General features: G+C 40.4%; 2 protein-coding genes across 13 annotated transcripts; both read left to right on the plus strand.

Moving 5' to 3' along the window:
* Positions 1 to 8934: 8934 nt before the first annotated feature.
* LOC146568297 (lysosomal dipeptide transporter MFSD1-like) lies at positions 8935 to 17357 on the plus strand. The gene is made up of 13 exons (XM_085284259.1): positions 8935 to 9089; positions 9541 to 9641; positions 9737 to 9846; positions 9930 to 9985; positions 10088 to 10231; positions 10329 to 10487; positions 10569 to 10684; positions 11874 to 11974; positions 14559 to 14670; positions 14759 to 14896; positions 14993 to 15132; positions 15225 to 15336; positions 15425 to 17357. The coding sequence occupies exons 1-13, from the start codon at positions 9068 to 9070 to the stop codon at positions 15560 to 15562; spliced, it is 1449 nt and encodes a 482-aa protein (XP_085140385.1). The 5' UTR covers positions 8935 to 9067; the 3' UTR covers positions 15563 to 17357.
* A 658-nt stretch (positions 17358 to 18015) lies between these two features.
* LOC146568298 (actin-binding LIM protein 1-like) lies at positions 18016 to 39177 on the plus strand. Of its 12 annotated transcripts, none has more exons than XM_085284261.1 (21): positions 18018 to 18408; positions 25425 to 25568; positions 27246 to 27429; positions 27522 to 27631; positions 29244 to 29370; positions 29540 to 29633; positions 30104 to 30191; positions 30361 to 30419; positions 30579 to 30635; positions 31126 to 31203; positions 31891 to 32073; positions 33358 to 33387; positions 33533 to 33662; positions 33786 to 33875; positions 34577 to 34624; positions 34951 to 35009; positions 35370 to 35415; positions 35510 to 35574; positions 35769 to 35843; positions 36762 to 36842; positions 36991 to 39177. In XM_085284261.1, the coding sequence occupies exons 1-21, from the start codon at positions 18093 to 18095 to the stop codon at positions 37102 to 37104; spliced, it is 2178 nt and encodes a 725-aa protein (XP_085140387.1). In that variant the 5' UTR covers positions 18018 to 18092; the 3' UTR covers positions 37105 to 39177. The 12 variants fall into 12 exon arrangements, 11 of the variants coding, with proteins under 11 accessions (XP_085140387.1, XP_085140386.1, XP_085140390.1 ...); XM_085284260.1 differs by having other exon boundaries at positions 34574 to 34624; positions 36991 to 39176; XM_085284269.1 differs by lacking the exon at positions 18018 to 18408 and adding an exon at positions 19635 to 19753 and having other exon boundaries at positions 34574 to 34624; positions 36991 to 39169.
* Positions 39178 to 52968: the final 13791 nt, after the last annotated feature.

A 52968-nucleotide genomic window follows, 5' to 3' on the forward strand; every position in this document is an offset into this window, starting at 1 on the left:
CCTTCGGGGCAGCCCCAGACCCCGGGGGTCCCAGAGTACCCCACCCTCAGTAGAGACAGGTGAATGAAAATGAAAAAAAAACCCAGAACGATCATTTGGGGTCGTCGAGTGCCCCAGAGCGATTCTAATGGGTTTCGTCAGGGGCTCGGGAAAGAAAATGTAGCACTTGGGGGCCACGCACAGAAGCTGCTGCGGCAGCGTGGGGGTCATTGATACCCCAGTACATGAAAATGAAGCATAATCACAATAATGATAATAATGATAATAAGAAGAAGAATACAACACACAGACGCTTCTGAGTTTTATTTTATTTTATTTGAAATTACACTCAAGGATGTGTAATTGGGCGCCTCCTGGGTGAGGTGTTCCAGGCATGTCCCACCGGGAGGAGGCCCCGGGGCAGACCCAGGACACGCTGGAGAGATTATATCTCTCGGCTGGCCTGGGAACGCCTTGGTATTCCCCCGGATAAGCTGGAGGAGGTGGCTGGGGAGAGGGAGGTCTGGGCCTCTTTGCTTAGGCTGCTGCCCCCGCGACCCGGCCCCGGACAAAGCGGATGAAGATGGATGGATGGATGGAAATTACACTCGCGATACAACTGAGGCAATCTGGAAGGCAAAATAAAAGTCAACAATGGGGTTGAATCAGCCTTTCAAGACAAACGAATCTCAGTAGATATGTCAAGAACAGGTTTACATAAAAAAAAAAGGTTTACATGAAAAAATATCAACAAACGGTCTGTGTTTCAGGCGCTCGGTGCTGTACAGCGCCTCCTGTGGATGAACGTCATAGAGCCTGCCCGAAACTAGGAGAAAAATTGAAACGGGAGTGGCAGCCACAGAGGGAAATGATGACCTATCCAGGGCCATACCATTTAGTGACATGCGCCCCCCCCCCGGGGCTGTATTTTTGATTACAATATCAACAAACTGTCCGTGTTTCAGGCGCTCGGTGCTGTACAGCTCCTCCGGTGGCTGTGAATACATGATAAAAATGTCACCGTAGGATGCGTGCATTGAAAGAATCAGCCTTTCGTGACAAACGAATCTCAGCAATCTCCTTTGTAACACTCTGTGGCCAGCCGCAGCTGGCCGATTTTCACCACATCCTCTCCCACCAGTTTGTCGTAGGCCTCGGTGATGGCGTTGAAGATTTTCCTCGCCGATTTCAGCTCATGCAACAGCGTCTCCGCCACGGTGCCGACCTTGACGTCGCCCGCTTCCATGTTGCGGGCGATCAGGAGACGATGAATGGAAGGAATGAAACGAGGCGTGAGGAGTCTTTTCCTGATGCTGTAATAATGTTCAGCGTAAAAGTCATCGTCCAAGACTCGCAGACACTCGTGTTGTCTCTGGCTGGGGTGATTGGTCTTGCACCCGTTGCACGCTTCGGTGCGGTACTCGTTGATCACTAGGTCGAGTAGGTGATAAACCGCAGTTTTCACTGTATCGACGAGTAAAGAAGACGCCCAACCGTCAAGCTCGGCGTCTTGCCGCTCGCCCACCGCCACTTCGCGTCGGACAGTATCTCCCCCTCTTCCGAGGAACTGTCAGTTGAGCCGTCCGAGGAACGGTCCTCCTCGTCGCGACTTAGGGGTGCAGAGTCCATCTTTTTCTATTTTTTTTGTTGTTTTATAGCGACTTCATAGAACAGCTACAGCATAGGCAAACATTCAGTGAGTAAGTAAGTAAGTAAGCAAGTAAGTACAAGTAAATCTACACCGCTCCTTCAATTCGATCCTCTCCTCTTCTTCCCTTTTTCTTTGTTCTTCCTCCTTTCTCCCCTTCAGCTTTTCTCCTTCGAGTTTCTTCTGGGCCGCCTTATACATCTCGTCGGTGTAGTGGTTTCCTCCACTGAAATCCACCATTTCATCTATTTCATCCAGAAGACAGCCCCGGAGTGTCGATCACAGCGATATTTCTTCCGTCTTCGCCCTCTGCCTCTTTTCTGAGACAGGCGTCGGTGACAGACTCGGGCGAAACGTCTTCTTTGAAAGCGTTCGCATCCCCCAGGATGGTGTTTCCGGACGCACTCTTTCCCGATCCTGTTTTACCGACCAGAAGGAGTCTCAGTTCTTCACGGGTCGCAGAGCCTGCGGGGTTGGGGAAATGATGGTAACATTTGAATCATTCCAGAAAAAAACCCCCATAAAACACTACGTTACACTAGGCTTTTCTTTTGTTATCTTTGTATTGATGTTGACAGCAAGCAGTTTGTCCACATAAAGCGAGTACCACAAGCAGCACACAACCCTGGGATTGCACTTTACCTTTGTATCGATGTTGACAGCGAGCAGTTTGCCCACATAACGAGCACAAGCAGCACACATCCCTGGATCCGGCCTTTGGTCGCCAACATTTTCAGTAAGCTAATGTTAGTATACACATCCAGAAATGCATATACTGTATGCATATATATATATATTGTACATATATTTATTAGTTTCAGATTTAGCCATTCTTATATTTTGCTTGTTTTACGTTATTGTATTTTGCACAACTCTGCTGCTTGTGAAGCACACAAGAATTTCACTCACGTGTACTGTACCAGTGTACCTGCACATGTGATGTGACAATAAAAGTGATTTGATTTGGATTATAATATTATTTTATGCCATGTTAGACCCCTAATTAAAGATTGTGAATTATTATGTAGTTTTAGTTTGCATTATTCTCCTGAATTAGAAGAAGGTGATAACTATTGCATTTGTTAAACTGATTTGCATTACATTAGACTGCTGATTTATTGTGAATGAATGATATTGTTTAATGATGCATTATACTGCTGAGTTAAAAGAAATACTGTTCGCAGAAAGTCATCGCCTTATTTGTCTGATTAGAAGAGAACAGAACATACTGGAGAGGTTTTCTGCCCCATCTCAGCAGGAACAGATAAACAGGGAGCCAAGGTCATAGCTTAGGCGCTGTGTGAGAGAAAGAATGTGAATGTTTAGGCTTTTATCATTAGGTGGGGGCCACTAGAGGCTATAAGAGTTTGATCAATGCTCCACCATTTTGAGATCTGATGCTGTCTGCGTACGGTGTCCATCTCCCACGCGTGTGATCATTAAAATCATCGTTTGACTCAACCCGGCCGGACCAGTGTTGTTATTGTGGTTTTTCCTCTTGTATCCATCCCCAATATTTCAATCCGTAACACTAAGAAAAGAAGAAAGAAAAAAGAGGTGAAATTAAGGCACATTCAAGGAAAGTATTTCAGATCAGATTAGCAAGTTAAACCACACTGAAAATACACGTTGAATAAACCATGGCCCCAAACTGGTTGGTTGTCCCATGTGTTTCCCCCGTAGCTGCTCCGGGCGCACACACAATGAGCCCTGGTTTCGCGACGCAGGCGTAGCAACGACCTCCTTCTACTCCTCACTGCCTCCTGTGTGTGTTTGTGGGGGGGGGGGGGGGGGGGGGGGGGGTACTGGGTTCCTCACAGATGGTGGTGTTCGCAAAACCCGCCCTCCCTCCCGGTGTTCGCGTACTAGGCAGGCCAAACAGCTGCGCTTTCACTAGCGAGGCACTTGAGAATGATGGAGAGAGAGCAAGGAGGACACGGAGGCACGGAAAGCCCGAGGTCCTCACCGACGGGGGTGTTCGCGAAACCAGCCCTCCGGAGACCTAAGTGTACACTAGTGAGGAGCATGAGAACGATGTAGAGGGAGCAAGGATGAGGAGGAGGCAAGGAGTTTCTGAAGTCCAAACGGAGGGCGGTGTTTGCGTAATAGGCACGCCAAGCAGCTGCTCTTTCACTAGCGAGACACTTGAGAAAAATGTAGAGGGGCAAGGAAGATGGGGAGCAACGGAGATCCCAAGGTCTTCACCGAAGGGGGTGTTCGCGAAACCCACCCTCTGCAAACCTAAGCGTACTCTAGCGAGGAGCGTGACAAGGATGTAGAGGGAGCAAGGAGGACGAGGAGGCACGGAGAGCCTGAGGTCCAACTGGAGGGCGGTGTTCGCGTAATAGGCAGGCTAAGTAGCTGCTCTTTCACTAGCGAGGCGCAGGAGAACGATGGAGAAGGAGCAAGGAAGACGAGAAGCAATGGAGAGCCCGAGGTCCTCACTTAGGCCCATTTACGCGTAACCCAAGTAATCGTGAAGTAGAGAGCACCCCCAGTCCTCACGGAGGCCTTTTATCGCGTAACCTTTGGCCCCTCTGGCTAAGCGCTCGCCTGCGAGGAGCAGGAGAACGGAGCAGAACGAAGAAGGAGGACGCTGAGGCAGGGAGAGTCCGAGGTCCTCACTGAGGCCCGTTTACGCAAACACTGCCAAAAAGGAGACGATGATGATGATGATGATGTGAAGTTGAGAGTTGTTTCCTCCGGCGGTGCGGGGTCCCTCCATACCCCAGTGTTTCCCATCCTAACTTACGAATGTGCATTGGGGTTGCGAAATACCCCATCGCGATTACTAAGGGGTCACAGTGTATCCACGTAGTAGAAAGCACCCCCATTCCTCGCGAAGGCCAGTTTACGCGTAACCCGGGGCCCAGCAGCTAAGCGCTAGCCTGCGAGGAGCAGGAGAACGGAACAGAAGGAGGTAGGAGGACTAGGAGGCAGGGAGAGTTTGAGGTCCCCGCTTAGGCCGGTTTACGGGTAACCCGGGGCCCATCCTGCTAAGCACTCGCCTTCGAGGAGCAGGAGAACAGAGCAGAAGGAGGTAGGAGGACAAGGATGCAGGGGGAGTCCGAGGTCCTCGCTTAGGCCGGTTTACGCGAACACTACCGAGAAGGAGAAGATGATGATGATGATGTGAAGTTGAGAGTTGTTTCCTCCGACGTTTCGGGGTCCCTCCAGACCCCAGTGTTTGCCATCGTAACTTACGAATGTGCATTGGGGTTGCGAAATACCCCATCGCGATTCCTAAGGGGTCACACAGTACCCACGGAACACAGAGTGCCCGAGGTCCCGAGTTAGCCCTGTTTACGCGTTATTTGGGGCCCACCCGGCTAAGCGCTTGCCTGCGAGGAGCAGGAGAATGGAGCAGAAGGAGGTAGGAAGGCGGCAGGGAGAGTCTGAGGCCCTCAAGGAGGGCGGTTTACGCGAACTCTGGCCTCTGTAAAGCCAAGCGTCCAACAGCGAGGCCCAGGAGAACTGAGGAGAGGGCTAGTTTACGTGAAGACTACCCTCTGTAAAGCTGAGGGTTTGCAAGCGCAGGGTAGAAGGACCAAGGAGAAGGAGGAAGGAGACGATGATGATGATGATTTGAAGTTGAGAGATGTTTGCTCTGGTGATTCGGGGTCCCTCGAGACCCCAGTATTTGCCATCGTAACTTACGTATGTGGGGTGGGGTGGCGAAATACCCCATCATGATCACTAAGGGGTCACAGAGTACCCACGGAGCACGGAGCGCCCGCGGTCCTCACTTAGGCCGGTTTATGCGTAACCCAGGGCTAAGCGCCTCTCCAGCGTCCCTCCAGACCCCAAGGTTTGCCATCGTAACTTACGCGATCGATGGAGGGTTACAACCAATTAGGTGCCTTTGTCCGACGCTGTGACGAGACCCGCTATAGCCGGAAGTCCGCCTGATCCCCATCTGCCCCCACCGCGAACCGGAGCCCTGTTTCGTAAGCGACGAGAGGGGCTTTTACCTCGTCGCAAGCATATCCTATCCACATAGGATATGCTTGTGAAGATGGAATATGGGGGAGAGCAGAAGTGCGTTAAAGTTCCACAAAGTGATGAATGAAGGACATGCATATTGTATTGAAGAAATAAGTGATGAGAATGTTGTTATTTGCATTTACCAGCTCACCTATGTCAGACTTTTTGATAAACAAAATTCTAATGAAAGTGAGAACTGTCATGATCCTGGGCCATGTTGGCCCAGTATTCTTAGTTTTCATGTATTTTTGTATTTTGTTCCTTATTTAGGCCATGCTTCCTCGGTTGCCCTGTTACGTTGTTCCTTATGTGTTTTCCCCTTGTGACTCTTACCCCCTGTGTGCCCCTCTGTGTATCTGTGAGCCCTCGTCTCTCCTTGTGTTTTATTCCATGTTTTCCCCAGCCCGTTATGTCTGTGCTCTCCCCGTGCTCTCTCTCCTCCTGTCTGAACCTCCGTGTACTTCCTGTTTTACTTTGACAGTCTCTCGTCAGTATGCGTCATGTTGTGTTCACTCCTGCCCTGTCTCGTTATCTGTGTCAGCTGTGTTCCCCATGTGTTCCCACTTCCCTCGTTAACCCTCTGTGTATTTATGTCTGCGTCTCCCTCAGTTCGGTGTCGTGTTCTCCCTCATGACTGTGTGACCCTCCGTGTGTTTCCTCGTAAGTCAGTTCCTTAGTACTTTCCAGTTTAGTTTCATGTTATTTTGTATCGCTGTTATCTTTTGTCATCTTTTGTCAGCAATAAAGCTGTATTTTGAGTTCAGTCCTGTTTTCCCGTGAGTTTGCGTTTGGGTCCTATTTCCTGCCTGCCACACAGCCAGTTCATGACAAGAACATGTACACTGTTACATCTTTCAGAAAATGTTTTGAAATTGTAGTGCACAGTTCAGAATAAATGTTTTTCAAAAACCATTGCGTCTTTTTAGTAAATGTTTATTTCCAAAAGAAATTTCTAAAAGTTCAAAACAAGAAAATTCACGCTTTTTAGAATTAATTAGAAGATAACTCTTATGTAGTTAAACTAAAATACTCTTTGAGAGTTAATATATAAACTCTTAACACCTAGTTAGCATTAGTAAGTGTTAAATTATCAACTCCAGACAGATTTGGTGTTTAACACTAAATCAGAGTCAACGTTCCAACTCTCCAAAAAGAGTTAAATTAACACTCTCTGGTGTGGACTGTCGCGAAATCGATCAATGTAGAGCAGTGTCACAAACCACGGAGGCCCCAGGAAAGTGCAATCAAACGTTGAGTTTATTAACAGCCCGGAGAAAACATCAACATATGTCTTCTAATCTAGCTATAAACAGACATAGAACTTCTCATTTTGATAACACCTTCCATACAAGGTAATAATCTTAAGCCCTCAGAGTGACTGAGGGCTGGTTATCGCCTCCAGTCATCTGTTACCAAGTAGAATAAGATGCAACAGGTTTGCAACAAGAAGCTGGAAACATTTGGGCCTCTGCTCAGGCCTATTCCTAGATTATATGTATTATATGCACTGTAAGCATGCATTGCAGTTATCCTTCTATGTTCTAGTTTCCCTCAGCATGTATCACCTGGACAGTCACGCCAGTGAAGCTTAAGACCCTTAATGAACCGAACATCAACTCAAAATAAGCACAGATATGCAATGTGTATAAAATACTTCTAACCGTACTTGTAATAAAAGTTAACATAATGGAAGGATCCTCAAATGGACATCTTCAATAAACAACTGTAATGCAGTATCAATACTGTGAGAAATATTATTAGATGAAATAATGCTGTAAAGAATGTTATTAATGCAATTACAATGATGCAGATTATATGGCAGCAATAAAAGAATTTCTGTATCTTCACAGCACCCATATAGACACTTTCATAGTGTTGAAATCAAATCTGACAGTGTTAATTTGAACATGCTGGATTTGCTGTGTGCAGGACACCGGCCCTCGAGGCCTGGAGTTTGACACCTGTGGTCTAGGGGCTCACTGCTGTAAAAACTCTGTCTCGGTTTTGTATGCTGCACATGAACTCAGCTGGGGATTAATGGATGTAAAAGTTCTCTGGTGTGCAGTAATGGTTATCCACACAGAGCTCTAAAATTCCAAACCTGAATCTTAAATTGGACTGAAATTATCGGTAAGCCAGTGTAACTGAATTTTTAACATGGTCATATTTGAGTACTTAGATGTTTTGGTAAGAAAATTGCATGCAGTCCAACTTTTAATAAATTCTCACCGCCTATGAAAGGTCTGTAACTTAGAAACATCTTGGGGCTTAATAGATATATGTAACTGAATATTATCTGCACCCCAGTGATAGGAAATTTTCTTTGAAAGTGCAGAAAAAAGGTAAAAGCCCCCAAAATTCACACGACAGGTAAGAGAAGTGGACCTGAACTTCAAAGCAGCTACAAAAAAGGATCGCTCAGACACGTGTGAAGAGAACTACTCTATAGCAACATACTTTAAATTTACGAAATTATTTGATACCAAGTAAATACAGGACCGATATGGATACTTTCTAGGTTTTTGTTTATTTATTTATTTTGAGACCTGGAATCTAATTGTTCCCGTCTTTAAAGCACTTTGGGTCAACCTCTATTGTTTAAATGTACTTACAAACAATAGCCATGTAAGTCAACACAAAAGTGCATGTTTCATAGTGCATATTTGAGGTATTGTTTTAATTTCTTTTCTTCTTTTCTTTTCATTACTATATAAAGCACCCTGAGTTGACTGTTGTGATTTTGCACTATATAGATAAATTAAAATGATTATTATTTAATGATGAAATTATGAAATTATTTATTAAAAAAAAAACTATTTATCGAACACTAGATACTGAACTGGTATATATTCGCTACCAATACCAGCATTGGTATTGATACTACGGATATTTGCCGACCTCTCTTATTGAGCATGTGATGGTCAACAGTATCAAGAGAAGAGGTCAGGCCCAAGATCAGCAAAGCAGAACATTCTCCTGCATCACCCAGCATCAAACTGTCATCAGTCCAATAAACAGCACAGAAGCCTGATTGTAATTTATGAAGTGCTTGTCCAGGAGAGCTGTCGCATAGCCACAATCTTGGCTAAAATCTTTGCAACAAACGGTTAAAAATAGTGTTATTCCTTAAAAAAAAAAAAAACTAAATAGATTGAATAAACTATTTTTTGTAATTATTATAGTAATTTTGCTGAAAATGTTTTTGGATGTAAACGTTTACTTGTCAATAAAGCTTCCAGAAAGAAAAAAAGCGGGGTACTTCCGGTCTCCGCTGCTTCGTAAACGTGCCGTACGTCATTACGTGTTCATATTTACGGCAGCAGCTCCATCCATGTGGTTTTAAGATCTGCGGTTTCTCGACGTCAGCTGCTGAAGAAGCGTAGCAGTCGCTAACTATGTTCATGTAAACAACAGTGAAGGATATGGTTTTTGACGCTTTGTTTTACAGCTAACACGATGGCGCAGCCGGCGGAGAAAGGTATGTGTCACTACAAAGTTATTTATTAAAAACACAGCAAGCCAGCATATTTTACTGAGCTGACCAAGACCTCTGCTTGTAACCCTGCAGACGCTTCCCTAAAAAAAGCCTCTTAGTGACCAAGTCAGCATTTTATACTTCCAGTGTCACAAAAAGAGCTCGTGACTGTAGAAGTTGGCTGAACACGAAACTCAGTTCGCTCTGTGCGTAATTAGCACACATAATTCTCCACTCTGTTCTTCGTAATTCATAAGCTTAACTGAACAGAACAAGAATAATTACATATATTTTTTCCTCCTTTAAAAACAAAAAACAGTGTCAGGTCGCACAGTAGCACTTTGTTAAAAACCAAAAATATCCTCAGACATAATAAAATATTTGTTATATTGGCTGCTGCACTTTTAAATCACCTGATGTTGCCCTTTCTTTATTGTGCTTCACTGTCTTACAGCATACTATCGCTTTGTGGTGCTCTTCTTTAACTGTCTGCTGACCTTTGGGTCCTACTTTTGCTTCGACATTCCCAGTGTGTTACAGGATCAGTTCCAAGGGGTGAGCAAGAGGCAGCGCTGCTTACAGATCGCATCAATATTGCACGACTTGATTATCAGCAGGGAAAGACTGATGTTGTTTTTAATGTTTGACAGAACCTGACGTGTCCCAATGCGACGGTGATCAATGGGACAGTGGACTGTGTGGAGGGACTGGGGATGACCCCTCAGCAGTACAATCTTCTCTATGCCATCTATGCTTGGACGTAAGCACGTTAATGCATTGATTTCACTGTGAAAATGCAGAAAAGTGGCTTATCAATGAGAAGCTTCTCTCTGTTATCAACAGGAATGCAGTAGTGGTGATCCTGGCTGGATTCCTGATTGACAAATTAGGAAATCGCTGTAAGTTTTGTTTTATGTTTTCTCTCTGCATGGTCTGCAGTTATTTTTAATCTACTGACAGTAAAATGATGGTACAACCATTTCTTTTGCTCCTCTTTGCAGTCGGTGTGTTTCTCTTCTCTTTTCTCTGTGTTTTGGGCTCATCGCTGTTTGCTCTCGGCTCCCACTTCAAGGGATCTCCCTACTTGCTGCCGCTAATGCTCACCGGCCGTCTGCTGTTTGGATCAGGCAATGGATCTCTGACTAGTAAGTTCTCTTCATGGATATGAACAAATATTCTCTGCAGCATCGCCTTTGAGGAGCATTTCTTAACCACTCAGTTACCTTTCTCCTTCTTCATTAGTTGTTCAGAATCGCATCACAGCCTTCTGGTTCAAAGGGAAGGAGTTGGCTTTGGCTTTCGGCCTGACCCTGGCCTTCTCGCGGCTGGGCTCGGTGTTGAACTTCTTCCTCACGCAGAAGTTTGAAGAAAAATATGGCATGCAGTGGACACTCTGGGGTGGTAGGTGACGAATGCGAAGAAATCTCAAGGATTATGGTGTGGTGCCATGTGACCTGGGTTTCTCATGTTATTGTTTCTTAGGCGCACTGTTGTGTGTGCTGGGCTTCACTTCCGCTGTCATTGTCAGCACCTTGGACAAGATTGGAATGAGACAGCTGGGTCTCGATGGAGCCATCCAAGAAGAGTCTCGCAAAGTGGTACGATCAATATCCTTTAATAATAACAACATGCATACATAGGGATGGGTATCGTTTAGGTTTCATCCGATACCAGTACCAAACCGGTACTTTTGAAACAGTGCCGGTGCTTAAACGGTACTCAAACCAGTGCTTAAAGAATAAAGAACACAAAATTGGTCCAAAAACCTCATGTTCAGCTGTTATTTTGTAAAAAGATAACAATGTTAGCCTTTTCTGCAGCTATAGGGCATATATGGTATCACTCTTGGCTGGAAGCAGTGCTTAAATAATGGAAAAAAACACAAACTTTGTCCAAAAACCTCTCATGTTTAACTGTTTTCCACTTTTTCTTTGGTCATTTTAGCCTTTTTGGCCAGGGTGAAGGGAGTATCTGCCATCAAACAAGAAGACAGCCGCATGTAACTACGACTTTGTTTGCTAGTTCACCTTACATGCATTAATGTAATAACGTGGTTAGCCTACTCAACGTAAATTACGCATAAACAACATTAAGCTACTCACGCAGAGAAGAACGGCTGCTGCTGCTGCCATCATCATCCGTCATCATTTCTGCCACACTGGCAGGGCTAGGGGCCAGGACTCTCCTCTTCGGGTTTTTGGGGGATGTTGCTAACTCCGGGTCGATAACAGGCACCACACCCGCAGTAGATGTGCTAGGTGTGAGGTCTCGCAGGAAGCGATCAAATACGGCGCATTTCTCGGCTTTTAAAAACACCGCTATGTGTCGCCAGGTGTTTCATCGGATTTGAGGTGTTACCTCTTTTGCACAGTATGACCTTAAAGCACTTGTTGCAGGCTGCTGAGTTTGCATCTTTTGCTGTGAAGTACAGCCAGACTTTTGACCGCTTCGCCTTGGGCATTTTTAATCTGTAGCTCTGCTCTAAAAGAACGTACGTACCTGGGCCCACCTACTATCCTCGGAAACGTAAAATGATTGGCTAGAATCTAAAGTGTATCACAGCTCAGGAAAAACAAGCACCGAAACGAAGCACCGAAATCTGCGCTGCTTTTCGGTCTGGTTATTACCGTTTATGTCAGAACCGGTGACATCATGGCACTGGATACCGGTACCCATCCCTATGCATACGTAACATTGATGATTTAAACCTTGTTTTTTCAGTATTATGGACACACTAGTGATCTGTGTGTGGAGCATCATTTATTGTTGTGTGTTTTTTATTTGTAGAGGATTCAGGATGTGAAGCTCCTGTCAGTAACATACTGGCTGCTGGTTCTCACCATCATGTTCTTCTACAACGGCATCTTCCCCTTCATTGCTGATGCAAGGTAGAGTTCTTGACATAAAGTGTGTGCATACTGATGAAATACAGTGATGTGAAAAAAATGTTTTCCTCCTGCCTGATTTCCTGTTTTTGTTTTTGTTTTTTTGCTTGTTTGTTTGTTTTCAAGCATTTGCGATAACTGGCAATGCGTCTTCACAACGCTGTGGAAGAATTTTGGCCCATTTGCAGAATTGTTGTAATTCAGCCACTCTGGAGAGTTTTTCAGCATGAACCAGCTTTTTAAGATCATGCCACAGCATCTCAATCGAATTCAGGTCAGGTCTTTGACTAGACCACGCCAACGTTTTTATTAGATAAGATGAATTAACTGTGGTGTGTCAAATCTTTGGAAAGCTGAGTTTAGTTTCTCTAGCCACACCCAGGCCTGATTACTTCCAGACGTTTTTATAAAAGTAACACAGCATTTTAGAAAGGAACATTAAAATATGGTGGTGGTAGTAGAGCAGGGCGATATGGCCAAAAATATTTATCACGATATATATTTGAAAATTTGCGATAACGATATAACTGACGATATAATTGATGCGAGACAAAATACAACTCCACAACATTACTAGCGCAAAAAGACAACCTTCCATTTATTTTCACTTAAACAAGAAGCTGGTTTTTATGTACATTAAAGCTTTATAAAAATGTAACAGTGCAAATGCAAATTCCTTGCTGAAAGTTTAACCAAAAGGCATTTCCAGTAGAAATGGGCTGACATATCCTGAGCATAACCATGTATAATATCCACTGAAGTTAAAAAGAGTTGCTTTGCAACATTAAACTGCAGTGTGCAGTACGCATTTTTCGGACCATAAGGTGCACGGGATTATAGCGCACATTAAGCGAAACAAAGCAGTCAGATAAATCAAACTTTATTAAACTCATTCTTCTTGCTTCCTCCACTTCTGTACCATTGATTCATTAATGTTGAATTCTCTGGCAGCTGCTCTATTCCCATGTTGTTGCAGTATATTAATGACTAACCTCGTATTGTGGATGGATTATCTCAGTTGTTCTCCTGACTGAAGTTTGGTCCGTTTACAGCATCCTGCCATGCGATTGCATTTGTCTCTAACCATGAAGAACCTTCACGTTAACTTTTATAAGTGGAAAAGTGTTAGTGTTCGTCCTCCAGCTTCACTGTTTATGTTATGCTAACATAGCTGTGTCACTAGCGATCACGTAGCACATCATTATATACCAGCTAGCCCAACTTCAGTAACCCTACAAACGTCACTGCTGTTTAGTTTTCTGTCTTCATTTATGTTGGAAGTGATAGCAGAGCTGTACGTTTGAATTTTTTCAGAAATCTCTCAGTCAGAACATGCTATATCACGCTTAGGTAACTAGCGAAACTAGCGAGCTAACTTCCGCTAGCTTCCTGCTAACTTCTAACTCCGTTAAATGTAATAACTTTTGTTTTCATGGATGTCTGGAAGTTAAACTTTATAGTTACACCTGGTAAAGCAGCAATGCTGATCGTTTTATTAAAGATGAAAGAATTTAGACAGTTTTTAACTCTCAGTGATGCTGCAGTGTTGTTTGACCTGAAGCATACAGAGTTTAGGACCCAGATTACTCCCAGATTTAAGAGCATCTTAGTCCGACAAATACGACAATAATGACGGCCGCTTGCATGTTCTGCAAAAAAATGTGCTTTGTTGTGTATCTGACGGACAAACACCAAACCAGTTCCACATCACGGAAGTTGCACCATTTTTACAAACCAATTCTGGTTCATCTGTTTCACTCAACAATCGGCCATGTGCGTATGAAAACAAAGGCACTGCGCGTGCGCGTTTTACTCCCATTCTATCGCGATATTTCATTTTCCTATCGTTGCCTAACATTATACCGGTATTACCGTGAACGGTATAATATGGCCCAGCCCTAGGTGGTAGTGTGATGGTCTGGGGCTGTTTTGCTGCCTCTGAACCTGGAAGACACGCTGTGGTAAATGGAACCGTGTGGCACGTCTATCAAAACATCCTGACGGAGAATGTCAGGCCATCTGTTCATGACCTCAAGTTGAAGGGCACCTGGGTGACCCAAACCACACCAGCAAATCCACCTCTGAATGGTTGGAAAAAAACAAAACAAAATGAAGACTCTGGAGTGGCCTAGTCAAAGTCCTGACCTGAGTCTGATTGAGATGCTGTGGCATAACCTTAAAAAGGCAGTTCATGCTTGAAAGCCCTCAGATGTGGCTGAATTACAACATTTCTGCAAAGATGAATAGGCCAAAATTCCTCCACAGCGCTGTGAAGACTCATTGCCAGTTAACGCAAACGCTTAAGTGAATTTGTTACTGCTAACGGTGGCCCCGCCACTTATTAGATTTAGGGGCAATTACTTTTTCACACAGGGCCATGTAGGTTTGGATTGTAATGTAATATTTACATTTGTTTGATCTGAAACATTTAAATGCGACAAAGATACAAAAAAAAAAAACACCTTTACACACCACTTTCAGAGCAACCAGTGAATTATAACCCAGCATTCCTTTGAATAGACCAGCACCAAAGTGATACTGGTGTCATAAGCATTCACATCTGCCATTTATTCTTTTCATTTGCCAGCAAGTTCATCCAGGATAAGTACAGCTACTACAGCCAGAAGGAGGCGGCTTATATTGCAGGAGCAGTCTATGACAGCTCACTGGTCCTCTCAGCCAGCGTGGGCATTCTCATCGTATGTATCTTTAGTCTACACCAAATTGTATTCCTGCATTGAGTTGAGTTGGTTTATCATGAAACACTCTCGCTGCCATGTGTTTCAGGATTATGTGGGTCTGCGGGGAGTCTTCGCAGTGGCGTGCGCTGTCCTCACGCTGCCCGTGTTTGGACTCCTGGCTTTCACTTTTGTCCCTCCTCTGGTTTCAACCATATGGCTGGGAGTCACCTACTCCTTTGCGGCTGTGAGTAAATAGACATCAGTAAAATGGTAAATTATTACTATGAATTAATGTATTTCCTAGTATGTTAAACTTGTTGCTGCCTGTGTGGCATTCCAGGCCAGCATGTGGCCGTCTATTCCCCTTGTCGTACCTCAGGCGACCCTGGGAACTGCCATGGGCCTGGCCACCTCCGTACAGATGATTGGGATCGGGATCTCCAATCTCGTTGTTGGACAAATACTAGGCACCAAGTCCAGGTGGGGAGAACCTGACATTAGAATCTCATTGCCGTGCACTAATTGTCCTTCCAGTCTTGTTTAGCTTTGCAGTTTCTCTATTTGTGTTGCAGTGAAACTAAGATCCCGCTGTGGCGTTGGCAGAGGATGATGATCTTCATGTTGGCCAACACCATCAGCTGCATTGTGACCTCAGTGCTGCTTAATGTTGTTGATCACAGACAGGTCAGACATCTGTAGAAGTTATCTCATGAGTTTATACTCTATACACACACTCAGCAGGAAGTTAATTATTATTTTTTTGTCCCTACAGGGTGGGACCCTGAACAAGACAACCAAGAAGTCAGGGCAGGAGCAGAGAGACCCGGACCGAGAGCCGCTCACCCAGGCAGAGGAAGAGCCAAATGAGCAAGATGGTGATGCTGTTCAATCTCGTTCTATTAACTCTTAAGGTTTTCATTTGCACAGTTTTTTGTTATTTGAGCATTATTCTTGCTGTTTTTGAGTGATGCAGTCAACTCAGAAGGTATTCAAGACCTTTCCTTTTCCTTTTTCATGCCATTCATTAAGTTTTCAGCAGCTCTGACGAGTATCCCTATCATACAACCATCATGCTGCACTGTAGGGATTACAGTGAAGTTTTGAGCAGGTTATGAGTCATGTCTGGTGTTGGCTAGATTATCTTTTCCTTTCCTTTGAGAAAGTTTGCTGTTTGGAAGCTCAATGAATCTGTTATGCCTTTTAGTTAGAGTAACTTCCATGTGGCTGCACAGCCGTGAAGGCGATTAGTAAGGTGCTGTTGAGATGGATATCCTGGGCTTCTCTCATCTCACAGATAACCAAACTACCGTTAAAAGAGTCTCAGGTCCTTGGTCGCCTCTTTGACCGAGATCCTTCTTGCAAGAAAAGCATATGACGAGTCCTGCCAAATCAGGTCCTTTATATCATTTTTTTTTTTAAAGTCAAATCGTTCCTGATTGCTTCAGAAGTTGTTTTAAAAATAAAAAATTTCTTTAAAAAATCTACAGTTATAAACCATGTTTTAAATTCCCTCTGGTGGATTTCACTCAGGTTCTAGAAACATTTCCAGGATTGTTAAAGAAAAAGGGATGTATCTGATGATGGTAACACAAAAGCAAACAGTCTGAATACTTTTGTAAGTTACAGATTTCTGTTCGAGTTTTAACTTTGTGTTAAAAATTGATTACAAACACTGAAACACATTTTGTCAGTCTTGTTGTGACTATGACTTTACTGCTATAAATAATTGTGTGGAAATTCCTGCAGTTACTAAATTTTATTTGTAACAACAGTGAAATTCTTGTAATTCTGCTGCTTTCCAAACTTCTATCATTTCAGTTTAGTATTTTATCTGTGCAACTTGAAACTTAATTTGTTTTCCCTCACAGTGACCACAAACACAGCACATGACAGACACGATCAGCACCTAGCTGCTACACACGGTGGTGCTTATAACTGCTAGAAAGAGTTATTTCCCTCACACATTTGGTTTCATGAAAACAGATTTAGAAAAGAGTCATCAGAACTTGCGTTTATTGAAATATGCAACATAAATGGTGATCATGTAAGTAGTGTTCACAAAATGTTTTTCTTCACACAAACATGTTAAAGATGTTCTTGCAAAGTTGCGATTTCAGCACGTCAACTTGACCTGCAGGTGGAGCGTTCGGTTGTAGTCTCTTTTATGAGTGCATGTTAAACACACAACAGCCATTAGGTGGCGCTCCTCACACATGTACAGTTTGTATCAAGATCATGGGATTGTGAAGAGTCCACTTTTCTCTTTGCAGGATTTTCACCTCAGTTGGATGTTTCCTGTATTTTAACCTTTTGAATTTTATTGTCAATCCCCAAATATGCAATGGGCCCTTTGTGGGAATTTTGGGGGAGGTAGGCAGAATAACAGTACTTCATATCACACCCATCAAACTGTCAACACCTGTAAGAATGTGGCCTTGGTTAAAATAGCTGCAGATAAATAGCAGCACACCCTCTTCAGTGAATACCACAGAGTCTTTAAGGCGTTCACTGATTTTCCCCATGCTGCCTAATTCTGGACATGCTACTACTTTTTATATTGTTAGTGACATCGGTGTATTTAATTCCGTTTTCCATTTGTATTGGTCCAGTGATACTCGGTCTTGTACAAGTTTTTTCCATTTCTAAAAGACAAAACATCAATGCTACTAAATAAAATCTAAATGCAAATACTTGTGCAAAATGCCTTTTGATTCTTGAGTCATAACTTACAGTATCAAGGAGTATGACAGGAGGAAGAAGTAAAGTTGGTGAATCTGACAACATTTGAAGATTTTCAATTCATTCCTCTGTGCAGCTGTAACCAGGTTAAATCAGTTATAATAACAATAAATAAAATAAGCTGCATTTTCTTCTCTTTTGATAAGAAAAACAATCCTGCAGATGATGTAACAATCGTACTGTTCTGGATCTGCTGTGTCACATTTACTGTTCAGTCACTTGTGTTGTGCTTCATTCATCTGCTGGTTAGATTATAGCAAAGCTGAGACAGCATGAGTAAGGTGGGTTAAACGGTGTTATAAGGTTAGTGAATATCATCAAACAGACTGACTTGTACAGATATGGATGGCCCTTTTTTTCAAAGCTTCAAATACGGGCATACAGCTCATAATCTTCTTAAAAAACTGCCCCAATTGAGTAGAAAAGTAAGATTCGAATGCTGACATACTTGTGTGAAGTCAGTGTTACTAAAACTGAGGTTTTAGTAACGGAGGTTACTTGAAAGAGACTTCCAAGAGCTGAGATCCTCTATTACTGTGAGGATCAACCCTAAAAATACACCTCACCTAAGCTTCTTAAGGGGTGTGCGGTGGGAGTTAGTCTGCGACTGCCTGATGGACAACACACACTAACGCTGACTCACAAAGTCGATTTAATACCTGACATTCCACACAAGGGCTTGACCTCTTCAAGTTTGCTTTATGGTTTCTAACCAGCAGTCGGTCTTCAGCCTGAACTGTTTGGCTGAAAGTCTCGACAACATGAGCGTGTCAAGCCTTCTCAACCTCAGCAACCTGGGCAAGATCTGCGGCTCCAGCCACAGCAACGACATGATAGTTCTGGACCGGGTGAAGAGGAAGAACTCCGTCAGGCGCATGTCAATAATTGAAGACGGTCAACTCGCAGAGGTTCTCTACTTGATTCCAAAGCAGTCCATAATGGAGCAGCTACCGTTCCTCAACCCTAACGACTACATTCTGTGTGAAAAGCTGGCAGGTATACCTGCAGAGCTGTCAGGTAATGACTCGTTACTTCATTAGGTGTTAGCTATTGGTCGTATCTTTTGAAAAATGAGCTGCTGCTTGATATTTCCCTCAAGTTTATAAAGTGGTATAACGTTTTCTCTAATCCATACTGGGTCAAAATTATAGATACAGACATAAACCCCTAACTAATATTTAGTTAAATGTCCCTTAGCAAGTTGTACCTTGGATCAGATGCTTTTGGTATCCATCAACAAACTTCTGACACAATTCTGGCTGAATATTTGACTGATAGAATAGGTAGAGTTAAATCAATTGGTTTCTTGGCACAGACACGGCTTTTAAGCGTAGTTCACAAATTGTCCATAGGGTTGAGGTCTACATGCACTCATGGTGACTGCATGCATCACAGTTTCAGTCATCATAAGTCTGCACAACCCTTGCTGTGCACATCTTGAAGCTGAAGTTTATTGAGCAACACAAGAAAGTCCTGAAACATCACAGAAGACAGCTAAAGTGTATAATGACAGAATTATTAGTTGGTTTTAGAAAAGGTTAAACATCTGAAGCCTTTGCCAGAAAACATCAAACAGACTTTGAACAGTTCTGGAAACAAAATCTGGGCAGTGGAACGAGGTGATCAGTGTTTATTGATGATGTATCTGCTGACAGAAGAAGCAGGATAACTTTTGAAGTACACAGGACGATGCTCTCTGCTCGGTTTCAGACAAATGCTGCAAAATTATTTGGACATTGCTTCACAGTGCAAATGGACAATGAGGCATGGCTTTTGCAGCGAAGCGCAAAAGCAAAATAAGAGTTTGGTGCCAAAAATGCACTTTTCTGAACACAAGAGCCAATTTAAAATAAACTATTAGCCAAACAGGCATGCAGAGATCCCCCAGGAACGTTCAGTCCCAGAATGATCAGACAGTCCCAGCTGCTGCACCAGTGTGATTGTTTTTCGAAAACAATCAAGTAATCCTGATATATGATCATCATTTATGTAATGCCGACATAGAAAAGTTTGTATGTTTTTCCCTCTAAAAGAAAACCCCAACACTAATACTTCAGAATAACACACAAGTGCAGCAGCGTTATATTTCAGAGAAACAATTACATCGTTGCAGTGAGCTCACATTCACATACTCTCCCCCTCGGAATGGATGAGGTCATAGATTAGAAGCACAAGAGAATTTAATGGCAGTCCTGCTGTCCTCTGTCATTGACACACACACACCACACACACACAAACACACACCCCTGGCCTTTGTGTTGTGGAACCACCCCTTTCTCTTGGACCAGCAGTCCAGTTAGTGCCTCTCCTCACTCACGCCGTGAACTTCAGCGCAGAAGAACAGAAACCATGAAACAGAAAGGTAGACATTTTCACGTGTGTTTGTGTTTGTGTATAGGTAACAAAGAAAGGAAAAATGTCTCCTTGTGTATATTTTTGGTTGTCTTTTTATATTTATGAGATGTTATTTGTGTTGAGTCAAAGTTGGATCCGGATGACACTTTTGGTTCTGGTAGTAAAAATGAGAAATGTGACGTTTTCATTTCAGATAAATTTATCACTGAACACCTACATCTATGCTAGATTGACACTGTGCATGTGTAAAAGTGTACGGTGAAAAGTGCAAGTACAACTGTTACAATAAAAGTAGAACATAGTTGGGAAAGAACAGCATGTGATTTCAGAAATACCTCTGAATTAAGCAGCGATTAGCCCACTGTGCAGCAACAAGGAGCACTCAGATGTGACTAAAATGTGGAGGTGACTCTTATCAGAGTGAGGGTATTCTGTCTTCCACAGCAGCAACAAGAAACATCTATAAATAATTTAAAGACATTCAACTAAATGAGCGGTTATTTGTATAATATTCTCACACATGGTGCTCTCTACTCTAGAAATTCCCATTGCTACTTTGCTCCTACTGAACCTGAAGTAATTTGAAGGGTTACACTGATTTTACATCTTTGTAGTGTTGGAATCACAGCCTGAGTGCTTTAATACAGCCTCTGTAGAGCGCAGGTAGGGTGCTTTTAAATCTGTCTGCCCAAGATAATGATGGCATCACAATACACTGCAAGACTTTGATTTGTAGTACATTACAATATCTGTGAATATGAAAAAACAGCCTTAAAAATCCAGATTAGAAATGTAAATATTCCCTGCATCACAGTTTTATTTAGGTTTAGTAACGTGTCACTTAAGTAGATCTCTGAGCTAAGGCAAAAACAGATTTTGTACAATTCTAATGAACTTGAAAGTCATTGCCTGGTATAATCACCTTTATTATTTAACACAGCCTGAACTCTGTTAAGCAAGTTTTCTCGTAATTTATCTAAGTAGTCTTCAGGAAAGTTTCTCCAGGCTTCTTGAAGGACTTTCAAAGCTCTTTTTTGGCTCTTTGTAGGCTTTCCTATTTTACTGCTCTTTAAAGATGATCCCACACTGCTTCAATAATGTTGAGGTCTGGGCTCTGGGGAGGCCACCGTGTGTTTTTCTATCCGAGTACTGTATGCTTTTACTGTTGGCAGTGTGTTTGGGATCGTTTCCACGCTTAAAAATGAGGCAGTTGCCACTCAGAGGCTTTCCAAATGGTATTAGAAGGTAGATCAAAATCTGATGTTACTTATCAGTATTCATAATTCCATTAATTTTCATAAGATCTCCACCACCACTGGTTTTACAGCTGTCTGGAGACACTCGCTGTTGTACACTGTTTTATTATCAGAATTCTCTAATTTGGACTCATCACTTCATCAGAGCTGTTGTCAGATACTTTTTAGATAATGTTTTAGGCCTGCAACATCTTCTTTTGTCCTCCACTTATCCAGTTTCCTCATGTTTTTTAAGGTCACATTGATATGCCAAATTTCCAGCTAACAGCTCTTTGGGAACCACCTTCCTGATATCGCCAAAAGTTAATTCTGTCCATGTGGACGTTGTGTTTTCAGTGGGAGAAACGTTTCGTAACTCATCCAAGTGACTTCTTCAGTCTCAGCTGACTGCAAGTTTCCTCAATCTTATAAACAGTACATTAATGACTGAAACTAGCACCACTGAAGGAACAGTGGGCTGGGAGGTCATTTCCTTGATCATTATTCAAGGATCAACTTTTGGGGAATTTCTTACCTGGATGATTGAGCATCAAGACACCTTACTGATACAAAAATACTACTTTATGCCTGTCAAACTGTGTTACCTTTGGCATTTTTCACAGATTCGGCTAAAGAATTTTCAATGTTTCATAGGTCAGTTTTAAATGACAAATGAACCAATGTCCAAAGGAAAACTTTGAAAGAGCTTCAAAAAGCCTGGAGAGCTATCGTTCAAGACCACCTTAAAATATGATAAGAAAGTTTGACTCCTTGTAAAGTGATGAGCGGTGATGAAATGATAGGCAATGAGACCTTTGCACATTATTTATTATTGTGCAAATTATATGTTATTAAAAAACAAATTCAAAATCAGGCATTAAGGTTACTCGGATGAAGTCCCGAAGCTGATTTGGAAATGTATTTGTTTGACAATAGAGTTCTAAGAACCACTGAAGTTTAAATCTTCTGATGCCATTTTACTTCCCCCTACGTACATAAAAACTAAGCATACCAAAAATAGATGCTCCCATACTCCTCTCTCACACACACACACACACACACAGATACAGATTTTCATAGCTGGGCTGTGTGCGATTAGCTGTTCGGCTCGGGTTTCTCTCCATTTGCTGTCTTTCTAAATCTACCGTTTGCTAATACTTGACACATATCACATATCAGCTTCAGATTCTGGAAGAGATCAAGAAAGTGTGGGAGGGCATTAAAAAGCTTTCCATCTGAGGGCTTCAATCATTTTTTAGTTTTACCATTTAAAAAAAGACAATTAAAAGCACACAAAGGGTGCATATACTTCAGTGCAGGATGACACCACACAGTGCAGAATAGTACAGCTAGACCTGAATATATCCATCATCTAGTTTCCAGCAAGAACAAAACTTAAAGTATTTCTGACTTCAAGACAAGTGAATTGCATGAATTCGTGCTGGCAGAACATCTCTGTCATTAACAAATGTCTGAGGCGCTCTAGGACAAAGACCTGTTTCAATAGTTGTTACTGTCCTATGCCCTAATTGATGGGCTACATTCCAACTAGGATCATCCCATCTGCTCTAACACTCCAGATTTTTATGTTCAGTTTTGTTCCATAACATTGGGATAGATTTTTGATTGATAGGCTTTTTCATAACTGTTGTGCTAAATAATGTACATTTAACCATAGTGTCTGTACAATGAGCCTTTGAGATATGGTCCCTAAATGTCGCTTGTTGCCATAGTAAGAAATCTCTCCTGGTGCGGGGCAGATCGGAGCCACATACCAGCGGTGCTTGACTCACTTCAGTAACATTCACAAGCCCGTGCAAAAAACATTTCACCTTCAAGTCTGCACAAATCTTTCTGTTTGAATCAAATAAGTTTAGACCCAGCTCATTGAAATTAGTGTGACTAATAGTATCTGAGACAGATTTCCAGTTAGTGAATTTAATAAGAGTGTGTATGTGTGTGTATTATGGAGCACTGTTGACTTTTTGGTTGCCAGCAGTATATGAAAAATGAAATTCATGTCTATCTCTTTGTATGCAGAGTGTCCGATTACTGGATGACAGACTGCTCTCGTCACAACACATTCTTTCCTCCCTCTCCTTAGATAATCACATTAAGGACGTTTCAAGAGGCTGTGATTAGATTGTACAGGCATGCTGGTGCTGCCATTCAGAAAGATACAGAAAGAGAAATTATCTTAAGAGTTTTAGTAAGATATAAGACAAAACTTTGCACAAGGGCCACTGCTCTTGTACATTATACCTACTAAAAGTGTTGTAACATTAAAATTTTTATGTTTCCATGGTGGAAAAAAAGTTTTGTGATGTTGTCTGACTTTTGTGGGGTAATATCCACCTGGCCAGCCTGTATTCAAAGTCTGTGGATGTGTAATTAAGCCAAAACATAGTGCACATGTACCCAGTTCTGAAAAAGCTGGGATGCTGTGTAAAAAGTAAATATTCTCTTGTAAATAAAAAGAGAATGCAATGATTCTGCAAGTCTCTTAAATCCATATTTTATCCACAATAGGACCTAGAAACATATTAAATGTTTAAACTGAAAAAATGTACTGATTTAAGAAAAATATTAGCTCATGTTGAATTTGATGGCAGCAAAATATCTACAACAAAAGTTGTGGCAGGGGGTGGGGGAGTAACGTTGCCCCATTCTTGTCCGATACAGGATTCTAGATGCTCAACAGTGCCGGGTCTTCTTTATTGTATTTTTTGTTTCATGTGGTGCCAAATGCAGTCCAGACCACGCAGTCCTAGACTGCACATAGGGTGGTATGAAGCCATGTTGTTGTAATAGATGTTTAACTTTGTCTTGCTGAAATATGCAAAGCCGTCCCTAAAAAAGACGTCGTCTGGATGGTCCCCTGCTTGGTGTTCTTCCAAGAAGAACTTTTCCAAGAACAAATTTTGATCTATCAGACCACAAAACAGTTTTCTGCTTTGCCTCAGTTCATTTTACATTAGATTTCCCTCAGAAGGCAGCTTTTTGGATCATATTCATAAATGGCTTTTGGATAATACACCCTTTAGCCTACATTTGTGGATGGCACAGTGGACTGTGTTTACAGACAGTGATTTCTGGAAGTGTTCCTGAGCCCATGCAGTGATTTCCACAACAAAATCATGACTGTTTTTAGTGCAGTGCTGCCTGAGTGTCTGAAGATCATGAGCAAACAAATACTTTCCAGCTTTGTCCCGTGCGCACAGAGATTTCTCCAAATTTTTGAAAGTCTTTGATGATGCTGTGTAACGTATATGATGAAATATTTAAAATGTGCACAATTTTATGTGAGGAATATTAGCTCTGCCACTCTAAGAAGCTCTTTTAACCCAGTCATGTTAAATACTTTGTCGAGAAATGTTCTTACAGCCTTTTCTTTTTAGTACCAACTTTTTAAAATGTTGCTACCATTGTATTCAAAATGCATATTATACCTTTCATGAAATAGTGCAATATTTTAGTTCAAACATCTGATATTTTTCTTTGTTCTAATGTGAATAAAATACAGGTTTTACATACTACACAGAGTCCGAACCTTTCAGATTTGGGTTGTATGTTTATCTCAGTTATGTAAAAGCTGAACTGACTGGCTGACAGGATTAACGTTATGAGCTGTTCAGGCAGAGCAGGATAAATTCCTCCTATGGATGAAAAACGATGATGACAGAGATGATTGCTTTACAGTGACTTGTATTAGAAAATGAAGTAATGTTGATTGTCATGTAATGGCACTGTGGGCGTGTACATTTGTGTACATATGAGGGGCACAGCGACACATTTTGTGTTTTAACCTCACTGGTTTGCATGGCTCCAGGGAATTAGGTTTAACCAACTGGTTCTAGACAAATAGAGTGGGAAAATAGAGTGAAACCTGTGAGAAAATAAGTAAGTCCTTTAATGATACTCTTTATTTCCCTAAAATTGAACTCAGTTTTGTTATGTTGCTAATGGTTGATATAAAAAAAAAAAGACATGATCATAAATGGGAGCATTTAAACTAGTGTTCTGAGAACCACTGGTGTACACCGTCCTAACAAGTACTGGGCAAGTTGCCTTAAATTATCTGAGGACATTCATGGTTCCCACAGGATGAATTCTGGATCAACAGGTCAAAATTTTAGTTCGTCCAATTACTTTTTAAAACACCTGCAAAAAAAATGGCCAGTCCTCATCTCGTCTTAAGCACTTATTAGCAAATGTGAACATGCTATGTTGCTAAACATGTTCACAGACTTTTGTGTCTGTGGAAGTTTCCTCTACCAACATGATGTTGCGAATATTAGTTTGCAAATAATTATGGAAGACTCTGCAATGCACAACTCTGTTGCATACAATAGACAAAAAAGAGCAGTGTAAAGAAGCAAAACTATAGCAGTTAATCGACTGATCAATACTTAACTAATTTATTTATATCTTGTGTTCATGTAGTACTACACACCCAGGATAGCTGCCACCCCTGCCCTCCAGCAGGGAAGAAGGTCATCTGCTGCTTCAGGTGTGGGGAGTCATGCAGAGGAGAGGTGCTGCGTGTTCAGAGCAGCTACTTCCACATAAACTGCTTTACATGCAAAGGTGAGTGTTGATGGAAGGACACCACTGCACTGGTATTACTGTCCTGGTAACGCAGCACTCGAGTTTTAGGCTGAAAGAGGAATCTGTTTATAACAATGTTCCTGATTGTCATTTCCATTTCAGTCTGGCTTTGTCTAACCAGACAGTGATGCAATTTTCCTGAGGACAACAGGCCAGTAATTCAGCAGTCTATTGTGAGAACCACCTGGGTTGTCAAATGGCCAATCAGTGGTGTTACTCTGCTTCGTGGAAAACATGCAGTGCTTCCTCTGCAAGCAATTGTCCCCACTAATAAGCTCTGACAAGCTTCTAGTGTTGTTGTCCTTTCATGTCATTGTGACGATGTTTACAGCGCAGGGGAAACAAAGAGACTTTCAGAGAAGAGAAGCTTGCAGTACGGAGAGAGCAGGGCGAATGAATCAATGTCTGACTGTCAGAAATGTGTCTATCAGTGTTACACTGCAACACATTGCTGTTAAAATACAGGACATTTTAAAGTAAAGTAACCACACACTGTTACTGTTATTGTTCTTCAGTCAGTCTTTTTTGAGTCTGTTGCTTGCAAAATCATACCACTACCTCATTTCGTAAACATATCTCATACAAAAATTCAAATGTCAGGAAAAAATATTGCAGTGAGCCAAAGAGGTAGTAACTCTGGTCAGCAGCTATCCCAGTAGTTTCACATGAATGTTAATATTTATGTTAAAGTAAATCTTGTGTCATATCAGATGTGTTGTGTTTAGCGTTTGATTGTATAAGATGTGTGATTTATTTTTCAGCTGTTTATGTGGCCAAGGACAGTGTTAAGCTTTCGCCAACTTGGTGCCAGTAAAATATAATATCCTTGTTAAAATGCAGTGAATTAGGGCTGTTGATATTTTGTGGAGGACTGTCATTATTTTTGTGCAAATTTAAAGAAATTTGCACAAAGTTTCTATTGATTAAAAAAAATCTCCTGCTTTGAACATGGAAGCAGGGACATGTTCAAAGATGGTTGAATTCAAAATAGCATAATTTGGAACTTGTTTACATTGTTAGAGAGTAGCAGGCGGACAGGAATAGAGCAGCACAAATCTGTCCTTGGCATTGTGTGCATTCTGTTGTGGCAGGCGCAGCAGGACAGGTTGGATGCTGCAGTATCAAATAACTAATAACAAGCAGACAGACAACTCTATATATCGCCTGTAAACTGGCACGAAGCTGATCAGTACACACGCACAATGTTTACATTGTGTGTAATGCACAAAACCACAGAAATGTTTCAGGAAGCCTTAAAAATCAGAGGGTCAGGGAGCAGAAATAGCCGATGCTTTATTAACTTCCTACTGTGACAACATCAAGAGTGAAGGTGACACTTTACGTTAGCTATGGTCTGAAAACTAAACTAAAGGGCAACAGAGTAAACAAATGCACAAAGACAAAGGGAAAAGTAAGAAATATTACTTTTTAGACCAACTTAAAGTGGCCACTTTGGGGTCAAAGGTTTGATGGGTTTTGATGAAAAAGATGTCTGCAATGACTTAAAGATAAATAGGTCAGGCAAAGTCTCTAAATAGAGCTGGTAATAATCCTCTTTGGTGTTATCACTAGCTTTTACATCACTAACTTGTAACAGTCTTGATATAAAACATTGTAATATTGATCAGATCTTTCTCTGAATGTGTCTCTGTGCAGTGTGTGGCTGTGATTTAGCTCAGAGTGGCTTCTTCATGAGGAATGGGGACTACCTCTGCCCGCTGGACTTCCAGCGACGTCATGGCACAGCTTGCAACAGCTGTGGAGAATTTGTGGAGGGAGAGGTGGTTACGGTGTTGGGGAAGACCTACCACCCAGCCTGCTTTGTTTGCGCCATTTGCAAGTAATCTTAAAAAATATGTTTGGGAGGTTTTAGTTCTACATACATGTCTTACAAATCTGTGGTATAAGTGTGTCTCTTACTTTGATTCTCAGACAGCCTTTTCCTGCTGGGAATTGTGTCACCTTCATTGGAAGAGACTGCCTCTGCCAGCGCTGTATGGAACCTGTGTCGCCGTCTCCAAACGCCACCAGCTATTCCAGCAGTAAGAGCATTCCTGCATACTCTCTAAGCAGTGTTCATATCAAAATATTTAAAAAATATATCAAAGGTTTTGATCCCTTGTAGTTTTAATAAGACAGTGGATTATACATTGAACACTGGCCAGCTGTGGGTCTTCTGCCAGCTGCTTGTGTATTTAGTCTATCCTGTCTTCAAGAGTCATTCAAGGTCAACATCTGTTAGCAAACAGGAAGTTTAAGTCTTCACTTTTTTGCAGGTAGCACATCAGACTCTCCTGTGCTTGTGTAGAACGAATTGGATAACAAAAGTATTTGGGATCATTCATGAAATCTGCATGTAAGAGGGGGAAAGAAATCAATCATCAATTGTAAGCCTTTTCTGTGTCTGGGTAATGTCACCTTTCTTATCACTATGACGGCTACACAGTGTCACTAAATCCAGTCTAATACCCGCCTGCAGCTGTTGTGGATTTCTTTACAACCCTTTAAGTTGACTTTCCTTCATGAATCCAGTCATCCTATTGTGAACCTGCCAGTATGAAGCAAGAGATACAGTAAAACGTAACTCTTTACCTCTGCTTGACCTCATCTGTGTACTGATTATAGATAAATGGGGGATAAATCGGGGATTTGGACTCACAAAGCCTCTGGACTAAGAGGATCTCTCCGCAGGAGTGTGCGGAAAGGTGCTTTTCTCATGGCAGAGATTCATCAAGCTGCTGGAAACTTTCCTCAGAGATGTTGGTCCATATTGACATGAGAGCATCACACAGTTGCTGCAGATTTATAGACTGCACAGCCATGATCTGAATTTCCAGTTCCATCCCAAAGGTGCTCTATTGGATTGAGAGCCAGCGACTGTGGTCATTTTACTACAGTGAACTTACTGTCCATGTTCAAGAAACCAGGTGAAATGATAAGAGCTCTGATGTGTTTCCTGCTGGAAGCAGCCGTCAGAAGATGGGTAGAGTCAGGTCTTGAAGGGATGGCCATGGTCAGCAACAACACTCATGTAACCTGTGGTGTTTAAACATTACTCAGCACTAAGGTGCCCAAAAATGGAAGCTCAGAGGGGACAGGGCATTCTCTGTTGCCTCCCCTAGTTTATGGAATACATTTCTTTAAAGCTCATCTTAACACACATTTATAGTTTCTGGATTTTGACCCAACATTGGTTTTTTTGGTATTGTTCTTACTTTTCATCATTGTCATTGTATTTATTTTTAGCATACCAAATATAAATGAATGAGTTATTATTTTAGGTACAGTTGCCTTCCTATAAGCGCCAAGCAGTCCAGCCATTCCCCTTTGACCTCTGGCATCAACAAGGCCATTTTTCATCCAGAGAACTGCTGCTCTCTGGATGTTTTCTCTTATTCAGATCATTCTCTGTAAACCCCAGAGATGGTTGTGTGGTAAAATCCTAGCAGATCAACAGTTTCTGAAATACCCTTTCCTCACTGTGATGCTTGGTTTGAACCTCAGCAGGGTGTCTTCACCAAGGTCTACATGGCTAAATGTCATGTGATTGGCTGATTAGATATTTTCATTAATGAGCAGCTGAGCATGTCTAATAAGTTGAGCAGCTGCCTTCTAAGTGACCACTGAGTATAAACATATATGTTGTGTTTTCAGACTGCACTGGCTGTGGGAGAGACATCAAGAATGGACAGGCTCTATTAGCCCTCGGAGGCCAGTGGCACCTAGGCTGCTTCAAGTGTAAAACCTGCAGGAAAGCGTTGAGCGGAGAATATATCAGCAAGTAAATATAAATGTCTCATTCATGTACTCACTCATTCAATATGCTTTGTCTTCCGCTTCCTTAATCTTTTATTTCTAAATTGAGTATGATATGATGAATGCTGCTAAAATGATGATATAAAAGTTCCACATGTACTGCTGGGTAAGAGTATGTCATGTGCATCTTTCAGGGATGGAGTTCCCTACTGTGAGAGAGACTACCAGATTCAGTTTGGGGTAAAATGTGAAGCATGTCAGAAGTTTATAACTGGAAAACTCTTAGAGGTAAGAGAGGTCGGCTTTCAGCGAAGAGTCTTTGTTTCTTTTTCTGTTGCAGTACATTTTATTACAAACATTAGTCTCAGAAGCCCTTCAGAGATTTAAATCTGTTAAATTCCTCTTTGTAGTCCGTAGCTGCCTGTCTTTAATTTTGCTGAGTGTTCATGCAACTTCTTTCCCTGGAGCGTCGCGTGTGCCGCCACTTCTTCTGTTCCTAAAAAGGTCTAATCACCTGTTTTGAATGTTATCTGTCTATTTAATGGCTATTATCATTTCCCACTCCTAACAAGTGTCCTCCCACTCTAACGACCACACTCTAGGCTGTTAACACCTCATTTAGTCAGCGGTCCAACTACACTGCTGGGCAGACGTAACCTGGTGAACTGCAATGTGATTTCTGCAGCTGTTCATTTCATGCAGCTCCTGCACATACGCAGTCTGTGAGCCACTTTTGTCTTCCTCATTATCTGACTTAGGCTGGGGACAGACATTATCACCCCAGCTGTGCAAGATGCAGCCAATGCGACAGGATGTTCACAGAAGGAGAAGAAATGTATGTGCAAGGTCAGTTTGAGATCGTAGCCTCTCTTTAAATAAACGGCCTGTCTATTCGAGACCAAGAAGCATTTTTGGTCATTGATGAATGCATAAGAACGGTCCTGTTGGTTAAAAACGGTAAAAGTCTTCTCATTTTGGTAAAAGTTGCAAAAATCAATTGTCTCTTCTTTCACAGGATCAGTAATTTGGCACCCAGATTGCAGAGAAACCAGCAGAATGGAGGACAGCTACAGGGTAAGGGTTTTTTTACTCATTGTTAAACATGTTAGAGGCAGTTTGAGGATTCTTACTATCATTTTCTAAAACAAATATAAGTGATTTTACAAACTCACAGAGCAAAGACTTACTGCAGCTGTAAAAGGTGATTTCTTTACGAGATGTATTCCTCCCCAGGTCGGGAGACCTAAAACGCCCTGTCTTGATTTCTTTTTCCCTCAACATGAACTGAAGGTTAATACTGCGAGCAGGTCTGCGGTTTGCAGTGAGCAGGCTGCGATCTCGTGCTTCGAGATTAACCACACGTGCTTGTTTCACAATTCAATATGACAGACACTTTGCTCACCTGGCTGGTCAAATCAGAGCTTGTTTCATCTGATTCACAGTCTACATTAGATTTGTTTACATTGCACAATGATTAGCAGGACCTTTAATAAGCTACTGCTTCTGAATGAACTTTGTTGGCAGTGTTGCATGCTCGCCTTCACACTTTTTTTTGCCATCAACCACATTGAAATTGTCTGGAAATCTCTTAAATAATCACATTACTTAGTTAAGTGCCTCTATTGTACACTGAGTGTGCCATGGATTGCATTCCTGAAAATAACGCTTGTGTGTGCGTGGATGTAAAGCCATGTGAAAGGCCACAATCAACAGCAAAAAAAGAGTACCGTTTCCAAGGTAGCTCTTTCTGTTGCTTGATTTTTTTCTCTCCCATTCTCAGCAAACTAGATCATCATCTGAAAGCTCCTGTTCCAGGCCGGGCTCATGCACTCCTGGCAGCCCAGGTCGAACCATCTGTGTAAGTTCACAGGCCAGCATTTGCGTCTATGGTGTGTGATTCACCGTGGGTTGATCTGTGTTTGACCTATCCTTTATTTATACAGGGGAGTCGCACGGACGGAGTTTCCCCCTTGCAAAAAAATTCATATTGATGTGAAATGTGGAGGAACACTTAGGGAAATAGAACATTAAAATCAGTAACATAATTCAACAAGTGGTACCTTGACTGATTGGAACTAGTTTCTTGGTGCTTGTTAGGCAAAATGTGATTTTAGTTGTGGCTGAATGATAAAGAATGTCAATGCATCCATAAATTTACTGAGAAAATCAGGGTTCGAATGCATTCAGACCGACTTTGATCACAAAAACTGGTGCTTTCGGTGTAATTCGTTTCCTCCACCCAGCTTTTTATCACCCACAGAAATGAAATAAACTTTACTCCCACCAAAACACTTCAGAATATAAGAAAACTACCTCTGCTGTGCACAAAAGCCTGGAAATCATTTTGCATGTTAAAACAAAAACATTGGATTTTATTCTAGACTAATGGAATCCGCTCACCTCATGTGCCTAAATCGCGGGATTAAAGTTTAATTCCTCCCTGAAATGATGTAATAAGACACCTTTGACCTTTCATAAGACCTAATCTGTTGTGTCTGCTCCTTGTGCATCCTCTTCTCTCCTTTCCTCCCTGTCCTGCTCCCAGGCCAAAGTAGATAATGAGATCATTGATTACAGAGACTTAGCAGCAATTCCCAGAGTCAAGGCTATATATGATATTGAGTATCCTGATATGATATCTTATAAGTCTGTGAATGACCACCCCTCCACTTTGGATGAGAAAGGAAACACACAACACAGCCAAAGAGTCCAAAAAAGTCCTGCAGAGGTAATTACATCCAACGCTCCAACTTGTGTCGAGTGACATGTTTGTGTGTTTATTTTATTTAGGAGTCTAACCAACTACTTGTTTTTCCTCATTCTTGTGTTTAGTTGTATTTGGCCAAGAAAATAAAAACATCTATTGTAAAAACAATTCTTTAGAGGGACAGATCACCCTAAAATGAAATATGCATGTCATTATTGTGGAATGTGGAGCTATTTATCTATTTAGTCTGTTTCACTGTCTTGAAGGAAGCATGCTGTGCAGGGAGGTGGATGCTCATGACAGTGGCAGCAGTAATGACGTCTCTCTGAGCTTAGCTGTAATGTGAGGTAACTGCATGCTTCCTTTAGTTTGGTAGGTGGAGTCAGAGTTCCTACATTAAACTGCTTAAAATTAGATCAGTGGAAGCACCGATGCTGAGGTTTTCCAACATGTTTTTTGGTTCTTGCCATTTAGTTCAGTTGTATTCAAAAGAAGCCAAAACTTGGCAGCTAACATCAGAACAGTCGAGATGGATAAATAGCGCCACAGACCAGAAGAAAAAGCTTGTATATTTTTGTGAATTGTCCCTTAGAGTGTGCTTTGAAGCAAGAGTGCTTCAAGTTTAAATTTTTACATTAAAATGGTCCATCAATCCACTTTCATGTGTTTATCTCACATTGAAATCTGAGTCAATGTTTGAACATGAATCTCTCGAAAGCTATTAAAGATACAAGCCTCAAATTTTCACTGGTCTCACTTGCCATCACAATGAACCAGAATCTGTAGTTGGGACATATACATCGAAAAATGTCTTCATACGGACTAATTAAAATATGAAAACAATTGAAGAAGCCCTGTCAAGTCCCATATTTGAGAGTGTGCACTAGTTAAAATAAACAACCTTGACATTGCAAAAGACAATTAGTGAGTATTTCTAAACATTCAGATTTCATAGTCATGCAAAAATAAAACACAGATTACTTGTTAACATGAAATTCTTAGTCTAAAAATGAAAAAATTCGTATTTTAATAAACCAATACTCAGATATTTTGAGATGTATCTGTCCCAAATTACAGATCCTGAGTCGTTTTAAAAGGGATTCAGGATTTGATTTTTTTTATAGTTTTTTAGATTTTCATTGTCAAGCATTGCCTCTAAGACTGACAAATGAAGATAAAACACATGGAGAAAACGTATAAACTTTCTAATTTGGGATGGAATCACCCATATGCTGTGTTACCTTCGAATTAACTACGCGATTCAGTGAATGTGCTGATTTTGCTTCTTTTCTTTGTCTGATTTAGTCACCAGAAATCAAAACTGAACCCACAGAGGTAAAACACACTTTTATTAACTTTACTTACAACAGACGCACAGAAATACCATGAAATCTGGTATCATACAGTGTGAGCCAGTCTTCCCTTTAAATCGATTTATTTTCACGTGGAGTTTCAGCTGGCTTTGTTTTCCTCTTCTCAGGAGAGTTTTGAAATAAGAACACGTGTACCCAAATCTAAAAGCCAAGGGCCTTTCGGACTTCATACAATGTATCATCGCCATAGCTACACTCCAACTTCGTCCAGATCACCACAACACTTCCACCGACCAGGTGAGATAACACAAAAGAAGCATACCAACACTCTTGTTTAAAGATATGAAATGCATCCCATGTTCAGCTGTTCTCTGTTTTAACACCACAACTCCTTCTGTCTGCACTTCCCGAAATCCAAAGGGTTCCCGCTTTCTTCCTCTTTATTCTGTGGCAACACTGGCACTTCCCCTCCTTCTCTTTTATATCACACCTTTCCCTCTCAAAGCAAAGGTAAGACCCCTGCTTCTGTGCCACCCTCTTTAAGTCTTCTCCTCTATTAGTGTGTTAAATTGCATTTTGTATTCCTTATTAACCCAAATTATTTAATGGTGAACGCAGCACTGGATTTCATTTGGATGAAGTCTGAAACACAAAAATAATACCAACAAACTATTTGGAACTAGCACGCATGGTTCACTTTATTCTTTGAAACACTGTGCCACCTAGTGGTCAAAATTCAGAACTTAAATTCTGCCTGGTTTAATTATTTTAAAATGGCTTTGATTGATTCGATAAATAAATATTTCAGTCTCTTTACAACTTCACACACAACTTCCTGTGCAGCTGTGGTTATTTATAGCAGCGTTGTGCCTTTGAGTGAAGTTTATCGTGTGCGAACGAGATCTGCCGAGCTTTGATCAGTCATCACTGGTCTGTGTTTTTGTTGTGGTAGATTACAAACTAACTGCCTTAAGGAAACCATTTTTGCATTTTTCATTGCTTGAAATGCTTCCTGATTTTGAGGGTTGATGTTTTCAATTTCAAGCAAGACGCTAGTGTTAATACTAACTGTTTAAAACACTGAGAATAAAAGTGGAATAGTTTGACAGCCACCTTCCAGAGACATACATTCATACTAATCTAATGTTTCCACTGTGCAGTAGTGAAAAAAATGAAGCATCTGCTAATACTGCATTCTTTTCTGACAGCAGACGAAAGCTTCAACGTGTACAGGAGGGCCCCGATTTATAAACAGCAAGGTACAGTATTTAAACCTGGTATAAGTTATGCTTGAATCACTCAAAATTACATTTAAGTTTCAGTTGTGTTGTTTAAAAGTATGCATTTGTATCTTTGTAAGTTAAGCTAAAGAAGCGACTTTTTATCAAGACCTTAAGATCTTGATAAAACTTTACCTCAAGTCACTACAAGATATTTTAAAGTCAGTTTTGCAGTATAGTTAGTAGTAAATGGCTGAGCTAAGAACCGGAGAAGGAAATTTTTCTCAGTAGGTCTATTTCGGGCAAAGATCCCAGTCTAAGTGTAAATCGTCTCGTGATGAGCTTATCTGTCTGCTTTCACACAGATCCAAATTCCTTGACATCCCCAGCATCCTCTTTGCCCGGTCGGAACAGCCTCAGCCCGGTAGGACACGCGTTACTAATGCTTAAATCTCACTTTGGAAAGATTGCATAAGCCTGGTACATGACATTCGTCTAATTGCTGAATTAATTAGATACACACTTTGATTAAGCTTTGTTTTAAAGTCAAATTAAATGAGACACATCTACAAACAAACATTTAATCTTGTACACACACACACACACACACACACACACACACACACACACACACACATATATATATATATATATATATATATATAAATACAGTTTATTTATTTTTAATGCTTTTCTATTTGATATATGTAGGCGCTAAATAAACACTTTAGAAAAGGTTATTATATTAATATTGTGAAAATTTTGTTTTCATGTGTTTTCTAAGCCACGGCCAGCTGATTTCTCCCACTACCATGACGACAGATGCAGAGGTATCCATGTAGACAGATGTGGTTAATTACTATTTTAACTACCATTAAAATGAAATTAATTACACTTTGTTGGGATTTACTCTCTCTCTTTCAGACTTCAGGGTATGTGACAGTAACCGAATGGAGTTGGTATTCGAGTCAGTCCTGGTTCCCTGTTTGGTTTGTGGCATATTTTTTTGAAGAACTGGCCTAACTCATTGTGTGAATATATCTTTATTAACTCATATTTCTACATAACCCGCTTTTTAATCATGCATATATTCAGCTTTACTCGCATTTATCTGGAAATAATCAGCAAGTCTTCAATCAGGTCATGATATTTTCCAATTGCATGTGTTTGCTTCATTTTGTAGCTCATCTATGACCATCAGTACCCATTAACACAAATGGAGAGAGGAGTGTCTATGCCTAATTTGTTGGAACCAAATGCAAGTATTATATTTTATTTTATTATATAATTTGTCTTTTAACACACTTATATCACATGAGAGTTTTAGTAGATGCACCTATGGTGTGATTCCAAAAAAGTAAGTTGGTTTGTTCTCGGGTTATTGCAATCACAAACTTGGGTCACCACAGCACCCACATGGTGGTGTGATGACAATACCACATCGGCCTTTTACGGCTGAGGGATATAGCGTCTGGTTCCATAGCAGGTCCTGAAAATATGTAAATACAACCTCAGCTGAACAGCAACATGACACATTACACCATGTTTAGCAACATAACTTAAAGTAATGATAAAGTATGACTTTTTCTGTTGTGATTTGGGTTTTGCTTGGGATCACTGTCCTGCTGCATGGACCCAGTTTTGCCCAAGCTTTAGTTGTTGGACAGATGGCCTCACATTTGATTTTATATAAAGTGCTCCATAACAAATGCTCCAAACATGGCCCAGTGCATTATTGCCAGACATCTCCACTTTGGTTTCATCTGCCCAATACATTGTTCCAGGTGTCTTGTGATTTGTTCAGATGCAACTTTGCAAACCTGAGATGTTTTCTAATTGTACAGCCATGAACTTAAACATTTAACACACTTGAATGCTTCAGACCAGCAAGCTGCCAAAACATCTGCTTTTATGCAACAAGTTCTCACATTTGTTGATGATCAATTAACAAGCGAATACTTACCCACTAAATTTCTATGGAAGCAGTAAGGGTGGACTTGTTATTTTTCACACACTGCTTCTGAACTTTGGCTTAGTTTGTGTTAAACAATGAAACTGTAACTTGTTATGTATTTTTCTTCATCTTAAGTTGTATTTACCAAATTTTAAGACCTGATGAGGTTGTGTAGATTTAATTAATGAAATGTTCTCAAATGGTTTTTATTTGTTTGTCAAGATCTATCCATATGAAATGCTCACAGTTAGTAACAGAGGACGAGTGAAGCTTCCCAGGGATGTTGACAGAACAAGACTTGAGGTGTGGCTTAAATGGTTTTCTTTAAAAAAATAGTTATAAGTTTCACTTAAATGTAATGTTTGAGCTTTATATTAAGAAATAATCAGACAGAATTACTCTGCGGCTTTATGCACAGAAACATTTAGTTCATCCTGCTTTCTTTTTGCAGCGTCACCTGTCCCCAGAATCATTCCTCCAGATCTTTGGAATGGATATTCAAGAATTTGACAGACTTCCACTTTGGAAACGTAATGACATGAAGAAGAAAGCCGATCTTTTCTAATACATGCTGTGAATATGCGATGCACGAGTTCCTTTGAACCTGTATGTTTATTCCAATGTAAAAAATAGCACAAAAAGTAAGGACATTTGTGGTTGGTTGATTTTTCTTCTTTTGTCTTTTTAATTTTTTTGTAACAATTGCATTTGTAGATTCAATAGCAAAATAACTGGTAGAGAAGATTTGGCAATTTTTTTCATGGGCACAACCCACAGACTGCTCAACCTACAAATACATTTTCTTACAAATGTAGCACCATTTAAGGGAGAATAAACCGGCTTTTCAGCCGCATAAGATTTGTTGCCAAGAAGCATTGTTCAAAGCATCAACCAAACAAATGTCCTTACTTTCTGTACTAAATGTTTCCCTAAAAACCGGACAGTTCACAATTATCCTGGGACACTGTACCTTTATCACTTTTTTTAGTTGTTCATAGGTTAGAGTAAGGAATAATAGCATAATTAATATTATAATATTCAAAACTTAACCTTATTTATTTGTGTTTCCACAGGCAGCCGTGTATCCTCTAGATTCCCTGCTTATATTAAATAACTCTATATTTTTATTCTTGGAATCTGCTAGAGCAGCTGTTCATGATTCACAGTTTTAAATAATTTTCCTTTCCCTCTCCTTTATGACAACTTTCTTCTGGTTTGTAGATGTCCTCACAACAGATCTGTGCCTGAGATGACAATATTAATACATCATACAGAGCCAAGGGTAGAATAAACTGTCAGTGTTTAGCGGTTTAAAGCCTGAACTTCAGACGCATAGATATTATCGCTTGGATCATTTGAAACCATGGCCTTGTTTAACATGAGCCTCCACCATAGTAACTGTATGCAACACTATATGGACAATAGTATTGGACCATGCCTCTAGGATCACTGAATTTAAGTGTGGTACTGTAATTGGATGCCACTGTTGCAGAAAGTAATTTTGTGAAAAGCCTTCCCTTCCAGATATTGAGTGATCAGCTCTGAGACATTTTATGCTACACTCAGCAGGCACTTTGTTAGTGTCGCTCAGTTTGAACTTCAGCAGGTCATGTTCACCAGCGGTCCCCAACCAGACCGGTGTATGTTGGACAATATTTTCACGGACCGGCCTTTAAGTGGTCGCGGATAAATACAACAAAATAAAACCAGTACCAGTACCAAAAAAGAAGAAGATTTATTCATAACACACGAGAAAAGACCCAGGGAAACAGAGTTAACGATAAAAAAATAAAGATAAAAACCCCGAAAACCATAAATTTCACACCCGAGCCTCAAGTCTCATGGCCCCGTACCAAACAACTCATGGACCACTATCGGTCCACGGCCTGGGGGTTGGGGACCGCTGATCTACACCATGCCTAAATGCACTGAGTTGATGCGCTGTGATTGGCTGGTTAAACGATTGTGTTACCGAGCAGAAGAACAAATGTACCTAACAAAGTTGCTGGTGAGTATATAAGTAAAACATAAGTTTGCTGGTGAAAGAAACTGAATATGATGATGATATGTTTTCCTATTATGTTTATAGAATTTAACTCTGTTTCATACCCAGTGATATAACAGAAGTACTGGCATGCTGCAGGAATTCCTCAGACCTGAATGGATCCTTTATGTAAATCCCATTGATTTTGTTGTGGCTACTTGTTAACTGTTACAATCAAGCTCAAAATAAAGTCACTGATGCACCATGAGCAAGTAGCCTGCGATGAATATAAGTTCAGTTTTCAAACAAAATCTGAACAGTCTGCTTGCTTTTTTCCACAGCAAGTAAGCAAACAAAGAACAGAGTGCCACTCAGTTGAATTTCAATGTAATTCTATTTATGTTCTTTAGGGAAAACATACGGCATGGACGATGTTACAAAAACCAAAGGAAGACAATTTTTAAACACTAATTGGGGAGATGGGAAACATCAGGGAACACAGCTGAACAGAATCTGACTAACGAGACAACAAAACCAAAAACAGCAAAATAAAACAGGAATACACATTTGACACATTGACAACGTTGAGTCCACTGTCAGAGGCCATAAGTAATATTACTAACCCTCACTAGTTCTGTTTCTGTACTGTGACGAGTTCTGAAACCTAACTGAACTCTTCAAATATACCATTCCTCTGCAGATAATTGGTTAACTGTTTTACAACTACTTAAGAATTTTTGACATAAAATTGACATAAAAGTTTAATTACTGCCATAATAAAAGCCTGTGGTACAGAGGTCGTTAATAAAGACAGCATACACATATTCAAGACAGAAGCATTAATTAATGGTAAGACGTTTTTAAGCAGTCTTGTAGGAATGGGGTCTAAGAGACAGATTGATTATCTGCAGGAAGTAATTATACAGTTTGTGAAGGTTCTCAGTCATCCAGGTCATCGTAGTCAAAGGAGCTTGCAAAGAAGTCCAGACGCTTTTCTTTGCAAGCTCCTTTGACTAATTATACAGTTGCACATACTGTTCTTGAGAACTTTATACTTGGGCAAAACTAGCAGGTCTAATACTGAAAAGAAAACTGTAAACGCCTATTTTAAATGCAAAGAATACAGATGATTAACCATTTAATGCAACTGCCTTTTTTTTATTAGGAAACATCCACAAAGCCAAAAGAGCGATTTAAAATCTAAAGAAGAACATTTGGTGAAAATGCCCTCAATGTGTAACTGTAAGCACAAAGAGCACTGAAAATGCTGTTTTTGGCCAAATGGGAACATTTTCTTACTACCATCTTCCTGCAACTTTGAAAAGCAGCTGCACTAAAAGCATGTCGTTGTTTTTTTTTTGTTTGTTTGCTTTTTATGGACAGAGTCGACTGCCGATGCAACCTGAAATTGGTTTGCAGCCTTTTAAAGTGATCCTTCAAAATCCTTTATGTTTCTATAAAAATTCCTTAACTGGAACACCTGTGCACACATGCACACCTGGGGTTGTGTATCTCTTTTTCAAAGGAGATCTGACCAAGAAGCCATGCTTTATTTGCACTTTATTATTAGACACTTTATTTATATAAAGGGTCCTTAAACATTTTTACAATTCAAGCTACACTGAGTACTCATCTAATTAAATTCTATATAAAATGCACAATACACAAAGTGTGATAGGTGCCAGCTTTTCTAACCAAACTAGGCTTTCCTTAAAACGTTTTATATGAAATTTAAATAGAAATCAAACATTGCTTTTTCCTCTGGTGGGGTTAGCAGATTTGATCATTTGTATTTGGGATGAATTTGGTAAAACAAAGATGGAGGCAGAGAAAATCAGGAAACAGCCATCTGAGTTTAAATCAAACTTCTAGACTTATTTTTTTAACAAGGATCAAGGATTTAATCAAGGGAAATGAATGTGTCGCATGGGAATTGCCTTCGTATGAAAATAAAGTACAATAGGAATAATAAGATCACGAGGGCTCTGTAATGATCCTGAATCCTGTTGTGGTGCGATCATTATTTTTACTGTCTCTCTACTAACAGGAAGTAGCACTTTTTTTAAATTAGCTTAACTGTTGTTGATAGCGTTGCTCAGAATGGAGTGTAAATAAGAGAACATGGCTGAAGCCGGCAACTCCAGATGATGGTGTAAGCGTGCTACCAGAAACAAAAAGCTGGCGACACAACATCACACCATAAAATCTTTTTCATTGACCGAAGACGTTAAAGCTAACTCTTAATCTGTTCCATTAAAAAAAGCAACCAATGCTGGGCCCAACTAGCTTAATAAAGCTATCTTTCAATTAGAAATTAGCTAAGAAAATAACATAATCCACCACATACTTTATCTGCAAAGACCAGCATTCATACAACACTGTGAAAAGGGGTTTTGTTACATGCTCAAGATGCTGTAACCCAGGTAATGTGATGCTGTCGTGTTTTTTTCACAATTGTGCTTAAGGTATACAGCAGGGATATAAAACTAATTTTATGTTGTGTGCTGTAAGTGGACCAGTGAAACCTCCATTTCTGTCAGTGTAAAATATTTAATCCTTGAGATATTTTATAAAAAGACATCTCAGAGATTAGAATTTCAACATGGCAAACATCCTGCATCACATCATTAAGCATGTAGAACATAGTATGTTTCTTCAGTTCTCAGCACTTGGCTCCTTCTTTTTCGTAATCAGTTCTACCCATCTTTTCTTGAATTTGATTACTTGTTTTAATCTAGGTCTGGAATAAATTGGACCTGAGGCACCATTGCATTTTATTTTGGTTAAGTTAAATGTGTGTTTGCAAGCTAATTAGTAATTAACATCCTTAGCTAGCTAGCTAAGTCAGCTGCCAGGAAAAGCCGTGTCCGTTAGCTAATCCATAGACATAAATAAATTTAAGTTAAAAATAAACACTTAGCTAAAGTTGAGATTTTGCAAGAAACTTTGATCAGAAAAAAAATAACAACTGGAAAAAAAAAATAACAACTGGAAATGATCAAAAGTGAAGTAATTATTAAGAGTGAGAAAATACTTGAATATATACAAATGACACTCTTAAGACGACGGGACGTAAGTGATATTTCAACTTGGTACTCCACAGTATTGTAGTTTACTTACCCTAGTGTAACAATAATTGAAACATTTGATTAAAACTTTTTTTTAAACTTGTATTAAGCAATAGGCTTAAACATTAAATTAAAAAAAATTGTTTCTCCATGAACCCTTTCAGACTATTACATACTACAGCATATTTAAGAACAGAAATTTGGTGATTTTAATAAGCAATGTCATTCTCTGAATATTTTATTACGGACATATTTTATCCGTCAAGACTTATTTGGCTGAATTTTGAGCTGCGAAGGACTATTTACAAATTTATCTTCCCTGATCTTGAGCATGATCCAGTTTTTGGTTACTTGCTGTTGAATACCCCTTTCTGTACTTGCAAGATCTCCACCGGCAGTTTCCTCTCATGAAAATTTGTTTCTCTGCCATTGCCCAGCAATGCCAGTGGAGATGTGGTCATCCACAGAAGATGGACAAGGCTCGATGCTTTGTGTGATGGCTACCTTTTTGTGGTAGTATTGTACAGCATCCATACGTGAAGCATAGGAATCTTGGCCACTTTTTCTGTGATGGTGTTCATTCAAACCCTTTGGGAAATTATGTTTTTAGGAAATAAATATATTAGGAAATATTGCCCTTTGTCTGTTGACTTTGGACTTTCCATTAACCTTTTGGCAGCAAAATAGAAACCTGCAATTTTATTCTTTGTATGTTTTTTTAATTTAAAATAATTTTAAATTTTTACTTTTTTTTTTTGCCAGGGTAGCCGTCACACTTTTCACTGATGCCACAGTTCTTTCTCCTCTTCTTTCTACTCTGTCATCCTCTTCCAAGCCTCTAACCCTAGCCTTTCCATCTAGTGGGACTTTCTAATTTGTTTTTCCCCACAATAAATTTAGCTTGTATATTGCTGTAAACATTTTTCTTTTTTAAATTCACCTTAAATTCAGCATGGCTTTGATTTGATATTGCATTTTACATTCTGCAAAATGCACTGATTTGAAATCAACAGCTTTCTCGAGAGTTATTGGGTGACATCCTTTAAGGTGCAAACTTGTCGTTAATCTCCGGGGACCTGGCATATGTGGACATCACATTTTGGGTTGTCTAGGCCACAATACTAAATTTTACTTTACAAGGGCCTGATATCCACTTACGAGGACATTATACTGCCACTGTTCTATCGAAATTTAAAACTAATATCCTCTTATGTGGATCTCATTTTTCTCAGAACCAAAAATCAGGTTAAAAAAAATTTCAGGTAATTCTTTGTTTTTACATTTATCAGGTCCCAATCAGCCCAAATAGAAAAGAGAAATTAAAAGTGCATGCAATGAAAGAGTTCAGGTCTTAGGAGGTTAATCACAATCTTAGCTCTTTCCTGTACTTTTTTACCATTTCTTCTCTACCTTGATTTTTCTGCTTTAAAGGCATTTTATTAATAATTTAATAGGGAAAGTTTTTGCAATACTGTCGATTTATAGCTGACCAAGACATTAACATGCTGTAGATTTATAGTTAGAAAGTCGTGGTTATATATTTTTAAATTACATTGAAATGCAATGGATTTATAATGTTAGAGGAAATTATGTTGAAATACTGTGGGGCTGTAGTTCAAAATTTTGGATTAGTTCACTCTAAAATTTTATTGAAATATCGTGAATTTATAGTTGTAAATGTATCGATTTATGATAGACTGGGAAAATATATTGATACGCTGTCGATTTACGTTTGAAAAAATGTGAATTTATGGTTGGAAATTATATTGAAACGCTGTGGATTTATGGCAGACCAATTCCATCCTCTCAGGTAAGTGTTGTCATTTTGTCACTCCCAGTTGTGTCTATTATAATGGAGTGCAGATTAATTAAAGCTCAGTTGTTTCAAGGCTGTTCATTTGACTGTCAATTATCTCTAACAAATGTGTTTCACTCAGCTAATGCCAATGCCTTGGTTGAGGTATTCCACTGACCTCATCTGTGACACATGCAGATCAGGTTGCACATTTAATTTGCTGAACCACTGAGGTCGGTGACTGTTCATTTTTAAATCTGTTTGCAGAAACACTGGTTGTAGGAACCTCAGTTGCTTCACTTGTGGGTGAAATAAATGAGGTAAATGGTGCAAGACCGATATTAAGGATGTGTCTGGTGACAAAAACTACTCCTTGGCCCACAGAGTCACGGTCCGCGGATGCAGACTCTGTGGAGGTGAGGTGTGGATTCAAAAGTAGACTCGTGGAACAGAAAGCGAGCTGTTTAATAAGGGCTGGTAGAAAAAATACAAAAAAGGGCAATGGCTGAACTAAACAAAAACCTAAACTGGGGTAAACTAAGATTAAATATGAAAACACCCCGAACATGAATTTGATTGTGAACGAGAAACCTGGACTTAAGATACATGAACTCATGAAACATAAGACACGGAAAACAGACAATGAACAAAAGGAGACAGGACTTAAATACACAGAAGGGTAACGAGGGAAGTGGAAGAAGACAATACATGACTAAGACACAAAAAGGACGAGGGAGACTTAAACACAAGGGAAACGACACACTGCAGACACGACATAGACAACATAGTGAGGGAAACAAACATGGGAGGAACCTAAACCGATAAGAACTAAACAGAGAAACCGATAAGTGAAAACAGAACTAACAGAATCCTAAACTACTTTTATAAAATTATATAACTTAGAGCATAATACAAAAAGGCACAAAACTCAAAATGCTGGGTCAAAGTGACCCAGAACCATGACACACATACACAACTGGAGCTATAACAAAAAGGAATGAAGAGCTGAAAGATTTGTGTTAACTCTGGTAGCAATAGTTTCTTCTTCGTTTCTTTGAAGACCTCCTTGGACAACATTTTGTTCACTCTCTTCAGATCCATTTAGGGTGTGAGACTGTTCAGGTTCAAAGCAGTTTACAGAAACACTGGTTGTAGGAACCTTGGCTGTTTCACTGGTGGGGAACCGTTCAGTTCCCTGCTGACTTTCAGTTGTCAAATTGAATTTGTGAATACGTTCTTGTTCCCTTGTTGTGCTCGAGGTTGAGCAAGTACTCCCAGCTTGGTGTATTATACTGCTCTTGTTTCTGCAAACCTTTCTGAAGCGATACTAGCTAGAATAGGTTGTTTATTAGTTTCACTCAACCTATAGAGTTCTCTTGGTTGAGGTCTTTCACAGACCTCATCTCTGGAATCATCTGCATCAGACTTTTAGTATCCAAAAAAATTGCACTAATGAAAACCTGTCCATTCTCTCTCTTGCTTCCCCTGCTCTTCTTTCCTCCATTTCCCTCTGCAATCTGATATCCCCCCCTAATCAAATCTAACAATTCATCTCCCCTGTCCTCCTTTGTCTTTTGGCTTCTTTGCCCCAGCTGGCCCTCACCCTCATCTTCCTGCTCTTCTTGAACCTGCTCTTGGAACTGCCGAACTGGGCATTTGAGTGTCTTCCTGGATGGAGGCAATTAGGACTGGAGGCCTGGTAGAAAGCCGTCCTAACTCCTCATCCATAAGGGGCAAACCAGGGCAGTGTAGCAGCAGTGGCCTTCCCACATTCACCTGACGTCGGACACATGCAATTCTAAAGGCAGAGGAAATCAAAATTGGCAGTTTACAAAAACAGCAACAGCACAGTTTCACACAAATACACTATAGTACATTTTTTGTATGTTCAGCAAATAGTTTATATAATCACCACTATTACTTTTTTACATTTAAATTAGAAAATAAAAAATCTGAAGTACTCATTCACTTGTAATGATCCGTTGTGACACACACTAGATGATCCTCACGCAGTCCCCATGACTCGAGAGCTTCCCCAAGGCCTCTGGCTATCATTTCTCCTGTGTGGTCATCAGGAAAATAGCCTGTCTGTAAACATCAGCTGAAGAGTGTCCAGTCTCGAATGAAATGCACCGTCCTGCTCATATAGGGGTGCATTGTGTGCCTTGTCCACATATCCATTGTTGCAGCGTAGTATGCAAAGTTGTGGACTTCCTCCTCTACTTTGGCCCAACACTCGTAATATAAACGAGGCAACTCGTGTGTTTTCGGATGGGCATTGTGTACTTGGAGTCGAGTATTTTTACTAATGCACGAAACCCGTTTCTCAACAGTGTAAAAAGGGATCATATCTTTGCAGATATAAGTTGCAATGGCGGCTGTTATCTCCTTCCATTTTCGTGAGTCTTTGTTATGTGGCGTGCCACGGCACTCTTCTGCATAACAGATTACAAACTGCACACTGTTGCTGTACCTCCACGCCATAGTGGCTGAGTTTTGGGCTCCAGTGAAAAGGTTTTCGTTGTCTCGGCGGAGTTTAATAAACTCCTCCGTCTGCTCCTTGTTACCTAAAATATATAAGAGGCCATTGGAGTAAATTTTGTTTACTACCATCTAACACAACATGGTTACTCAGCAAGCATCCTGTACGTTTTCTGGTTGATGTTTGTACAGCATTTAATATTCAGCTGTGTGAAAACTAATATACAACTTTTATGTTTAAAAAGGAGCGGGACCCTGCATCTACGTAAGTTACATAAGTTTAACGAATGCTAAGAGTTTAACTTAACATTTATAATAATAATAATAATAATAATTAAATGTCACATTTTTATCGCTAAGTCAAAAATACCCTACATTTAAAAATGAATGTTTCCTCTGCCGCTGTCGCTGTCATTTTCACTTTTAGTCTTTGGAATCTGAGCGTCCATCTTTTACATTTTTAAGATAAGTTTTAGCAATTTAATTTCCCATCTTTGTTTTTCCAGCTTCCATCTTTGTAATTTCAGTTTCTGTCTTTGTCTTCTATATATCACCTTATGGAGGTAAACACAGACGACACGGAGCTCTTAGTTCTCACTCCTGCTTTATTCCTCTCTTCACATCAACTGAACACATCGCGCCACAAAACACAGCAACACGCTTCCTCAAAACTGGGTGTGAGAAGCCCTCTAGTGGTCCACCACAACCTCTTCCAATACTCTCTGGAATTCCATTAAATCTCTCCTCTCATTTTCTGTTTCAATATTTGCATTTTTCAGTATTTGCCTCCAGAATTCAGCTTGCAGGTGTGTGATTTCAGTTGCTTTTTGTTTTTCTTGAGGCTTTTCAGTCACTTTCAGTGCCAACTGCATTTTATTCTTCTCTCCCATTGCTCTCTAGACCACCGTCATTTTCATCTTTGCCTTTTTCTGCCAAGAGAACTGATTTTATACATATTTGGATGCATAATGATTAAAACTAATTAAATGAATGAACAATTGAACATATTCTTTAAAAAAATACTTAAGATTGAATGAAATTGTAACAATTCTTATTCTTTATTATTCTTTTGTCAGTGGTATTCTTAAATGTCAGTTTGCATATGTAATGTTAGACTTGTTAGTAGGCTATTTACGTCACTCTTTATGCCTTTTTAGAGCCCGTTAGTAAGTCAGAGTCCCGTCAGCGGGGCTTCCGAATTCGGGGTTATCACTTGGGTCATGAAGACTTCAAATATTTAGTGCTTTGCTAATTTAAAAAAATACTTCTTACTTGTTTCCTATTAGAAAGGCATCTTAAACTTCTATGCTGCTATATCTCTCTGGTGAAGCTAGTCTGCCGGAGTTAACGGAGATGATGGGACTCTTTCATTCATGCCTGAGCATGGACTTTTGTCTATAGCCATAAATAGGCAAGAAGTTTCAAGGCAACAGTGTTTATTCAGTTTATCACCCAGATGTTCAGCATAGACTCACAAGTCTACAACATGTCTCAGAGAAAACAGCACAAAAGAAAGAAAGTTTGCGCCAGCTCTCCTAGCTGGGGTGATCAGCCAAATAACCCAGATCATGTTTTATCAATCTGAACAAGTTGTGAAGAAATGGATTAAACAAACAGAGGAGAAGAGAATTCAACTAGAGGACACATGCAGAGAGATGGAAGCCTAAAATAAACACAAACAAACAGGACATGACAGTTAGGGAATGATCTTTAGTCAAGCATGGCAGTTATTATAAACTTGACTACAGAATAGAATAGAATAGAATAGCCTTTATTGTCATTGTACAGAGTACAACGAAATTGGAGTGCCACTCACTTGGTGCAAGATTCAATAATAAATATAAATGTAAAATATAAAAAGTACAATAAAACAATCGCAAGTATTCAAACAATAGTAAGTAAGATATATACAGGATAGCAGCATTAATATAATGACAGTATGAATAGCAGCATAATACAATGGCAGTGACGTATGGTATAGCTAAGCAGGTTCAATTGTTTTTGTGCTTATTTACTACGGTGATAGCTCTGGGAAAGAAGCTATCCCTGAATCTGTTTGTCCTGGTTTTATGTGACCTGTACCGTCGGCCTGACGGTAATAGTTCAAACAGTTGGTTGCTGGGGTGAGAGTGGTCCTTGATGATATTGCCAGCTCTGCTGAGGTACCGAGAGTTTACAATGACCTCCAGGCTGGGCAGAGAGCAGCCAGTGATCTTCTGGGCTGTGTTGATGACCCTCTGCAGTACTTTCCTGTCCGCAGCTGAGCACCCTGCATACCATGTTGTTATGCCGTACGTTAGGATGCTCTCTATGGTGGCTCTGTAAAATGTCACCAGCAGCCTCTCCTCCAGGTTGTTCCTCCTGAGCACTCTCAGAAAGTGGAGACGTTGCTGGGCCTTTTTTACCACCGCCGTGGTATTTGCAGTCCAGGAGAGGTCATAAGGGATCTGCACGCCCAGAAACCTCATGGAGTGTACCCTCTTCACACAGCTCCCGTGAATGTAAAGTGGGGCCGGGTCTGCTCTGCCCTTCCTGAAGTCCAAGATAAGTTCTTTAGTTTTCGTGGTGTTCAGTTGGAGGTTGTTAACTGAACACCACTCAGTCAGTCTGTTGACCTCATCTCTGTAGTCCGACTCATCCCCCCTTGAGATGAGTCCAACCACTGTGGTGTCATCCGCGAACTTTATGGTGGTGTTTGAGAGATGGGTAGGGGAGCAGTCGGATGTGTAGAGCGTAAACAGGAGGGGACTCAAAACACATCCTTGTGGAGACCCGGTGCTGAGTGTGATGGTGCTGGACAGGTGGGGGCCGAGTCTGACAGACTGTGGTCTATTTGTCAGGAAGTCCTTGATCCAGAGGCAGATGGGGGTGGAGAGTCCCAGGTGAGACAGTTTCTGGACCAGGATCTCCGGGATGATATGATTGAATGCTGAGCTGAAGTCCAGAAAGAGCATTCTCACATAGCTTCCTGCCTGTCCGCGCTGCTGGTGCTGCAGCCATCCACCAGACCTGCTTTGCCTTCACCTGCACTACCACGGTCTTCCACATGGCCAGCCTCAGGACCTGCTTTGTCTCCGTCACTGCCACTGGACACGCAGTTATCCGCCAGACCTGCCTCGCCTGCGCTGCTGGTGTTCCAGCCGACCGCTAGACTTGCCTCGTCTGCGCCACTGGTGCAGTCTTCCACACGGTCAGCCTTCAGATCTGCTTCTCTTTCACCACTCGACTATTTTCAATTCAACTCAATTCAATTTAATTTTTATAGCACCAAATCACAACAACAGTCGCCTCAAGGCGCTTTATATTGTAAGGTAGACCCTACAATAATACATACAGAGAAAAAACCTAACAATCATATGACCCCCTATGAGCAAGCACTTTGGCGACAGTGGGAAGGAAAAACTCCCTTTTAACAGGAGGATTCAGGGTCACTTGATCCAGCCCTAACTATATGCTTTAGCAAAAAGGAAAGTTTTAAGCCTAATCTTAAAAGTAGAGATAGTGTCTGTCTCCCAAATCCAAACTGGAAGCTTGTTCGATAGAAGAAGGGCCTGAAAACTGAAGGCTCTGCCTTCCATTCTACTTTTAAATACTCTGGGCACAACAAGTAAGCCTGCAGTGTGAGAGTGAAGTGCTCTAATGAGGTGATATGGTACTATAAGGTCATTAAGATAAGATGGGGCCTGATTATTTAAAATCTTGTTAGGGTTTTGTTTTCCTTGAAATCCATTTAACCATTATTTTAACCATTAAAGCAGGAATAATGAAATCTTCTAAAAGTTTATAGTTCAAATTCAAACATCAGTTTCAGTCAATTAAGCTCAAAATCATTGTTTGCAACTCAGATTTACAAAACGAATTAGTCTAGAATTCAAATTCTGGAGTCATACAATAAAGAACCAGTATTTCCCACACAGATTTTAAGGTTTATGATATAATTAATAACCAAACTTGACAAAGTATGGTGATGTCTGAATTTCTGAATCTCTTACACTTCACTAACACAAATGCAGTGTTTACCTGTACGGAGACTGACAACAACTTCATTTTACTCAACATTTACATTCAGCAATAACTTCCTTGTCAAATGCTTATGCTCATCAGATTAAATAGGCTTGTTAAAAGACATTATATTTAGTTCTTAATGTCAGATTTAGCTAATTAGATTCATTTAAAAAAGATATAGCAGACAAGTTCATATTTTATTGATGAAAACTTTGACAGAGGAGCAACAAATAATTAAAGAAAGGAATGTCAGGACATATCATTTCTAGTGTTTTTACAGCCGAGTCTTTTGCATGTTATGATGTTTTGGTGATTAAAACAAAAACCAATGCTGATAATATGCAAGAAAACTGAAGTGAAGGAAAGCAATGACTCTCTATCTGACCCTGACTATGACCTGAGCAGCACTCTCGTCTCTGCAGTTTAATGAGGTAGACGTGGAGACAGAGTTCTTGAAGAAGTCAGACGCCTCCTGTGATGTTGCTTGTCTCATGTACGACATCAGTGACCCCCATTTATTCAACTATTGTGCCAGCATATACAAGGTCAGTTACAGGACCATTTGAAGGATAAAGTGTCAATTTCTATTCATTTTTAATTTTGAGATCAGTTCTACTTTTACTGTGTGTTTTGCTGCTGTTTGCCCACAGTTACCCTATCTGATAATCCAGCACAGCTCACTTTGCAGCCTCTCCAAGTCTTTACCGTTCGTATATGTAATTACAGAAAGATAAGTTTGGAGAGCTGAAGATTGCAGAGGTTAGACGGTCCAACATATTAAATAGACTTGAGACAGACATCCTTCCAGCATCATTATCAGTTTTTTAATATTTGTTTGACTAAAGAAAGATTCAGTCACAATTACTCTGCAGTTACTAAGCAACATGTAAACATGTTCTATGCTGTTGCATGCTGGGGGAGCAGGCTGAGGGTCGCAGATGCCAACAGACTCAATAAACTAATCCATAAGGCCAGCAATATTGTGGGGATGGAGCTGGACTCCCTCAAGGTGGTGTCGGAGAGGCGGATGCTGTCCAAGATAAAGACAATGTTGGATAACACCTCCCACCCACTCCATGACATGCTGGTCAGTCACAGGAGCTCGTTCAGTGAGAGACTGAGATTACCGAAAAGCACCACTGAACGACACAGGAAATCATTCCTGCCTGTGGCCATCTCCCTGTACAACGCATCCACTTAACACACTGTTTGCTGCTACAGCTACACATGTTTCTTTTTCAGCTATTTATTTATGAGTGACTTATGTATGTATGTATGTATATATATGTATATATTGTACTATTCTTAGTTAGTGTATTGTCTGTCTTGTCTTAATGTTGGTTTATAATGGAGCACTGTAACAAAAAATAATTTCCCCCAGGGATCAATAAAGTATTCTGATTCTGATTCTGAAACATAAACTGTGATTTCATTTTCTTGTATTTGGACCCACTGGCTGTAATTAGTTGACAACCCCATAGTTATGTGTTATCTGAATTACATTAGAACACCCTTTTATATAAATTTACTCTCCCTCAACTCAGCTTTTCAGTGTTTGAATTTTTTCTATTTTTTTATTTAGCAACATTACATGGAAAGCAACATCTCATGTGTGCTGGTCGCCTCCAAGGTGGACCTTCCTGAAGGTCTTCAGGCTGGGGAAGACCCCAGCAGAGTTCTGTTATAAGCACAGACTGCCTTTCTCCATGCTGTCCCTTGACTCCACCAGCAAGAACATCTACACCAGGGTTGCCTGGGCAGCCATGTACCCGTATGTTTCAGTTATTTCTACTTATATGTCACACGTTTCCCCCTCAAAGCAAAGGTAAGACCCTTGCTTCTGTGCCACCTTCTTTTAATGCTTCCCTACTCCACTGCAATTTGTATTTCTTATTAACCCATATTATTTAGTGGCTGAAATACACAATCATGACCAATGAACCTTTTGGAACTAGCACACATGGACAGTTTGGCACTGAGATGTGGTTCACTTTATTCTTTAGACTTATTCAAATTAGTACTGAAATTCTGCCTGTTTTAATTCATTTGTGTAAAATGGCTGTGATTGATTAGATAAATAAATATTTCAGGGTCTCTTTGCAACTTCACACACAACTTCCTGTGCTGCTGTGGTTATTTATAGAACTGTTGTGCCTTTGGGTGAAGTTTATCGTGCGCGGATGAGATATGACAAACTCTGATCAATCATCATGGGCCTGTGTTTTTGATGCTGAAGATTACAAACTAACAAAAACCTGCAGAGCTTTGAATTTGGCCTGTAGAATAGCTGTGGGGAGAACGATGAAGTGCACCAGAGAGAACTAAAGAAAGCACAGTGAGCACATGCAAACTCGTGACATTGCTTCACAGTGCACATTGTGAAGTCTTTGTTAAACATAAAATCTTTTGAATGACACTCTATTATCATTTGTACTTCACAACGACATGGAATTTAACTGCATGTAGAAAATGATTTTTGCATTTTTTTTGCAAAGTGTTGTTTCTGAAATGTTACCTGAAATTGAAGATATTTTTTCCATTTCAAGCAAGAAGCTAGTGTTAGGTCGTTTAATACTAGCTGTTTAAACACTGTGAATAAAAGAGGAATAGCTTGACAGTCACCTTCCAGAGACACACATTTATACTAATCTAATGTTTCCACTGTGCAGTAGTTAAAAATGAAGTATCTGCTAACACTGCTTTCTTTTCTGAAGCAGATGAAAGCTTCAACATGTATAGAAGGGCCCCAATTTATAAACAGCCATATATAGTATTACAGCTTGATATAAATAATCCTTAAAGCATTGGAAATGGCATTTAAATCTCAGTTGTGTCGATCTAAAGAATGCATTTGTATCTCTTTATATTAAGCTAAACAAACAACTTTTTAGCAACTCCTTAAGATCTTGATAAAACCTTACTTCAGATTAAATCAAATCAGATTAACTGGTTTTCCATTACAATTAAGTACCACCTAATATAGTAATGCAACTGTGCGTCCCTTGACCTAATTAGTATGCAACACGAACGCTATCTACAACAAAGGTGGGCGCTGAGGCGACGATATACCTCCTGCTCATTCTCTGGGTTTTTGTC

The sequence above is a fragment of the Mchenga conophoros genome, linkage group LG8 (genome assembly GCF_057382185.1).
Source record: "Mchenga conophoros isolate Kocher_MC1m ecotype Shallow Benthic linkage group LG8, M_conophoros_male_GT1.1, whole genome shotgun sequence".
NCBI lineage: Eukaryota > Metazoa > Chordata > Actinopteri > Cichliformes > Cichlidae > Mchenga > Mchenga conophoros.

Bases quoted from the DNA above. Each gene is read 5' to 3' on its own strand.
- LOC146568298 (XM_085284260.1), top strand. From the start codon at position 18,093: ATGGTTTCTAACCAGCAGTCGGTCTTCAGCCTGAACTGTTTGGCTGAA. The intron at 25,569-27,245 runs GTGAGTGTTGAT...GTCTCTGTGCAG, and splicing joins AAACTGCTTTACATGCAAAG to TGTGTGGCTGTGATTTAGCT. The intron at 33,663-33,785 runs GTGAGATAACAC...CGAAATCCAAAG, and splicing joins ACAACACTTCCACCGACCAG to GGTTCCCGCTTTCTTCCTCT.
- LOC146568297 (XM_085284259.1), top strand. From the start codon at position 9,068: ATGGCGCAGCCGGCGGAGAAAG. The intron at 10,685-11,873 runs GTACGATCAATA...TTTTATTTGTAG, and splicing joins AAGAAGAGTCTCGCAAAGTG to AGGATTCAGGATGTGAAGCT. The intron at 15,337-15,424 runs GTCAGACATCTG...TTGTCCCTACAG, and splicing joins ATGTTGTTGATCACAGACAG to GGTGGGACCCTGAACAAGAC.